The sequence below is a fragment of the Triticum urartu genome, chromosome 6A (genome assembly GCF_056163025.1).
Source record: "Triticum urartu cultivar PI428250 chromosome 6A, HENAU_Tu73, whole genome shotgun sequence".
Lineage (NCBI taxonomy): Eukaryota > Viridiplantae > Streptophyta > Magnoliopsida > Poales > Poaceae > Triticum > Triticum urartu.
In genome coordinates, this window is record NC_141878.1 from 376,208,143 (window position 1) to 376,280,231 (window position 72,089).

The 72,089-nt window shown below is 49.8% G+C and overlaps 1 protein-coding gene across 1 annotated transcript; it reads right to left on the reverse strand.

Annotated features, from left to right (window-relative positions):
* Positions 1 to 7,659: 7,659 nt before the first annotated feature.
* Positions 7,660 to 54,039, reverse strand: LOC147965313 (uncharacterized). The gene is made up of 5 exons (XM_087530405.1): positions 53,835 to 54,039; positions 8,491 to 8,574; positions 8,109 to 8,425; positions 7,906 to 8,011; positions 7,660 to 7,832 (listed from the first exon to the last, which is right to left on the reverse strand). Exons 1-5 carry the CDS (start codon positions 54,037 to 54,039, stop codon positions 7,660 to 7,662), a joined length of 885 nt encoding a protein of 294 aa, XP_087386531.1.
* Positions 54,040 to 72,089: the final 18,050 nt, after the last annotated feature.

Below are 72,089 nucleotides of genomic sequence, written 5' to 3' on the forward strand. Positions count from 1 at the left end.
ATCTTGGACAAATCTGAGGATGAAGTGAGGGAGGAGGATGAGGCGGATCTTCGCCAGGAGGACGAAGAGGATTGGGACAACCTGGGCCACGATCCGGCCCTAGAAGATGTTTTTGAAGGCTTGAAACTTCATGGAGAGGAGGAGGAAGACTTGGATCTGTCAGGGGAAGTGGAAGAACTGATCAAGGAGGTTCAATGACTATGCCTGTTTAGGGTTCATACGATGATGCCGTTTATCCATGTGGCGCTGCTAAACTCATTGAGGAACGCGTGATCGTGCGCCCAAGGAGTTACTTTCAATATCAAAAGACCTAATCTCTTCCTAGCTCAGTGCCATTGCTTGGGGGATTGGAAGCGGGTGATGGAAGGAGGGCCTTGGCAATTCAGGAGAGATCCGGTCGTCATTGTGGAGTATGATGTTTTTACAAACGTTGCGGAATATGCCCTGGATATGTATCCCTTATGGGCTAGAATTAAAGGTTTGCCGGATGGCCTAACGAGGAAGAAGGAGTTGGCTGAGAAGGTGGCTAAGAAGGTGGGCATGCCGCCCTTTACTGTTGTTGTCAATGAGGGGAGTAGAGAACCGGCATCTCATGTGGGAGAAGCTGCAGTGGTTGAAGAACATAAGTGATGCTCCTTGGCTAGTGGTGGGTGAGGGAGTCCTGGACTAAGGGGTCCTCGGGCGTCCGGCCTGCTATCTATGGGCCGGACTGATGGGCTGTGAAGACATGAAGGCCGAAGACTGTACCTGTGTCCGGATTGGACTCTCCTTGGCGTGGAAGGCAAGCTTGGCAACCGACTATGAATATTCCTTCTTATGTAACCGACTCTGTGTAACCCTAGATTCCCCCCCCCCCCCCGGTGTCTATATAAACCGGAGGGGTTAGTCCGGAAAGGATATACTCATGACCATAGTCATACAGGCTAGGCTTCTAGGGTTTAGCCATTACGATATCGTGCTAGATCAACTCTTGTAACACTCATATTCATCAAGATCAATCAAGCAGGACGTAGGGTATTACCTCCATAGAGAGGGCCCGAACCTGGGTAAACATCGTGTCCCTCGTCTCCTGTTACCATCGATCCTAGACGCACAGTTCGGGACCCCCTACCCGAGATCCACCGGTTTTGAGACCGACATTGGTGCTTTCATTGAGAGTTCCACTGTGCCGTCGATGAAAGGCTCGATGGCTTGCCTTGTCCTTAAAGACAACATCACCTCCGGGGGAGCTCTGGCCCCAGGCCAAACCCTTCGGCTGGGCGGCTTTACTATGATCGTCCGTTCGGCCGTTGAGCCGACGATGACCTCTCGAGCCATCGAAAACCCCCTTCGCATCAACTCCGAGCACTCCAAGCAAATGGATCCGACGGAGTTTTCGTCTTTGAACGGACTCCTAGATCGCATCGCCGCTTTGGGAATAGCCACAGACTACGATCGGATCAGGCCTAAAACCGATCAAGGAGAAATCTAGACCCTACCGGTCACCCACCAGATTGCGGTAGTCGTGGAGCAGGATGGCGAGTCTTCTTCTATACCGAAGACAGACTATGTTCGGATCACCGATCAGGAAGAGCCGGATACTCACCCGCGAAAGGATGCGACCAGCCCTCCGAACATAGCATCGGACGATGGTCCTAACAATCAGAAGATATCCCGGAACCCGGACTGTTAAGCCGGAAGGTCGTCAGACTCCGGATAATCGGTCAGGTCGGGGTTCGGATTTAATTCCACCCACCCACCCAGACATAGATGCTCTCATGGGCATAAAACAACAGCCTCAGGAAACTGTCCACCACTTCTGGGCCAGATTCCTCCTTGTCAAAGACAAGGTAAAATATTGCCGTGACGAGGACGCAATATCAGCATTCTGCAACAATTGCACGGACGAAGAAATCCTCAATGCCATCAATCGCCGCCGCATACTGAAATTCGCTGACTTAGCAACCATCATACAAAAGTACAGCGCGATGGAGAGCGCCTGGAAAACTTAGGCAGCTCACTAGGAACCGTCAGTCCCAACTCAACTCTCCCCACAGGCGAAAAGGGTGCACCCTCGTGGCACGCCAGTCCAACAGCCAAGAAACACAAAACCGCTATGCGGCACGTCACCGTTCTGATGGGGTGGCTCGATGGCCCATGCAAAATACATACAATACTAGATACCGTGGCAACCCACAGCCTTAGAGCATGTTGGATACTACGACAGGTAGCCAAGAGCGGCGAGGACATCCTTGTCAAGGACGACCCATAACGACATCCCCCAGAGGACGATAACTCAGGAGTATTGACGGTCTTTGAGACATTCGCTTCAAACAACAAGCGCAAAAGGGCGCTTCGCGAGCTCATCGAAGTCTGCCAAATTGCTGAAATAAACCCCTGGAATGACACGATTATAACATTCAACGCCGGTGACGAACCAAAGTATAGAACAGTACGAGCGACAGCCGCGTTAGTCCTCAGTCCCATCGTGGACGGGTTTCGACTTACCAAGGTCCTCATGGACGGCGGCAGCGGACTAAACCTCACTTATGAGGACACACTCCATAAAATGGGAATAGACAAGAGCCGCATCAAGCAAAGTAACACAACCTTTCGAGGAATTATTCCCAGCCGGGAGGCACGGTGCGCGGGCGAAATCACACTTGACATAGTATTCGGCACGCCAGAGAACTATCGGTCCGAAGAAATAACTTTCCAAGTGGCCCCTTTCAATAGCGGATATCACGCCCTGTTGGGGCGGGATGCTTTTACACGCTTTCAGGCCATACCTCATTACGGGTATATGAAGCTCAAAATGCCCGGACCAAACGATATAATCACTCTCGTCAGTGAGCCAGAGATAGCACTCCGCGCTGAAAACAAAACCGCATCCCTGGCCCTGGAGGCGCTATCCGAAGCCCTTGCGGCCGAAGAATTAACCGCACTACGCTCCACGGTGGATAGGGACGACGTGATCCTTGAAAAACACCCTAAATCCACATCCTTTTCAAACCAGCAGAAGAAATAGTCAAATTCCAGGTCCACCCAACGGACCCCAAGAAGACAACATCTATCGGAGCTCAACTGAACCCAAGAGTTGACACGGCACTATGAGAATTCCTGCGTGAAAACTGGGACATATTCGCCTGGCACCCTTCAGATATGCCAGGGATCCCAGGCGAGCTGGCAGAACATAGCCTCAGTATATTAAAGGGATTTAAACCAGTTAAGAAAACACTACGACACTTTTTCGAACCCAAGCGACAAGCCATGGGGGAGGAGCTGGCCAAACCCATCGAGGTTGGATTCATTAGACAAATCAAACATCCAGACTGGCTAGAAAACCCGGTGATGGTACCAAAGAAGGACAAATCCTGGCGCCTCTGTGTCGATTTCAAAGACCTCAACAAGGCTTGCCCTAAGGATCCCTTCCCCCTCCCCCACATTGATCAAATCATCGACGCCACCGCAGGACACGACTCATTGTGTTTCCTTGATGCATATTCTGGATACCATCAAATCAAAATGAAGGAGTCCGATCAAGCCACAACATCATTTATCACCCCATATGGGCAATTCTGCTTCAACACCATGCCTTTTGGGCTCAAGAACACCGGCGCCACATACCAACGCATCATTCAAACATGCCTGGAGAAACAGATCAGCAAAACGGTAGAAGCTTACGTCGATGGCGTCGTCATCAAAACTAGGCACGTCGAAACACTAATAGACGACTTACGTCTTACATTCGACAACCTCCGGGCGTATGACATTAAGCTCAACCCGGAAAAGTGTGTCTTCAGCGTCCCCACTGGAAAACTGCTGGGCTTCATCATCTCCAATAGAGGAATCGAAGCAAATCCAGCTAAAATCCGAGCTCTATCACAGTTGGCTACACCAACATACCTCAAACAGATCCAAAAGCTAGCTGGATGCGTAGCAGCGCTAAGCCGCTTTATCTCCAAATTAGGAGAAAAGGCACTACCACTCTATCGCCTCTTACGGCGCACTGATAACTTTGAATGGACTGGAGGAAATAAAGGCCCTCCTAGCAAGCAACCCAATCCTGGCCGCACCAAACACTGGTGATCCCATGTTGTTATATATAACGACAACACATCAGGTGGTGAGCGCCGTGCTCGTCATCGAAGAGAATAGGACGGACACAAATTCCCGCTCCAAAAACCAGTATACTACGTATCAACTGTCCTCATACCGTGCAAATCCCGATACCCCCACTACCAAAAGATAGCATACGCAGTCTTCACAGCATCCTGCAAGCTACGACACTACTTCCAGGAGTGTTCCATCACGGTGGCTTCGGAGGTCCCACTCAATGACATAATAAACTACCGCGACGCCACGGGACGGATCGCCAAATGGGCCATAGAGCTACTTTCGTTCGACATAACATACAAGCCACGACGAGCCATCAAATCCCAAGTACTGGCCGACTTCATCACCGAATGGGCAGAGGCCGAACTCCCTAAAGAGTACGGCGCATATTTCCAATTGGGTTATGTATTTTGACGGCTCCAAAATGTTGGCAGGGCTGGGAGCGGGAGTCATGTTAACATCCCCCACTGGAGACGTCGTCCAGTATGTACTCCAGATATTATACACAGACTCTAACAACGTAGCCGAATACGAGGCCCTACTGCATGGTCTTCGGATGGCCGTATCCATGGGCATACAATGCCTGGAGGTGCCCGGGGACTCGAACCTTGCCATATCTCAAATAAACGGCGACTTTGACGCTAAAGATCCAAAGATGGCAGCTTATCATAATGCCGTATTAAAAATGTTGGCTAGGTTCGTGGGGCTTGAATTTCATCATGTCGCCCGAGAAAGTAACCAAGTGGCGGACGTCCTTGCTCGCATCGGCGCTAAGCGCGACCCCGTCCCACCCAACATCTTCCTGGAAAGGCTTTTTAAGCCATCTGTGGTGTGGCAAGGGGAGGGCGGCAATAATAGCCCAGATCCGAATACAACTCCAAATCCCAAACACACCGATAGTATCGGGGGCTCAGCCACCGAAGTAACACCGTCGCCCCATCTCATTATGGCAGTAATTGCTCCATGGACCAAACCTTTATTGGCCTACATTAATAGGAAGGAGCTCCCCGAAGACCAGAATGAGGCTCGCCGCATTGTCCGGCGTTCAAAGGCCTACAAGGTTCACGACGGAGAGCTCTACAAGAAAAGTACCACCGGAGTACTTCAAAGATGTATCTCCGAAGAAGAGGGGCGGTAGCTTCTAGTGGAAATTCACGCCGGTCTCGGTGGACACCACGCCGCAGCTCGGGCTCTTGTTAGCAAGGCCTTCCGTACTAGGTTTTATTGGCCGACAGCCCGAGCAGACGCACAGGACCTTGTCCAACGCTGCGTCGGATGCCAACTCTTCGCCAATCAAAGCCACATGCGCCGAACTGCCTTACAGTCTATCCCCATCACTTGGCCTTTCGCGGTCTGGGGACTGGATATGGTTGGACCCCTTAAAGGGGAAGCCATAAGAAAAAATACCTGCTGGTTATGGTGGACAAATTCACTAAGTGGATAGAGGCTAAACCGGTCAAAACGGCTGAGTCCGGCCCGGTGATAGACTTCATATCCGGTGTTGTGCACCGTTATGGTGTCCCACACAGCATCATCACCAACAATGGCTCTAATTTCACAGCCGGCGAGGTAAAAACCTGGTGTACTAATCTGGGTATTAAACTCGATTACGCCTCCGTCTACCACCCACAAACCAACGGTCAAGTCGAACGAGCCAACGGTCTTATTATGAGTGGCATTAAGCCCAGACTAGTGCGGTCTTTGAAAGAATCAGACAAGCACTGGGTTGAGGAGCTCGACTCCGTTCTCTGGGGGCTGTGGACCACGCCCAACCGTACTACCAGGTACACACCTTTCTTCATGGTGTATGGCGCAGAGGCCATATTGCCCTGCAATATTATTCACGACTCACCTCGAGTGCGTATGTACGAAGAGAGAGAAGCCGAGCTTGATCAGCAGGACAGACTAGATGCCCTGGAGGAGGAACACAATGTCGCAAAAGCCCGTTCAACATTTTACCAATAGCAGGCTCAAACATACCAAAGCAGAGAAGTACGGGCCAAGACTTACAACGTTGTCGAACTCGTTCTGCGCCTGCCGGAGAAGAAAAAGGACAAACTCAATCCCAAATGGGAGGGTCCCATCATAATTGACGAAGTTCTCACCGGAGGTGCATACCGTCTTTGCGATGCATCAGACAATCGCCTCGAGCCGAACCCCTGGAACGCGGCCAGACTCCGAAGATTCTATGCCTAGCGCCAAACCCCCTGTTCGTCTCCTCCTCCCCTGTAGTTTCTATGATTTTTTCTCTCTCTTCCGATTACTTTCTTCTTTCTCGCTTTAACGCTTTGGTATGGCTAGACCGCACACCATTGACACATACATCTCTAAATATGCATGTCACTTTTACCTGGGGGCTTCTTGGACAGAGGTTCTTGTCGTTCCTTGAGCATTAAGCTCCTCACATATGAGTCTTTACATATGTACCTTTTCTTTGCCACTATATGCATCAATATGACTTAAGTTTTGGCCAAGCTGGGTTGCCTGGCTCCTGTGCTTATGCCCTACATTCCCGTTAGTTCGGCTAGGGCATAAAGGGAGCACCTCTGCGATTGTTACTGCCGGGTCATCCGGATGTGTACCTCAGACTGGGTGAAGCCGAAAGCTAGTGTTCTTAAGGGAATATTCGGTCGGCGAATTAAAGATGTTTTTTAAACTCACTCCATTGTGCACCCCCAGAAGTTATACAAATTGTGGTGCTCACATCACAATTCGGACATGCACATTAAATGCATGCACACCCAGGGAAAGGAACCCTTAACGGAACTATTCTCTCTGGAAGATGTTTCTTAGGATATTAATGTAATATAACATAGCTAGCCGGATAAAACTTGTCTGTTCAAGCAACTATGACCCCCACGCCTAGTTTTCCAGGCATACCCCGGCCTATTCGGCCGTGACGGTATTCGGAAACACTCCGCACCTTCGGGTCCGGAGGTTGAAGCGAAAAGGTCTGCCATGAAAAATGATATACAATTCAGCTAGAGTTCTACATAATGAGGAAAGTACACAGTCACTTGGACTCGAACACTTCCTCCTCTACACCTTCCAACATGCAGTCTAACTTACAATCCTGTTGGGAATATTTGGTGGCCACCTCTACTTGGCCATATACTAAACTAACGGGAATTTCTTCCCCATTTGACCCTAATGGTCCAAACCGAGGCATGTGATTTGGGTCCAGCTTGGTATATCGTGTTTTCACCATGGCCCAGGCCTCTCGCGCGCCCTCTCGGCAAGCCGATATCTTCCATAGCCAGATATGCCGCCGTGCACCCTTGAACAGCTCTACAAGCTCCTCCATACTTCCTGGAGGGGAGGTGGAGGGCCATAAGGCCTTGGCAACGCTCTGCATAGCCAGTCGGGCATGTTTGTGCACTTGCGACAGTCTTTGCAGTAGATGGCTCAATGATCCGGACACCTCCTCTTCAGGACGGCCTCTCAATATACCTGCAAATATGACTATATTAGTCCCATTTATCTCTGAACTACTTTAAAAATAGTCCGGACACATACTGATATGCCGCCCCGCAGCTTCTTGCTCTCCTTCACAGAATCGGCTAGCTAGGCTCGAACATCTTTCAATTCTTCACCCAATGTAGTGTTGGAATCTTGTAGCTTATTTTTCTCGTCTCTGACGCGGGTCAGCACACGCTCGCCTACGGCGTGTTGCCTTTTCACCTCTTTTTCTCCCTCTTGGGCGATCCTCAACTTCTCTTCAAGTTGATCAGACGACCCTATTATGCGGTCAGCAGCAGAATTAGCACAGTTGGTATATAATTATTGTTCCTCGATGGAGGGAACCAGTACCAAAAGACGACTTCTTGATGTTTTCCAGTTTGGCGGTAGCAGCATTTAGCTGCGCCCGGCACTGCTCCAGCTCCTGGGCTAGCATGCAATTCTTATCTGTAAGGACCTGGTCGTACAACGATCCTTAAATGAGTTGTGCCAACTGCTTTCAGTCTCGGGGGCTACGGGCATATGGTTATCCTTTTTTGACAAAGAAAACTTACCTGCACATCTGTCAGATATTGCTTCGTGGTTCTTCTAAGCCCATCTCGAGCAACTCGGATGTACCCGTCGCCCGAGCTAAAGGCATTAAAAGCCTCCTTCGAGAACTTGGGGTCTCGCAAGATAGCCCTGCAGCGCCGGTGGTTCATGGTACTCTCTGCCTCCGAGTTGGTGGCGGACATATTTTCCGAACCCTCGGCCGAAGGGCAGTCCGGCGCTGTTCCTGCACCAGCCCCAGTCTCCCCGATTGGATCTAAATCTCGTTTGTTGGGAACACCACCGACTGGGTCCCTGGACATAGTTTGGCGAACCTTCTTCCAGTAACCAAACAAACACACGAGTCACAGTCGGATGCGACTGCTGAAAAGCATGTTTATCCGTACCTCCTCGATGAAGGCCTGGCTGTGTCTTTACCCGCCTTCCTCTTCGAAGGCTTGCCCGGCGCGGGAGCCGATCTCTTCGAAATCACTGAACGTCTCCCATGTGAAGCATGATATAGTGCGGTGGGTGAGGCATAATAAGAGCACTCTTTTGGAGAGGGTGTTTCTTAATTGTTTACACGTGAAGCAGGAAGAAGGCCAGGGTAGTCGGCGGTGATGGCCACTTCTGTGCCGTCATAACTTGTCTGGTAAAACACTCCCTCCGCAAGCACCACGAATATATCTGAATCCTCTCCAAACCCAGGATCTAGCTCCCGGTTGTGGATCTCCGGCTGTGGGGCAGGACTATGAAGTCCTTCCACTACAAAAAAAGACACATCCGTGACATTTTGGGCCGAACGAAATTTTTTCTGTCATACGTATGACACTTCTATGACGATAATTGTGAAAAAACCCGGTATCATCATAGATGTGGTGGGCTGCTACTTCTATGACAAAAAATCATGACAGAAAATGGGCTTTTCGTCCTGGGCGGGCCGGAGACGCAGCTGCATGACATTCTTTGGGCCGTCCATGACGGAAAAAACCATGGTAGAAGCGAGGGCGAGGAAAATTTCGGGGAGTTCCTGGTTACGGTGGGAGGTCGGGGGCCAAGCGATGCGTGTTTCTCTCGTACACGTACGCGCGTGTGTGCGAGGCGTTGGCTCTAACTGAACCCGAGCGAGGCGTTGGGCTCTAACGGAACCCGAGCGATTGCACTGCAGGCTACGCGTTACTAAACCCGAGCGATCGATCGATGGCTATTAACTGAACCCGATCGAGCGATTCCTTCGCTACTGCTGCTAACTGAAGCCGATTGATTGGATGAACAGTGAGCGTTTCCGGGGGGGGTTGGATGAACAGTGAGCGGTGGCGTTGCCTCTGGATGAACAGGACCCCGTGGTGTGGAGGGCTGGATGAACAGTAGACGGTGGAGGGGTGCCCGTGGAGGGGTGGTTGAACAGGACCCCATGGTGTGGAGGGCTGGATGAACAGTAGACGGTGGAGGGGTGCCCGTGGAGGGGTGGTTGAATAGTAGCCGGTGGAGTAGCGCGCGGTGGAGGCTGGATGAACAGGAGCCCGTGGAGGCTGGAGGAGGTCGACGGTAGCCCGTGGAGGCTCGAGGAGGTCGACGGTGGAGATGAACAGTATCCCGTGGAGTCCCGTTTTGCGGTACGCCACACCCCTCCCGATGAACAAGACCCCCGTTTCGACCGTAGGAGGTCCGTTTCGTCTGTTTTGCGGTATGCCACACCCCTCCCGATCAACAGGACCCCCGTTTCGATCGTAGGAGGTCTGTTTCCTCCGTTTTGCGGTACGCCACACCCATCTCAATCAACAGGACCCCCATTTCGACCGTAGGAGGTCCGTTTCCTCCGTTCTGCGGTACGCCAGGCCTCGTTTCCATCACCTGTTCCGTCCAAGGCCTCCCGATGAACATGACCACGCATTCCGTTCCGACCCAGCCGGTTGGCTCCCACGCGTTCCGTTGCCTCCCGATGAACACGACGCATTCCGTTGCCTCCCCATGAACACGACGCATTCCGTTGCCTCCCCATGAACACGACGCATTACATTGCCTCCCCATGAACACCACGCATTCCATTGCCTCCCCATGAACACGACGACGACGCTGTTTCTCAGTTCTGACCCAGCCATGTACACGAGCCCTGGCCGTACGTATGCGCGAGTAGGCGTTCGAGACCCCGCCCGTATGTACACACACGTGGCCGTATTTTCTTTTTTGCACCCTGGCCGCTGTACGTACGTGTACATGCTATGTGCGCGCCACTACTACGACATGTGAGCGCCTCTACTACGACACGTGCACGCCTCTACATCGACCAGTATGTACGTACACGTTCACGACCAGAATGACAACGCTGCATACGCTGCGACCAGGTGGGTCCCGACTGTCAGGCACTTCCTTGCGTGCGAAGATGTAGCTGGTGGGTCCCAGCAGTCACGGGGGAAACGTTTTTTCGCGAAATACGGTGGCCCGTCTGGTGGGTCCCCGCTGTCAGGTGGAGGAATAATTATTTTGCACGTAATAAGGAGGCACTTCCTTGCTGCGGCCGTGGACCCAGCTGTCAGCCTCTCCATGTACAGTCCACGTCCGGTGGAAGCCGTTCCTTGACCACGTTGACCACGCCGCGCCGAGAGCACCAGGGCAGTGGATGACGGCGAGGCCTAGGAAGGGGACGACGCAGAGCCGGGGAAGACGCGGCAGTGGATGCCCACACGTAGAGGAGTACGAGGGTTCACTGGTTCGCTGTGCTGTGTGGCTGTCGTCGCCACAGAATAATAGGGGGTGTGCGTGAGTAGAGGGATGCCCTGGCCAGTGGTGGGAGTAGTAGGGGGCGGTGAGGCCTCCGCCGCATCGCAGCCGGCCACGGGAGGCAGGAGCACGAGGCACGATCGGCGCTAGTTTGGGCGGTTGGAGCAAGAAGACCAGAGGCTGAAGAAGCACTACGGACGTTGGATGGACATCGTACGGTCATTGGAGCTAGAATTGTGCATATTGACTAAGTTGACAAAGCCCTCCGTCCCCGTCAACTTAGTAGGCCCACAAGTCAGCTTGCCACTATACTGGGTCCCAGCTAACAGGGGGAGTATTCATTTTTTTGTGCGTAATAAGGAGGCACTTCCTTGTGTGTGAAGATATAGCTGGTGGGTCCGAGCTGTCAGCGGCGGTAACGTTTTTTTCGTGAAATACAGAGGCCCTTTCGGTGGGTCCCTGGTGTCAGGTGGAGGAATCATTATTTTGCGCGTAATAAGGAGGCATTTCCTTGCGTGCGGCCGTGGACCCAGCTATCGACCTTTCCACGTACAATCCACTTCAGATGCATGTCGGTCGTTGACCACGTTGACCAGGCCGTGCCGAGAGCACCAGGGCGGTGGACGATGGCGAGGCCTAGGAAGGGAACGACACAGAGGCAGGGAATACTCGGCAGTTGTTTCCCATGCGGAGGGGAGTACGACTGTACGAGGGTTTACTGGTTCGTCTGTCGTCGCCGGAGAATAACAGCAGGTGTGGGTGAGTAGAGGGATGGTTAGGCCAGCGATGGGAGTACGGTGGGGCGGTGAGGCCTGCGCGGCAGCAGAGCCGGCCGCGGGTAGGAGGGAGCAGGCAGTTCCGCCGGCGCTTGTTTGAGCAGCTGGAGCAGGAAGAGCAGAGATTGAAGAAGCACGACGGCCGTTGGATGGACATCGTATAGTCACTGGAGCTAGAATCGTTCATATTGACTAAGTTGACAAAGTCCTCCGTCCCCGTCAACTTAGTAGGCCCACAAGTCAGCCTCCCACCATGGTGGGTCCCAGCTAGCAGGGGGAGTATTCATTTTTCTGTGCATAATAAGGAGGCACTTCCGGTGGGTCCGAGCTGACAGTGGGGGGAACATTTTTTCGCGAAATACGGTGGTCCATCTGGTGGGTCCCAACAGTCAGGGGCAAACATTTTTTTCGCGAAATACGGTGGCCCGTCCGGTGGGTCCCAACAGTCAAGGGGAAACGTTTTTTCCACGAAATACTGGTGGCTCGTCCGGTGGGTCCCTACTGTCAGATGGAGGAATAATTATTTTGCGCGTAATAAGGAGGCACTTCCTTGCGGCTGTCGTGGACCCAGCTGTCAGCCTCTCCACGTACAGTACTCTTCCGATGGAAGTCGATCGTTGACCACATTGACCACGCCGTGCCGAGAGCACCACGGCGGTGGAGGACGGCGAGGCCTAGGAAGGGGATGACGCGGAGCCGGAGAAGATGCGGAAGTGGATGCCCACGCGGAGAGCAGTACGAGGGTTCACTGGTTCGGCTGCGGTGTGAGGTTGCCGTCGCCGCAGAATAATAGGGGGAGTGGGTGAGTGGAGGGATGGCCTGGCCAGCGGTGGGAGTAGTATGGGGACGGTGAGGCCTCCGCGGCAGCACAGCCAGCCACGGGAGGCAGGAGCATGCAGCACGACCAGCGCTGCTTTGGGCGGCTGGGGCAAGAAGGCCAGAGGTTGAAAAAGCACTACGGCCGTTGGATGGACATCGTTGACCACGCCGCGCCGAGAGCACCAGGGCGGTGGACGACGGCGAGGCCTACGAAGGGAACGACACGGAGCCGGGGAAGACACGGCAGTGGCTGCCCACGCGGTGGAGAGTACGAGGGTTGACTGGTTCAGCTGCCGTCGCCGGAAAATAACAGGAGCTGTGGGTGAGTAGAGGGATAGACAGGCCAGGGATGCGAGTATGATGGGGCCGTGAGGCCTGCCCGGCAGCACTGCCGGCCACGGGAGGCGGGAGCAGGCGGTTCCGACGGCGCTGGTTTGGGCGGCTGGGGCAGGAAGATCAGAGACTGAAGAAGCACGATTGTCGTTAGATTGACATCTAACGGTTTGACGCTGGTAGAGTCGATTGTTGACTAAGTTTCTTTTTTGAGAAACCTTGTGTACGCATGAACTTAGTAGGCCCACAAGTCAGCCTCCAAATCTATGGTAGACAACATAAAGCCCATTTGCTACTTTTTACAATTTGCAGTCCATTTGCTAATTCTTAAGTAATTTATTACAGCCCATTTTCTGCCCAGGACCACGGTCAAAAAGTTCAACCTTATTTTGCATATTTTGGTGGAGTCTGAACTGTTGTAATCCCGAAATGATAAACATTTTTTAAGAACTTATTGATTTGCCAAAAAATCGTTTTGTTTTTGTAAGCAAATAAGACGTGGGACAATTGAGTTGGTTTAAGGGAAAACCAGTGGTAAAAAAATCAGCGTTGGGTGGGAAAAACAACAAAAATAAGGATGTAAATATGAAAAGGGAATTTTATGTGTTTTCAATATAATGATACGTGTATATGAACTAGTAAAACTATAGGTAGAGATTAGAAAATGGATGTAGGACATGGGTTTCAAGAGGAAAATAGAACTGGGCTGTGTGTTTGATTCAGTAAAAAAACTGCATGCGGATGTTGTAAGACAAAATATAACTAACGCTGGCGGGGCAGAGGCCAGTAGATACCTGCTGGATCTTTGTGCCCCGTTGTCATCATGGGCTGGGCCTGTTAAAAACAAAACCAACCCTGGGCAGTCTACAGCCTAGTTGAAACTTGCTCGACCTGAAAAAACAATATACGTGCTCAATAAACGAGAGAATTCTGCAAGTACAGACTGATAACTGGGATGCAGCACGGATATTGTTTTTTATCATGATAATAAGTGCATGCACTTGTTTCTAAAAAATTGGAGAACTGGGAATTCGAACGGCGGGTGCTTATGCTACCCATCAAATAAAAATCAGGTGCCTGAAAATTCGTTTCGAAACAAATGATTCAGCTTTATATCCACGTCGACCCTCGGCATGATGGTTGGAAGCAAATGCAAGTTCATACCAAAAGATCGTTAACAACAATACCAACTTGCGGACGACAAGGTAGTACAACTACCAATACCAAACTAACTTATAATCTTTTTACTCCTGGCCCTAGTGTTCGTCTGGTAGAAAATCTTGCAGAGGACCAGCTCCCGCTCCTTCTCTTGCTCCAGGTCCCCGAGGTGGTACTGGTGCATCACCTAGTTGGTCCTCTGCTGGTCGAAGTTCTTGTTGATGTGCAGCACCAGAACCTTTTTTGCTGCCCGTCTGCGGGCCGTTGACCATCACCGGCAAGGTATTGCCGGTCTTGTGCCACATCGCGTGCATGCCGCACTCTGACTGTATCTTGCAACGCGTCCACGTGCCCCTTTTGAACGCCCTAGAATTGCGCTGGAAGAAATGCTTCCTTAGGCCACTCAGTGTGATACCTGCAGTATTGTGGAATACATATTTTAGTGTACCTAGTTGGCATTTTCATAACATCTTTGGCATGTTGCAGTCACTTGTTTCACTTTTTATTAACTATCAAATTGTAATTGCTTCACCAGGTCTACGTCTACAAACAAAAATAGAGCTATAAACAAAGGAATATGTTTGTGCAAGTAGACGGACGATCGGTGTCTTACCTGGAAGTTTCTCAGGTTGGATGTAGCATATGCCATGCTCGTTGTCGATGGTTGGTATGAACAAATCGATGAGAGACTGAAATCTCACGCTGCCAGCACTCACTTTGGCCTCAAGGTGCTCGATCAGCTCCTGGTCCATGGGATCGAACTTGACGCCAGCCGGCAGCACCGGCCAATCCTTCTTCGACTTGCAACGGTAATTCCAGTTATATGGTACTCAATGTATGATCAATCAACTGTTTTAAGTGAATGATGAAAGATTTCGACAGATAAGTGGTACTCCAAATCTGAAGTCCAGAATACCTGAACACGCCGCCGGGATTCTTGTGTCACCTCACGCGCAGCGTGTTGTCACATCAATTCAATGTGTGGACATGATGAATTATTTGACCGACGTATACTAATACTGCTACAGTACTACTTACTAGTCGTATTTAGTGTCACAATTTATACATAGGTTTAACTAACAAGTACGCACTTGAAACCTAACTGATATATATATATATATGGCTTCTGCACAACATCTCCATCATCATTATCAGTACATCCTACGCAGGTGAGTTAGGATGCACTTGATCCCAGGAAGGTATCTATCCTTCAAACCAGAGGAGTGCTTCAAACTAACAACAATACATAATATCCAACAAAAGAGGGTCGTGCTACAACAGCAGAATACATGGCTCAGTCTAGATATCAGCACGAATCAAGTTGTGCATATTTGCTGTTGGCATGAACCACATCGTCGCATGTCGGGTTTGCAAAAGCCATCCATCGCATGGAAGCTTGATGCCTTTCACACACTGAAGATTATCTGGCAACAAGCTGTGTCGACGAATCTCTGGATATGGTGATTCATGAAACCCATGGCATGATGTGTAAACACAGCCCCACCTCGCGAATGGAAGTTGCATAGCACAGTAATCATCGCCGGTGATATGATCGATGATTGGTTAGATGATCGGATAATTGAGCCGGAGGAACAAGGAGTGGTTGCCGAGGCTGTAAACCCGCCTCCAGTTGAATACGCCTGGCCCAACGGAGCTGGAATCTTTCTTGAACACGAAGCAACCATAGCCATCAATGTCACGAATGCCCCACGCATTGTACTGCATGTGGTTTGATGTAATGGTTTGGTCAACTTGGTACGTGCGAATGAGCATCAAATGACCGCCGTCAGCTGAACGAGCGATAAACCACCACCCATCGGCTGGTATGATTCCAGGTCCTGGAATCATGAAGGCCAGCGCATTTGCGTCTGCTGCAATAATTCAAATTGGAGACCAAAAGGACACAAATAAACAATCATGTTCAGAGTATGTATGGAATTAAGATTATTATAACAGTGACACATATCATAGACAGAGAATTGCAATGTCGTGGTCATAATCATACCCCAAGTTAAAAAAAATAAGCCAATGGCTTTCATATTCTAGCAATATGTCATGGTTCAAACATCATGTAACAATGAGAGGAAAACAGCTATGACATCGCCTACTCATATTCTACCATAGCACTTACTACTACTGTTCTCATATCAACTCTAAGCAATAACATGCGTTGTTATAAAAATCTTGTAAACGAGAGTAACATATACTTCCTCCGTCCGGGTTTATTAGGCCTAAAGACAACTCCTCTTAGACCAAGACACATAGTAATTTGCTCACATTAATTCTTCCATTCCACTCTCAATGCACTCTCTCACATGCATGCAACCAATGAAAAAGCATGCATGAAGTGTATTAATTTTCCAGCCATGGCACCAACAACAATAGCTTTCAGTGCAACCAATGAAATGATTGCATGCATGCACCTTTCCAACGCGAGGCCTTATAAAAGGGGACATGCTTGTGATGCTGAGAGGCCTAATAAACCCGGACGGAGGGAGTAGCAATCATGATGTTTTGCTCATAATATGTATTCTAACAATCATTAGATGCCAATTGTTCTCATATCAACTCTAACAATAACATGTGTGGTCATAAAAATCTAGGAAATGAGAGGAACATATAGCAATGATGTGGTTATAGACATGCTATGCATTCTAAATTTGTAACAAATGAACATGCAGTCGTATTCATGAGGTAAAGATGACATGAGATAGAACAATTACACGACGGTAGATTCCACCAGTATAGGCAGCCAATCTGTGCGTCGACCGCGTAAACGATGCCATTGTGCACTATAGCATCAGACAGAAATGTTGCCTCAACAGGATTGATGATGAGCCATAACCATGTATGGCGACCGGATTCCAGATAGACTAATACCATGTTGAACAAGGCAATGAGCTTGTAATACATGTAGTCTTCTGATGGTGTGGGCACTTCGCAGATTACAACTTTCTACAAACAGAGGTCGAGCCAAAAGCTTGACGCGTCTCATGCGTAGTAGGCAGGAGTGTCCGGCGGGCCGCGAGGCTCGATGGCGGCAGTATCCAACGATGGAAGGGTGATCTCTCACTGGGTGTAGATATCCACGAGACGCCACGGACTACCGGTGTGGTGGATGAGGACGATCCAGTTGGCCTTCGTGCCCGCCTAGTAGTGGCCGCGCATGAAGGACAGGTGGACGGGTAGTGGTAACTTCTCGAGGGGCACCACGGCAACCTCCGTAGGATTGTCAAGTCGGTGTCTGGGCCACTTGCGAGGATCGGGCATCAGCAAGCAGGGTGTCTTGAAAAGAGTCGGCCGGTTGCAGACGAGTAGACGGTACAAAGACACCGAGCATGCAGCCAGACGGACGGTGTTGAGTAGGTCCATACGACTACAGATCTGCTCCAAGAGAACATCAGGGAGGAAATTCCAATCGTGGCTCTGCGTGTCAGTCGGTTATGCCATTGGGGTTTTCAGTGCCTGCGAGCCAGCGGGGAAGTGGATTCGGGCGGGCGAGCGAAGAAGCTTCTCCTCGTGTGGCCCAGCAGTGATCAGGGGGATATGGTACGCGTGAGCTACCAAGAAAGATGGCGCGGGCGGGCGAGCAGTGAGCGGGGGTAAATGGTGTGCGGCTGATGATGGGGAAGAGAGGAGGAAGAAGAAGAGAGGAGGAAGAAGAAGAGATGGCAGTACTAAGTAAGGCTGATTTAGTAACACCAACATGCTGGTTCAGCTTATTAATTACGTGTCCCATCTGCTGCAGCGTGTATTGTCACTTCATTACGAAGACTATTTGAATAGTTCTCTTTGACCGAGATGGGGAATAATGGATCACGAGGACTTCCTTTCTACAGTATCCCTATGCCTCTACGCTCACTTCACTCATTTTGCTCCGTGCCTAGTCACTTGTTGAAATCTGTAGAAAGAAAAATACTCCGTATTTGGGAACAGAGGGAGGCTTTTACTCCGTACTATTTGGGAACAGAGGGAGTATCACCAGATGGAGGGAACAGAGGAAGCTTGAAATATGAACATGTCAATGGGAGGGAGTAAGCCCCATGCATGCATGCATGCAACATGCAACACTCACACGTACACATGAACGCACGCAACACTCACGCACCCATGCGGCACACAGCACACGACGCAACACACACGCTCACGCTCAAGTGCTCAACCTACTCCCTACGTCCGTGAAAGACTGTACATTTAGAGATTTACACATTGACCAGGGCATAATTAACGCCCAAAAGTAGCAGACTTATGTGTGCATCCAACCATTGAGATAAGAAGATTAAATAAAGGCCGTTGCATGCTGTAATTAAGGATAGACATGTAGCCTATACCTACAGCACAAGTTGGTGCATTAGTCAATCAATATCGATTTAGACTAAAGGCTAAATGCATTGGAAGTGTAGATGTACATCATGTACTACACTCTTTGTTTTATAGCCGATGTACACTCTTTGTTGGAAGACCGAGGGAGGACACGTGCATGCACTCACATACACAACCAGGGCGGTTCGCGCGCAAGGGTTGGACTTGTGTCGCGCCTGCGTAAAGTTTTGTTTAACTGATTTCTTTGCTCTGCCAACTGACAGGTGGGACCCAAAAACCAGGTGACAATTTAACCATTCAACAAAGTGCCACGTCGACTATGTGGCCGGTCAGTAGGGTGCAATAGGGTGCTCTACGATGAGCTAGTGATCGTATAATCGCTGCAAAACTATATATAGTGACCGTAAAGAGCGTATTGTTACATACGTTGACCGCCAGTGTATTTTTCTCGTTTCAAATTAAGCCATATTAAACGGAAAGGACGCAGTATGGACTACTACTACTACTAGTACTGCTTTGATGTGTCCCGTCAACTCGCCGAACGAGGAGAAGCTTGCTTACTACGCCTCTCCCTCACCCACGCGCGTGGTGGTTCGCAGGACGAGGAGAGGGTTTTGACTACAGCGCCCTCTCCCTCTCCCTCTCCCTCTCCCTCTCCCTCGCCCTCACCCTCGCCCTCGCAGTGGACGTGCAGCAGTTCAATCGGTGTCAGATTGCCAGAAGCATATTGTACTGTTGTATCATCATTGTTGGACCTTTCGAAGAAGCGAAGAGCCAAGTGCAAGGTTCACACGAGTACGAACTGTTGAACCTCCCAAAGAGGCAAAGAGCCAAGCGCAAGGTTTTATAGGAGTTTTCATCCTAGTAGGAGTGTACTACAACTATAGCGAACGATGCTACTGTATGATGCCGCCACGTCACGTATATCCAAAGCTGTGCCACCTTTTTTTCTCAAAGAGCATGTTGGAGCCCGTGCAACAACCACACAAGTTGCACGTACACATAACACATTTACTAGTAATAAATTCTAAAGGACAAATGCCAGTATGCCACACAAGTTCATCTCCAATTCATGTGATAAATTTGTGCACGACTAGTCTACATATATTCACAGCGCTACCATTCACAATTATCGTACTCCACTTACACGTTATAGATGGGCTACATGTCCTCCTCCAGGTTCCAATCCCAGGTGTTCTTCATGGATGAAACGATCCATAGCGGCGGGCAACGGGAATCATTGTCGCAGCTTTCTAGTCCGGTTCCACACGATGGAGACTCATCCAAGCTGAAGCGGCATAAATCAGGGATAGTGTGTCCCAGCATGTCGTTCATCCGGCGGTGCGCACTGAAGACACAACCATGCTTCATGAACGGCGGGCCTTCCGTGTCGTGCACGGAAGGTGGCATCCGCTTCACAATGGGGTAGCTGTCCCCGATGAAAAGAGAGTACTCTCCAAGAGTGTTCCTCGGCACCCACGTAGCATCACGGGGGTCGAACTCGGCGTCGTTCATCTGGTACACGCAGCATCCCAGATCTGGACACATGGTGACGTACATAGTCAAGGTCCATGCATAATAATGTTGTGCTCAAATATGGCAGTCAGTAATACTATGCAGAAAATAGTACTACTCCGGTATAGAGGAAGTAAAATAACCGGCTTATTATATATAGCCACTCTTGGCTAAATGGATGAGATAGTAAGACATGGAAAAACAAAAATGGTGGTAGCTAGTGGGTTCAAGTCTTCAAGGGCCTAGCTAGCTATACGCGTCCTCCAAGGTAAAAAGTACTCCTACTAGTACTACAAAGTATACTACTAGTACAACAGTGAAAGAGAAGGCAAGAGGGTTAAAAAAATGGAATACATGGGTAGATGGTGACGGTCCAATCGTGGTAGATTGTGTGACCATGTTGCACATCAGTGGTACCATGGGTAACGACTGCTAAGATAGTTGATCCCAATATACCAAAGTCAGCTACAAGGTTCTAGGTTAGACCGAATCGCGGATGCAAATGCACATCCAGGATCGGCGATCTTATTTTGATCGAGGGATGACTGGTCCCTGCAAAATAATGGAGTACCGTTAGGGATGCAAATGATGGTTTGTGCACTCCGTTTGTAATCTCCCGTACCGTAGGATGGCAACCAGATGAAACAAGTCCCCTGGCTTGTCACCGCGAAGATGCGGCCTAGATGGCGCACGGTGTCTTCGAACGTGTAGGGGTACAAATCTGCCGCCGCCAACATGCGCCAGCCTCTGCCGTTACTGCCTCTTGCATTGATGGAAATCCTTATGTCGAACACTGTGATGAGATAGTAATCGTCGTAGCTGTGTCGCTTTGTCGGCGGGTCCGCAATTGCTATCTTCTTCAATCTCATGTAGGCATCATCATACATATTCAAGCCCAGCCAGTCCGGAAGGCCGATCCCAATGGTGGAGAAGGGGTCTACCGGAACGGCTGCACTAGTAAGAAATTTTTGGCACTAGGTAGTAGTTTTTGGCGTGGATTAAGAAATTTTGGGTATGTTTTGGCCATTTTTTGTACACGCCAACTAGTGTCAAAAACGTCTTACATTATGTGACGGAGGAGTACGTACTCGTACTGTAGCAGTACTAGTACTAATTTTCTCAACTAGTAGTGCGATGTACTGTACTTCTAGTCTAGACTAGTATAGTGCACCAGTTTTGAACTCTTGAATCTCAGGGCCAAGGAGCTACAGTTGGAAGTGGAGGGTACTGCTGTTCTCTAGAACCATCGTTGTACTATCAATGCAGGGGAAGTACACCTGCGTAGTGGCCTAGTGGGTACTCTCGGTGCTCTATTAAGCCGCTCCTCTCACGTAGCTGGCCTACTCAGCCGCTCCTCTCACGCACACACTAGCAGCCTGTTTATCAGCGACTGTTACTGCGGGGGCAGAACATTTGAGTTATTTGATACAGCGAGACTAGGCTTTTCGCTTCCATTTGTGGAGGTGTAATGGATCTCGTCAAACTTTGTTAGTAGTTCCTTCTTTATGAATGAGATGAAGCAAAGCTTTTGCCTCCGTTTAAAAAAACACGTCAAGAGGAATTTCTTTTATAGTAGAGACGATAATGGAGTGAAGTTCATGTGTGCAACGCCACAAGCTACAGAGTAGTAGTAGAGCACTTTACGTACAGAGCCATATTGCACAGTTCCCAATGCCCCGCCAGGCTTTTCCGGCTCCTCGGGCTTAATTGGGAGGCGCTAGTTTAAATATGCTACTAGCTGATGAGGAAGCTGCAAGCAAGGTGCGGCTAGGGCGAGCACGCGAGCCACGGGATGCTAGGAAAGAAAACCCATTCACGTGGCTAGGCTGTCCAGTGCACCCAGATTGTGGGGCCGCACGTCCGTTTGACTTCAAGACTCAAACTGCCCGTGTAAAATATTGGCTCGCAACGAAGTGTAGTAGTACTATTTTTTTTAAAAAGGCCACCGTGCGTTCGGCCGGGATCGAACCCACAAAACGAGGTATACACTCCCGCGACCACTAGTAGTACTCGTTGGAGTACAACGCAACCTAGAATCGCCTTTTGTCGCTAGTAGTACGTACATTGTTCCTTACAAGAAACCCCTAAGAGCATGGTTAATAGTATAGCCAGCTGTTGCTATAAGCCAGTGCCATGTCATCTACAGCCCATCTTGTAGCCAACATGTACAATAATAGATCAAAAGAGTGTACTACTTTTTTATTATGTGGCCCACTTCTCATTCTCACAAAGTGCCTAGGAGCACGTGCTAGAGCCGGCTCTTCACGAAGAGCCTGCTTACCTTCTCTCTCCTCTTCTCTTTCCTCCAACTAAGCAGAAATATACTAGTTTATTTCTTATAGCCCGCTGACTTAGCTCTATTGTACTTGCTCTAATAATGCAAGAAACCACTAAAATGCCAAGAAACTACTACCACTTGCATATGTGGCAGACTTAAGATAAGACTACCTTATCAACCATTGTACATTCTCTTACCAACAAAAATCCTCGAGTGACCTCCTACCTCCGACCCGTCCACCTAGTCATCCTCGGCCATTGGACGCAGGTATCGCCACCGGCAGAAGGCGAGGTCAAAACCGTCGGCGGTGCGGAGCCCATGTTGCGGCAGCCCGGATGCCAGCTCCGTCTGGCGCTCATGGCCGCTAGCTAGCCAAGATAGCTCCGTCCAGCTGCTTGCCCGCAAGGTTTGCTAGATAGATTGGCACGGCAGCGTGGCGGCTTGCTCGCGCGCGCCGCGCTAAGGCCAGCCATCTGGCTCGAGCGAAGGCCGGCGCGGCGGCTTGCTCTCTCATGGGTCACGCTCAGGCCAGCCTGCCAACCCGTGCGGAGGCCAGCGCGACGTCTGGCCCGTCCGGCGGAGCGGCGGCCAACTCGCTCATCACCGGCGCCACCGACGAACACGCATCAGTACTGTTTGAAGTAATGTTCAGGAAAAATAATGATTTGAGGGGGAATAATAGGATAGAAGGTCTGATGTGGGTCCCTCGTGTCAACGGTCAAACAAAATGTGTTGGTTTAAGCTGCCTCGTCAGGACGAACGTGTGGGCCAACCCTATCATAAATGGGTTTAAACGAACCTAACCGGTAGGAGTACTAGGTAGTTTTTGGCATGGATTAAGAAATTTTGGGTATGTTTTTGCTATTTTTTGTATAATAGATTCTTCCTAGGGATGGTTGAAAGTGGTAGTTTTTTGTTAAATACTCTACATATTGTAAGTAGGAGTGAAAGTTAAGCTTTGGAAGCCAATAAGCAAGGCTAGTTACATAGTGCATATGTGTACATGATTGAAAGTAAATATCAACCATGAGTGACTAATATCTTGATGGAAAACTCGAAACTATGGAATACTAGGAAAAAATGCATGGTTGGAAATACTAGCAATGTTCATGTCCGTTGCAATGAATCATAATTAGGATAATACTTATTCACAAACTTGGTACAAAACACTCTAATTTTGATATATATATATATATATATGTCACTAGAGATATATTATGTTTCAATTAGAATATATTCCTTGGGCTGTTTTGGTGAGGTCGGGGAGGGATGTGGTTGGTTTTAAGATACTAATTATGGGTTTTTCTCCAAATTGGTAGACAAGTGGGATGTTGGTGAGAAAAGGCAACAACTTACCTCACAATCGTTAGATGTAGATCTAATGGTCAGAAACGACGGATGGCAGACACACCAGCATCACCAACTTAGTCTTGTGTAGGAGTACTAGCAGGATCCGTGCATTGCACGGAACATCAAGATGCATTTTTTATAAAACACTTGTTGTGATTGACCCTTGCGGGAGTAATCCCATGTGTAAAAACTAATGATATCTCAAGAAATATGAGATAAGGTGAAGAGGAGTGGGGTGTGGTGGTGGTTGGTGGTCGGACTGAGCGGAGGCATGGGGATTGACGACGCCGGCAGCGGCCACCAGGCCAGTTTGTTCTAGAGGCTTCCTTTATTAATTGCTCAACAATGAGGTTTGTTGGAGATAAGGATGAACGAGGGAAGGCCTTGTCTGCAAATGTGGAGAGGGGTGTGGGTATCTTTTAGTTTAATTTCCATCCATCAGATATAGATCAGACGGTCTATATTGCAAGATGGCACACGTACCATCATCACCAACTCGGTTTTTTATAAGAGAAGAAATATAAGTATGGAGATACAAACGTATTACCGATACTTGCTTCCGTAAACTAGCATCTACATTCTATTCAACGCCTCGGCATGTGGGGCCTTAGCACAATGATTTCTCGACTGTGTAAAACAAAGATTTTCCTGTCGCCGACAAGGAGGGGGTGACAGCGGCGCGCTTTTCGGCTTGCTCTAGTCCTAGTAGTCATACTAGGTGGTCTAAGCACGTGTAGATTTATTCTTTTTCACATCTCGTGTTCGCCGTACTGCCACGACTGTTGATGAATAGACGGTAAGTTATTCACGGGGAAACCCTTGTTGAGCGTGTTTGCAAGAGAGAGAGAGAGAGAGAGTGTGTGCATGTGTGATATGTTAGAGACTGAGGCAATGATAACAGATTCTTTGTGTCTATGTGTGTGGAGGATAGAGAGAGACATGTACATGGGGCTTTGTGTTGTGTAACGTGGAGACACATATACATAATTAGAGAGTGAGTGTGTGAGATACACATGCGGACATGAGGAGAGATGAGGATCCAGATAAATGGGTGTTTGTGCATGTCTGTGTGTGTTTGTGCACGCGTTTGTGTGTGAGAGGGAGAGAGTGTATGTGGAGTAGAGAGACCACTGATGATGTAAACCTAGTATAAGGGAAGGGGGAATGGTGTGACATGTGTAGTAGCGAGATAGCACGGGTGCGGGCGGGGGGAGCAGACTATTTGGAAGAGACATCGAGTGTGTGTGTGGGAGAGGGGTGTGAGAGCGAGAGAAAGAGAGAGCTAGCGACAGAGAGAGAGAGAGAGAAAGAGAGGGTCGTTTGTGTCCATAAATGGCATATAGATAGGGAGACAATGTTGATGTTGTCCGAAATTGGCCTATGAACGGAGACGCAAGGGAAGCGAGTCATCGTGTGTGTGATAGGGATTTCATGAGGGATCTAGAATAGATGGTGTAGAGAACAATGTGCGAAATCGAGAACGATTATACATTAGGGAGGTATGCAAAGAGTCACGACATATATGTATACAGGGAAGGAGCTGGGGCGGGTCCGCATGTGGGAGAGATAGAAAGAGGAGAGTGGTGCACAAGGAGACAAAGTGTGCTTGTTTGCAGTAGGGGTGGTGTGTGAGGTGAGTGCGCGAGAACCACATAACTAGGGAGATAGACGTTTGGGGGTGACGTTTTATGTGTATGGGAAATATACACTCTACATAGTGCGTGTGCTTGGGTAAGAGAGATAGCGGGAGACCTAGAGAGTGAGGGAAGAGATGTGTGCATGCCCGAGAGACAAAGTGATAGAGACCTATGTTGGGGTCCGGACTTTACAAGAGAGAGGGTTGTTAATGTGCTAGTGTGTTGGTGTTTGGGGGAGAGAACGACTTTTCTATGTGTGTGTGTGTGTGGTGGGGGGGGGGGTTGACTTCAGATTAAGAGTGAGGTGTCTATATTTGAGGGACTTTAGCGTAATTGAGATATTGTGCACTCATGGTTGATCAATTTGTTTCACAGTTTGTACTAGGAGATAACGATACTTTTGAACATGCGTGATATACCTTGATGTACCTGAATTACAAACCTAAGATTGGAATTTTGGAATTCGACTCCATCATTAGCTTTTGTAATTCATTTAAACAGAGGTACATTTTTTAAGCCGGGATTTCGTGATTTCAAATTCATATATCAAACCTAGAGATATACACATACGGGCATGTTCAAACTTTATAATCATCCACTTTATTCATACACATACACATTTTTTCTTTTGTCATCATATTTAGGATAAACACATTTGGAATTTCATTTGAATTGGACCGTATGATGGTATTTGCTTGTAGTAGCTCAATGATCCATATTTAAATTGAACGGACAATCTAAGTTTCCAGTTGGGGACATTGATTTTCAAAACTTGCACATCTTTTTGCGTGCAAAACAAACAAATTGTCGTCCATGATATCATAGTCGGCCGTACGAGAGCAGAACACTTATAATTTTAGGCGCCAAAAGCTTTCAAACTTCCCGCTCACATCAAAATATCACGCGCCCGAAAGTTTAGCCCTGCGATATTCCTGTTTTACCCCTGCCACATGAACGGAAAAGGGCTGCTTTGGTAACTCCATTGTTTTCCCCTCTTTGCCCCCAACATTCTTCCCAAGAGCCCCTCCCCTTCCCGACCCCCCCAACCACGGCAAGCCACCGAATCTAGTCCTCCGCCGCAGCGGTGGACCTCACACCCCGCCGGATCTACCTTTCGCAGCTTGGAACCCCCAACTGCCAACTCACCACTTCACCGGAGCCGCTTCAGCGATTGTCTTGTCCACCGCTCCAGATCTCCTTGACCGCCATCATGGTCCACCGCACCGGATCTGCTTAACCGGCGCCCTCGTCCACCACAGCGTAGGCCCTTCATTGACTCCCTCGTCCGCCCCTTCGCTGGCCCTTCATACAAGCCCTCGTCCGCCGCAACAGATCTGCCTCATCGAAAGCACTGTACAACGCGCCGGCCGAAGCCTTCGTCCACTACACCGGACCCGCTCCACGGACGCCATATTCAACTCCACCAGCCCTGCTTTACCGACGCCATAGCCTCATCAGGTTATTTCGATTTTTACTCCTTCAGTTTTTCTCTTTATCGTGCAACTGTTCACTTACCACAGATGAGCTTTCTTGTATGTCGACAGGCGCCGCAACCGTAGCACCAGAGCCTCTTCAGCGATGGCGATAGCCGGCCCAAACTCAACTGCAACACGAGCACCATCGGCGATCCTTAGCTATCAAGTATAACAACGATACCCATACGCCACCGAGAATCAGGTACTATTATCCAACGGCCGGCGCCTACGTTCACTTTCCTATCATAAGCGCCGCAGCTTTGAATTTCTTCAGGGCATCATTCAGTTTTACATGAGATGAGTTATTCTGCTTGCACCTGTAGAGCCATACTTCTGGTAGTGAACATGTTACATGTGCTAAATTACATACCAGTGCACATATAGTTAATATGCTTTAGTTTTGTTCTGATGCCACCTGTTGGTTCCATCAGATTGCTTAATGTTCTCTATGCTTAATTACACATCAGCAAACTAGCATGTGGTTCCGCTGCTTTTTGTTCGTTTTACCCAACATTTTCTGATGCTAGCTATTACATCACTGCTCCGAGCCTCTGTTCATTACTTGTTTGTGTGTTCTTGATCTTCCCAAGTTGCATGACTAATTTTATGCTTCTATTAATTATGGAGCTGCCAACCCCATCAAGCAAAATATTTGTTCTTTTGGGGCTGGCACCTCGAACAAGCATAAAAATAGAGGGAAGCAGATATATTGTCGTGTATGCACACACCCTTCTTTCATTAGTTTAGATGAACCATTGATGATCAATTCGGACCAGTGCATGCGATTAAAATTAATTTTACCTAAATAGATGGTGCAGAATAAACTACAACAACTAGATTTGCAACCACGTGATGCTGACGATATCTTCAAAGAACATTGCAATAGCAGCTAGGCTTCACAACAACATATGGTAAGCCAGTGTGTTTTAGTACATGTGAAATGTAATGTGAGTGGGCTGCTTTCTTGGCTTGTGCCCTCAATGTGTAATCCTACCGAATTACAAATAGTTCAGTTGTCTGCTTTGCTGTATTGCTTGATTCGAATGCTTATTTGTTATTACACTATACCTGAGTTGGCCAATATGTCAGCAGTGCCTGTTGTACTATCATAAAGAAATGCATGCCTATTTCATTTGAGTCCTTAACTTTTCCTCTCAACTTCATCACAAGACTGTCTTCGTAGTTTATATGAGGCCACACTGTTAAGTGCTTTCTCAGATTATTTCAACTGCTTAGATGCCTTGGCAACTTAAATATAGCGGTTGTACACTCCCTTTCAACTAGGGATGTCAACTGGGTCCCGTTTAATCCCGATTAAAGTCCACTAGTGGTATGATAGTTCAAAAGAGTTTTTGTTTTTTGAGGAAAATGAACTAGGGAGGTAGCAAAAACTAACTATATGGGACTGGCGGATGTCGTTTATTTGCCACTTACATCCCTAGTTTCATCTTACCATTTTAATTTCTTTTCGACTGATGCTGCTTCGAACCATTTAAATATAGTTTGCCATGCTCGGCAATAATTCGTCCGTCGTTTACCATGTAAGCTTACTGCCTGGATCATACGATAACTATCTCTTACTGATGTTCAGCAGAAACCTTTCAGGATGCCGTTCACACTAGGACACAATGTAGAACCCCAGAATCTATTTGTGGAAGCAGTGCGCCATCCATGTTACCAGATGGTAGCAGTTCAGAGGAAACATCGCCGGAGAGCAATCTGAGCACAGATATTATAGTGCTTGAGGCTCTACTAGAGGCAGAAAGAGATGGTGTGGCTGCCATGAATGAGGTAATCTTTATCTTGAGGCTAGAAATTACGGAATTAGCGGCACGCATTATGCAAGCAACCCAAGAATTGGAGGAAGTAAGAATGTTGCATTTGAAGACGGAGGAGGTCCTGCTGTTTCTGCTATCTGAAGCCCAAGGTAATCCCGGTTCTTCTTTAGATACTAGTTGAAATTGTCATTAGATTATTCTACTTGCATGTTGTGTCATGTCTCTGAATGGATTATGTTGCAAGACCCCCTATGTTGTCCATGTGTTGTAATGATCCGAATTTTTTAGGCGAGGTAATCCTCAGTACTTGTATGATTGACATAAGGTGAACTGTTTTTCGTGTGAGCATATTGTATTGGATGAAATAACTATTTGACTCAGAGTGTATCCAACCTACTGAATTCGAAGATCACGACATTTCTAAATCATAATCATATATAAAGGTGGAATAAATCTTTGTTGTGGTTTTGAAGAAATAAATAACAAAACGTATAATTATCTATGGATATTCGTAATCGAATACAAATTGGATTTGAATTTAGTTTGCCAGGTCCGAGGGCAAACGTGAATGCTAATTATCCCAAGTTTTGAATGAAGCGGCTAAACACCCACTATTATTTGTGGGCTTCCCGAAGCAATTGTTTGCGAGATGGAAATTACTGTCTACCCCTGACACTTGACATCCTTATCGACCGGATTTACACTGTTGTCGATAGGGGTAGACTAGTAACTTCAATCAGACGTGACACGCCGGCCTCTGAGCCCATTCAGACACGGTGGGCGCCAAACGTGGGCGGCAAAACACATTTGATTCAAGCTCGTCTGAAAGACATGTGTCTCTTCCTCCATTTCCCCATTCATACATGGTGGGCGGCAAAACAAACTCTCCTTGTCCGAAATCGATGTAGGCTAATATTTTAAATAGGGGCAGATGTGTAACTTCCATCAGACGTGACACAACCACCCTACCTGTCAGCCCCGTTCATACACCGTGGGCGCTAACCGTGGGCGGCAAAACACCCTCTCCTCGCCCGAAATAGTTACCGACAAATATTTGGGAGATGCGAGATTACCGTCTTATCCCCAACCGACGCAATGTCCGAAATTTTAAACGGGGGATAAGTTCGTAACTTTCCCCCATTTCAGAGAAGCGCGTCCCAAATTTTGAGATCCCCCCTCCCCTCCATTTCCCCATTCATACACCGTTGGCGGCACGACAACCTCTGCACTGTGGCCAACCTCCTCCGTCTGCCACCCCATCCTCCACCTTGCCGGAGCCGCTACCCCTACCCCGTCGCCCACTGCAAGAGATGGACGTCTCTCATCCACGGCGCTGGACCAGGATCCTTTCATCGCCTCCTCTTGCTTCATCGGCGCCGTCGTCCACCTTGCCGTTGCCGCTCCTACGACCGCCTCGTCCACGGCAACATGATATATCCCCCGACCCGGTCGTCTGTGGGTCTAAAGTCTTCTTCCCCGCCGCCGACAGCCATCGCACCCGCAGCACCCTCAACGTATCAGCATAGGCCTACACGGTGTCGCAAGAGAGGTGGTACTCTTCCATATGTGCTTAAGTTATTGATCTCACCCGGAAAATAGATCGTAATTTGTTTATTGTACTTTTCTTGTCCGTACCAAATTGTAGTGGCTAGTTGAAAGCAAACATTGGTTGCGAAGTAGCTTTGTCCGGTTTGCACCTTCAGATCCGCCATGGCACGGGCACTATACTCGTAAAGGTTATGGTTTCCCCCCTTTATATTCACTACCATCATCGTAGGTGCTTCGTGTCGTGCTAGCACTGCTCCTCAAGACCTCAACCCAAAGCTTACGTGTTGAAATACAAATATGATATGATGCTCATATCACTAAAATAGAGAACGTTTAATTGGTCACCTAATGTTCCTATATTCATTTCGAAAAGCATGTGCGCCACCCACTGGTCCAGGTAGTTCCACTTTCCTGATTTTTCTCTTGATGCTTAGGGTTTCCCCCTTTTATCTACTCTACTATGATCTGCGTAGGTGCTTTCTGTCGTACTAGCATTACTCCACCCTTCAAGCTAAACAACACAACACTCAGAATTCGAAAGCTTAGTTGTTCAAATATGATTGTGATATGATACTGATATTAGTTAACCGACACATTTAATTAGTTAGCTAAAGGTCCCACTTGAGTTTCCCAATGCATGTCGCTGCATATAGAGAGACAGCATAATTGCATTTCTTTGTCACTTGTTGACCGTACTTTCTTGTCCATACCAAATCTTAGTTGTTATTTCAAAGCAAACATCGGTTGCTAACTACCCTTTGCGCAGTTTGCAGCTTCAGATCTGCCATCCCACTGCCACGGTCAACACTGTACTCATCATGCTTATGTTTTCCCCATTGTATGATGACCACGATCAGCCTACGTGGTTTGTGTCGTAATAACACTGCTCCACCCATCGAGCTAAACAAGCTTAGTTGTACAAATTCATATATGATATTATTGTTGATATTAGTAAAAGTTAGAGATGTTTAATTGGTTAGCTAAATGTTCCTACTTTAGTTTCAAAATGCATGTGAGCCACATATGGAGAGACCGGAAAGAATAGTATATCTCTGTGCGCTCTAGTTCATCATGGGTGGCCAACCGACATTGTATTGAAAGACTTGTAATATCTTCAATCTTCTTGCTCTTCTGCTCTTCTTTAAGATGATACTCTTCTCTTGCCGTTGACTGGTCAGGTCGAGTTGTTCTCCCTTAGTATATTTTGAATCTGTCAGGTCAGGTTGACTTGTTCTTCTTTACTATATGTTGAAGCTATCATCTGCGAAGTGTCATAACTTCTAGAACTCTCATATTTTGAGTAGTAGGCCACATTATATTAATGCACACAACAAATTACAGCATGCATGACATCTTTTAAAAGAATTGCAGAGATAGCACAAAGGGGTTTACAGGGAGGCAGTATTGGATTAGAATCACTTCTGCATTACAAAGAAAATCTCACTTGTTTTTATGTTTTCATGCATGTCAGATATTGAACATTATCAAAATGAATATGAGAATGGGCGCACGAGAGGAATATTGCGGAACGATCCACTGGCTAACAAACTTGGCATGGTGGAGGATGGCCTATCTTATTCACCCATCAAGGTGCTTGCTCTAACTTTGCAAAGTTGTATTGGTCGCACATATTTTGCATCTGACCTCTTGCATTACTTCTACTTTGTTACACCATCTGCTTAGTTTAAGCATCATATATGAGTATATGCCATACCTATCCATTTTCTGTACCTATTCCATGTGTCGTCACACTATGTTTTTCCAGTCAAATGTTGTTCTTTCGTAATAGATGTCCAAAAGGAAGTGGGTGAGTGCAGATCCTCAAGGAGTACAAACTAGGTATTTGGAAAAGGTAGTGATACCTGTTAAAACAGATAGATCAGCAGCCACAAAAAACACAGGCCCAACTATACCACACTTTACCCCTACTCCAGTGGCCAAACCCCTATTAGAACTGCTGGGAGCCCAGCGTCAGGTACTGTCTATGATATCAATTCAAAATTTGAACTCCTAAATTTCTGCTTGTACCTTACCCTCTCTCTTGTATGAGAACTAATTTTAGATGAATCTCCTTGCTCAAAGGATCATACGATCTCAAAACAATAATGGGATCTGCATTGCTCTTGTTAGTACCTCTCTCCCTTTTGCCTTGTAATGTTGTACTTAATTAATTGCTATTTGATTATGTATCATCAGTCTGCACCTGAGCTTCATTATCCTCTGTTTCTTCCAATATTATTTGATCTATATTTACTCTTTGCAAAATGTAGAATAATGGCAATGCTTATAAAGAATTTTCTTTGGGGAATTTATTGAATTATCCTTCCATCAACATGGAGAAGGGCTTTTTCCAGCCCGTGTTAACATGTAATGTAAGTTCATCCTTCTCAAGCCTTCAAACATTGTTCTAGTATAGATTTGGATAGGCATCATTTCCTCCACTGCTATTTGCTTTGCTATTTACATCTGATTGGATGTTTGCAACAACTACCAGTTTCAAATTGTAGTTGTAAAAACATGTTCCTTATGCAGAACAGATCCATTTATTTGCTTATATAATTGTGAAACATGTTACGTGTCTCCTTGTTTCTCTTTCAGACTCGTATCTCTTACGCCAGGCAGAACTTTAGGGAAGATAGTGAGCCAAACCATCTTGAGGACAGCGAGATGACCCCAAGGTCTTGTCTTAATGAAGACAGTGAGTTGAAGCTACTCACCAGCAGGTGTGAGACAACCTCTGTGCAGTCACTGCCTCAATAAGTTCGACTTCTTCATTCTCAACTTAAAGCGGAAAGGCTTGCTTCAGCTCAGCTCCGACTTGAAGTCAAAGATGCAATGAAGATGTCAGAGGACTGCCGTGCGCACCACCATGCCTTAAATCTAGTGTTGATGCATCTATCATTGACACAACTGAGGTCTACTTAGCTTCTTCAGCTGTTTGGGGGGCCCAACCTGGCCAGGCCTAGTGCCTTCTGAAGTGCTCTCAGTTTTGTATATTATTTTGTCGACGCGTTTATTTGCACCGGTGGCGAACTTTGATGCCCAGTGGATGTAATATGTGTGATAGCCGTGATAGCCTAGCGTAAGTTGCTTGCTTATTTATTTCCTTGTTGTCTTGTTTATTTGTTTGCTTGTAGTCATTGCAGTTCTTTTTCCGCGGTTTGCTAGTGGCTGCAATAACCTATTTTTTAAAAACTAGGCCACAATAACCATGGGCTAATATTTACTGTAGTGACATTGGGCCTCCTACGGGCCGTAGAAATAGTGGGCCTTCTACGGGCCGTAGAAACAGTGGGCCTTCTACGGGTCGTAGAAACAATGGGCCTTCTACGGGCCGTAGAAACAATGGGCCTTCTACGGGCCGTATCATCAATGGGCCTTATATGGGCAGTATGATCGATTGGCCAAACATGGGCTAATAACAGGCCGCATTATGGCCGTAAACGGGCTAGAGTTGGAATCGTCCGTTCATGGGCCGACCATAACGGGCCATCGTTAATAGGCCATATTTGATGACGCTATGAAAACGGCCCAACGTATTAACGGACCACAAACGGGCCGACTGTAACTACGGGCTGAATTTGGCCCACAAGTAGAAAATGATAGTAACGGGCCGTAAGTAAATGAATGCTGGAAATGAGCCCAAGAATAAATGGGCTCTGAGAAGGCCGAAAGATAACATGGGCTGGAAAAGGCCCAACGGAATAACGGGCCGTTAATGGGTATAAAGTGATACACTGTTCATTATGGGCCAGTTTCACCATGGGGCGTTAATGGGTGTAAAGTGATACACTGTTCATTACGGGCCAGTTTCACCACGGGCCATTAATAGTCCAAGAGTTACATAGGGCCTCATATGGGCCGAAAGACGTCATGGGCAATACATGGGCCAAAAGTGAAAATGGGCTGGAATCATAGTGGGTGGCCCAGATGACGCTACTGGGCCTAATTCAGGTAGGGCGTAATGGGCCTTGGGTTAGCGGGCTGTAAATGGGCTATATGCGAACAGGGCGTTAACACGCTTTACATGGGCCGGCCCGCCACCTTTTGACCAAGTCAAACGGGCCGGCCTTTTCACAGGAATGGGCCTCTGTTGGGTCGTGCCACGTGTCGACGTATCATAAGCGCCTTCTGTCCAATGAGTGGATGACATCTGTCCCAACGATGAGCCGACACATGTTTCCTCCAGCCAATGATGATTTTACACGTGGAAAATCCCCATTGGTCGGGGCTGTTAACGGGTTATCGGATCCAAAACCCGACCCGAGAGCTTAGCGTTCCGTTACGGTGGATGCCACGTGTCGGTCACCCTTGACGAAAGCACTTCTGTGATGCGGGATTTATCGTCATGGAAGTGGAGACTTCCGTGATGATAATTTTGGTAATGTCATGGAACACTTCTACGACAACACAGGTATGACTATATTGATTCTGTCATAAAATCGTCATGGATGTACATGCATGACAGAAAATGCGACCTACTGTGACAAACACGTATCATCATGGAAGTGTATTTTTTTGTAGTGTTTGGTGACCTTCCGCCAGTGCTGTCATAACAAACAGACTTGAAATTTATCAAAAGTAATCGGAAGTGGAATGAGTGGAATAAAGGGGTTGAGGCTTACCCAACTGGGAGGATCATACATAGAATACCCATCTATGCGCTTAATGCGGAGAAACTCCTTTTCCTCCGCTTTAAACAGCTCGGCCAATATTTTAGCCAGAGCGACGGGGGTATCCGGACCCTTCCGGCCATAGCGGGAGGTGTCATCCTCTCCATTGTAGTGCCACATGGGCAGCCCTCTATATTGTAGCGGCTGGACCCCTCGCACTATGGAGATCGCCATTATCTTGATTATTGTGAGTCCGGACTGAGCAAGCATCTTTATCTTGCTCATAAGCTAGCGAACTTCCGTGCTATCATCCTCTTCAAGACTTTGGGGACGTCAACTGTGGCGTTTCTTCAGTGGAATGCTCGCAAATTCAGGAAGACCCTTTCGAACTGGGTCAGGAAGCGCGACGTCCTCGATATAGAACAATTTGGAAGGTCATTCTTCGGGTGCCTTCCTTGGTGTGCCTGATAGATATCCGGTATCAGCGATACGCCATACTTCAGCTCCGCCCACTTCAAATATTGACCCCTCGTGATTACGCGGGACAAGACAGAACAACTTCCTCCACAGCTCGAAATGAGCCTCGATACCCAGGAATAATTTGCATAAGGCGACGTAACCCCCAATGTGCAGAATGGAGGCAGGGGTGAAGTTGAGTAGCTGGAGGCCATAGTATTCCAGAAGCCCTCGGAGGAACGAATGAATGGCAAATCCAACGCCCCTTAGCAGGTAGGGGACAAAACATACTCGCTCTCCCCCAGACGGATTGGGAAAGTCCTCTGCCTGAATCTCACCGTTGAAGGATGTAACGCCCTCGATGCGGCTATATCTCCCACGTGTCGAAGCACGACTTAGAGGCATAACCGCATTGAAAGCAATGTCGCAAGTGAGGTAATCTTTACACAACCCATGTAATACATAAGGGAAAGAGATACATAGTTGGCTTACAATCGCCACTTCACACAATACATGAATAAAGCATTACATCATCCAAATACAATCAGGGTCCGACTACGGAACCAAAATAACAGAAGAACCCCAAATGCGACAAGGTCCCCGATCGACCCCAACTGGGCTCCACTACTGATCGACTAGAATGAAACAACACAAAGGACAAGATCTTCATCAAGCTCCTCCTGAGCTAGGTTGCGTCATCTGCACGGACTCATCGGCGCCTGCAAGCTGGTTTTGGAAGTATCTGTGAGCCACGGGGACTCAGCAATCTCGCACCCTCGTGATCAAGACTATTTAAGCTTATGGGTAAGGTAAAAGGTATGAGGTGGAGCTGCAGCAAGCGACTAGTATATATGGTGGCTAACATACGCAAATGAGAGCGAGAAGAGAAGGCAAAGCACGGTCGATAAAAGTATGATCAAGAAGTGATCCTATAGCAACCTACGTCAAGCATAACTCCAACAACCGTGTTCACTTCCCGGACTCCGCCGGAAAGAGACCATCATGGTTACACACGCGGTTGATGCATTTTAATTAAGGTCAACTTCAGGTTTTCTACAACCGGACATTAACAAATTCCCATCTGCCCATAACCGCGGGCACGGCTTTCGAAAGTTCAAATCCCTGCAGGGGTGTCCCAACATAGCCCATGACAAGCTCTCACGGTCAACGAAGGAATAGACCTCCTCCCGAGACATTCCGATCAGACTCGGTATCCCGGTTCTACAAGACATCCTCGACAATGGTAAAACAAGTCCAGCAAGACCGCCCGATGCGCCGACATCTTGATAGGAGCTGCACATATCTCGTTCTCAGGGCAACACCGGATGAGCGCTCTATACAACTAAAACCAGCCCTCAAGTTTCCTCGAGGTGGCGCTGCAAAGGACTCTAGTTCGGACCAACACTCAGACAAGCACTGGCCCGGGGGGGTTAAAATAAAGATGACCCTCGGGATGCGCGACTCCCAAGGGAAAAAGGCTAGGTGGCAAATGGTAAAACCAAGGTTGGGCCTTGCTGGAGGAGTTTTATTCAAAGCGAACTGTCAAGGGGTTCCCATTATAACCCAACCGCGTAAGGAACGCAAAATCAAGGAACATAACACCGATATGACGGAAACTAGGGCGGCAAGAGTGGAACAAATCACCAGGCATAAGGACGAGCCTTCCACCCTTTACCAAGTATAGATGCATTAATTAAATAAGATATATAGTGATATCCCAACAAGTAAACATGTTCCAACGAGGAACAACATCTCCATGTTCCAACAAGGAACAAACTTCAATCTTCACCTGCAACTAACAACGCTATAAGAGGGGCTGAGCAAAGCGGTAACATAGCCAAACAACGGTTTGCTAGGACAAGGTGGGTTAGAGGCTTGGTTCAACAACATGGGAGGCATGATAAGCAAGTGGTAGGTATCGCAGCATAGGCATAGCAAAAGAGCGAGCAACTAAGCAAGCCAAGATAGAGGTGATTTCGAGGGTATGATCATCTTGCCTGAAATCCCGCAAGGAAGAAGAACGAGTCCATGAAGAAGACAAACAGGCGTAGAAGAACGGGTCCTCACAAACTCGACGATACCGGAACCAACCCGAAGAAGCAAACACCGGAAAGAAGCACACAACATAGTAAACAACCAACACACGAACATGGTATGATATGCAGGATGCGGGATGCGATGCATATGCATGATTGGACAAGGAATGCATGAATCTGGACTTAACTTGGAAATCCAAGTGTGCCACTGGAAAGATGAGATGAAATCGCTTGAAAACGATATAAAGATCACCGGAAACGGAGTTACGGTTTGGAAATGGCAAGCAATTCAAATATGACAACGGTCTGCGATTTACAGCAAGTAGCCATCTAAATGCAACAGGATGAACATGCTACAACACTCAAATATGGCATCAAAATACTTGGCAGGAATCCATTCATGAAGCTTAACAAAAGTCTAGCACTGAGCTACGGCCAATTCATCCATTAACAGGTTCAAACAAGCATGGCAAAAATGCATTTGACAAACCGATTTCAGACTTAGTGAAATTAACACTTGTCTGGAATTTCAGCTCAGATAGCACACTTCGGAGCGACAAAACTACATGCTACAGGACCTGAACATGGCAAAGTAAAGCATGGCATGGAGCTACTCAAAGATCTTAACAAAAGTCCCTTAGTGACCTTGAGCCAAAAGGGATCAGAAAATACAATTGCAAGCATGTGAACATGGCAAAAACATAATCAGATCACAGACTTAGTGAAAAACTGGAGCATGCAAATCAGATATCAAGTAGGCATGTTTACGAGCTTGATTCACTCACTACAGAGCAGTTCATGACAAGCTAAGCATACACCCATCAAGAATACACAAAATACAAGCTAGACATGGCAAGAATAATAACATGGCATGCACAGATCAACTACAACATCCTCGGCAAAATCGCTAACAAGTAGACAATCTGCCCAGATTCACGAAATAGCAAAAGTAGAGCTCGATTGACTCAAGCTAGGGTGCCCCATAATTGAAAACAAAGACATGGATGGATAGAGAACTACAAGATTAACAAAACATCCTTACTGATCATCCTCAAAAGAGGCACGGATCACTAGGAAACAACATGAACATATGGCATATTGAGATAAACAGATCAAGGACTTAGTGGAAATGCTAAGTCCCTGAAATCGGCATTAACAAGTGCACCACTTTGCAAGCTTGTGCTAGTCACCACACACATCACAAAAATACATGGGTTGCACCTCTGGAAAGATGGCAAACCCCTTAACAAAACATATGTAGAGCTCAGGGGCATATCATGCACATATTAATCATGGCAAAAATGACAAATATCTAATTGGAGCAGCAGATCTGGCAATTATCTCAAATGGCATTCTTCCAACAGCATTTCAGGCATCAAGATGAACTCAAATGAAGATGATGCAATGAGATGAAATGATGTACTCTCTGAGACGAACATTTTGATATGCTATATGCATGAATCAGAGCTACGGATGCAAAATTACGAGGCGATGAACAAGTGCATATGAAACATGGAAATCTCGGGGACTTGGTGGAATTTTTGGACCTCTCCGGGAAAAATCAACCCGGGACGAAGGCATCCGGGACGGGGTGGATCCGGATTGGGTGCGGCGCGTTTGGATGGCCGAACTGGTGGATCTGGTCCACCCGACCAGATCCGGCCGGAATCTCGCCGGAGAATCGACGGCTACGGCGGCAGAGGCCGGTGACGTGGGCGACGGGGTCGCCGGAGATGGTGGTGGTGCCGGGCGGCGAAGGAAAGTGCGGGGCGGCGCCATGGGAGGAGCTCCGGCGGCGGTGAAGGGCGGCGCAAAGGGCGGCAGTCGCCGGCGGAGAGAATCGGTGGCGGCGGGGCGAACTCCGGTGATGCATGGCGGCGTCGGAGGGTGACGCGACGGAGCGGCGAGCTCCTGCGGTGGAGAGGCAGAGGCGGGAGGCGGCCGTTGCCGGAGATGGGGGCGCGGCTCCGGCGACCTCTGGCGCGGGCAGCGGAGGGAGGAAAAGCGGCGGCAGCGAGCTCCGATCGCCGGGGTTGGTCGCCGGCGACGGTCGTGAGGGCGGCGCGAAGATCCGGCGAGGTTTGCAAGCGCGGGCTCCCGTGGGGCGACGGCGGCGGCGAGATGGGCCCGCGCGGGCCGCGGCGGCGGTGGGAAGTGGCGGCGACAGGTGGCGCGATGTGAGTGGGCGAGGGCGGCGGCGGCGATGACGTGGCGACTCCGGATTGGTCCGGGTGAGGTGGCAGTGCAGCGGTGGACATGTCCGGCGGCGCGGTGGAGAAGAGGCTAGGGTTTCGTCCGCGAAAAAGAACGGGGTGCACATATTTATAGGTAGAGGGAGCTAGGAGAGTCCACATGAGGTGCGGTTTTCGGCCACGCGATCGTGATCGAACGACCGAGGTGATGGAACAGGTTTAGGTGGGTTTTGGGCCACTTTGGAAGGGTGTTGGGCTGCAACACACACGAGGCCTTTTCAGTCCCTCGGTTAACCGTTGGAGCATCAAACAAAGTCCAAATGGTACGAAACTTGACAGGCGGTCTACCGGTAGTAAACCAAGGCCGCTTGGCAAGTCTCGGTCCAATCCGGAAATGTTTAATCCCCACACATGACAGAAAGGTAGAAATGACCACCGGAGGAGAACGGAGCGCCGGAATGCAAAACGGACAACGGGGAAAATGCTCGGATGCATGAGACGAACACGTATGCAAATGAAATGCACATGATGACATGATATGCAATGCATGACATGCAAGCAATGACATGGCAACAATGGCGAATAAATGGACGACACCTGGCACATCGGTCTCGGGGCGTTACAAAGGAATCTAGCCCCGCTCGAACAGGAACTAGATCTGCGGGGGGAAGAAATCCCTGCATCTGCAACTTCGTCAATTGACTGTGGGACACTGAACACCTCTCCCACTCGCCTTTCTCTGGGCCGGAACGGTGGAGGAGCTGGGGACACTAGCCATACTGGAATGGTTTCTCCTAAGCAGTTTCCGGGGATTTCCTTTGCGTGGTGCCGAATGGATCTAGGATCCAAGTCTCTTTAATAGGCGCTCTTCCTTCCATGGACGGGGTGTTATCTTCAAACATGCCCTGACCTTCCACCTTCGCTCGACACGTGGAGGGCGAAGTTATTCAACACGCAGAAGCCGAGCGGAGCGACATTGAACCGATGGCTGAATACATCACTTGGAGATCATAAAAGGAGGAAACCGCCTTGCAATGTCAAAGACAATTTGTGTGCCGAACACCTCGCTATTGAAGACTAGTTCGGGGGCTACTGAGGGAGTCCTGGACTAAGGGGTCCTCGGGCGTCCGGCCTGTTATCTATGGGCCGGACTGATGGGCTATGAAGACATGAAGGCCGAAGATTGTACCTGTGTCTGGATTGGACTCTCCTTGGCATGGAAGGCAAGCTTGGCGACCAACTATGAAGATTCCTTCTTATGTAACCGACTCTATGTAACCCTAGATCCCCCCCCCCCCGGTGTCTACATAAACCCGAGGGGTTAGTCCGGAAAGGATATACTCATGACCATAGTCATACAGGCTAGGCTTCTAGGGTTTAGCCATTACGATCTCATGGTAGATCAACTCTTGTAACACTCATATTCATCAAGATCAATCAAGCAGGACGTAGGGTATTACCTCCATAGAGAGGGCCTGAACCTGGGTAAACATCGTGTCCCCTGTCTCATGTTACCATCGATCCTAGACGCACAGTTCGGGACCCCCTACCCGAGATCCGCCGGTTCTGACACCGATAGTGGGTGACTTCAATGAGGCAATGTGGAACTATGTACACTTCTCATCTACACCCCGGGCGGAACCACAGATGATTGCCATTCGGGATACCTTGGAGATTTGTCGTCTTGTAGACCTTGGTTTTGTGGGCATACCTTTCACATATGATAACAAAAGGGGAGGGTCAGGTAATGTCCAAGTCCGTTTGGACAGAGTGGTGGCTACTAATGACTGGAGGAATTTGTTTGCCTTTACTACAGTACTCCATGTTCCCTCACCTTGCTCTAATCACGTGGCGTTAGTAGTAAAAGCAGCAGCAGACCCATGGCTGTCTGGAGGCAAGCAGATATGATATGAGATGCTCTGCGAGAGGGATGCTATGCTCCCAGATGTGATTAAAGAGGCTTGGGAGGCGGTAGGAAACGTTCAGAACCTGGCACAACTCCGGGATGCTTTATCAAAAACAATGTCAACATTGGGTATGTGGAGTAAGAAGTTTGGCCATGTAACACATGAGCTGGCTAAGTCACGGTCCCAATTGGAAGAACTCATGCTTATGAATGCGGATAAACACGATATTAGAAGGGTCATTGATAAGATGAATGAGTTGCTCTATCAGGAAGAGATGCTTTGGCTTCAAAGATCTAGAATCACTTGGCTAAAAGATGGCGACAGAAACACCAAATATTTTTAGATCAAAGCTATTTGGAGGGCGAGGAAAAACAAAATACGAGAGCTTACGGATAGCATCGGTGTTGTGCACTCTTGTTTTGAAACCATCGGGATGTTGGCAAATGAGTACTTTCAAAACATCTTCTCGACGGACACCTCCCTAGGTGATTCGCCGGTACTAGATCGTCTGGAATATAGGGCGTCGACTGAAGTTAACATCAAAATTTGTGCACCTTTTTCTGATAAGGAGATATCGGATGCAATGTTTCAAATAGGGCTGCTCAAGGTGTCAGGCCCGGATGGCCTCCCAGCCAGGTTTTTTTAGCGCAACTGGAGTACGCTCAAGGAGGGTGTTTTGGAGGCAGTGGAAAATTTCTTCCACACAAGAGTTATGACAGAGGGGGTAAATTCTACATTCATTGTCCTTATCCCTAAAGTTTCGAATCCCTCCAAGCCGTCGGAGTATAGGCCTATAAGTCTTTGCAATGTCATATATAAAGTGATCTCGAAATGTTTGGTAAACAAGTTGAGGCCTCTCCTGGATGACCTTATTTCTCCGGAGCAGAGTGCTTTTATTCTGGGAAGAATGATCACGGATAATGCACTTGTGGCCTTCGAGTGCATTCACTACATTAAGCAAGAGAAGGATCCAACTAACAATTTATATGCTTACAAGTTGGATCTCTCCAAGGCTTATGACAGGGTAGATTGGGTCTTCAAGTGATGCAAAAGTTGGGTTTCTCTCAATGATGGGTTGACTGGATAATGGCATGTGTCATGTCGGTGAGATACACGGTGAAATTCAATGGAACTCTCTTGGATTCGTTTGCGCCATCGCGTGGGCTTCGGCAAGGAGACCCTCTATCGTCGTTCTTATTTTTGTTTGTGGCGGATGGACTATCAGCGTTACTGAAAAATAATGTGGCATCAGGAGATAACACTCCGATCAAAGTATGTAGAAGTGCTCCGGGCATCTCACACTTACTGTTCGCTGATGATACACTTTTGTTCTTTGGGGTGTCCAAAACCCAGACAGAGAAGGTGAAAGCAGTGCTGGATTTATATGGTACTGCTATAGGACAGAGTCTCAACTACGACAAGTGCTCATTACTCTTCGGAGAGGCATGCCCAGGTCCAGTCCAGGAGGAGGTTCGGACTGCATTACATGTCACTAATCACCTATTTTAGGAGAAGTATTTGGGATTGCCAACTCCGGAGTGGAGGATATCGAAAGGTCGGTTTCAGAACCTGCAAACAAGCCTTACAAAACGCTTAGTGCAATGGGGCGATGGACATCTGGCTCAACCGGGACGTGAGGTGTTGATCAAGTCTGTAGCTCAGGCGCTCCCTACTTATATAATGAGTGTTTTCAAGGTCCCTTTCTCGGTATGTGATGATCTTACTCGTATGGTAAGAAATTTCTATTGGGGCTCGGCGGAAGGCAAAAGAAAAGTGCATTCGCGTGGATGGGATTATCTGCTTTAGCCCAAGGCTAAGGGAGGAGCGGGATTCTATGACTTTCGGATGTTTAATCAAGCCTTGTTAGCACGCCAAGCATGGAGACTTTTAACTAAACCAGATAGCTTGTGTGCTCAAGTTTTAAAGGCGAGATACTACCCAATGGGCAAGTTGGAGGATACAGTTTTTGCCGGGAATGCGTCGTCGTCATGGCAAGCTATTAGTTATGGCTTGAAATTATTGAAGAAGGGGCTGGTGTGGAGAGTTGGTAAATGGGAGAAGTATCCGTGTTTGGCGTGATAACTGGATCCCTAGAACTTTTTCGTATAAGCCAATCTCTCCCCAGGGAAGGTGTCCGTCGGAGTAAATAGCCATGGGTAGCCTAGCCGGCTTCCCCTGGCCCTTCTGAAAAAATTACGAGCCCGTCCGGCTCTCAAGAATCCAAGACATGGAGCCGCCTTCCCCTTGCTGGCTGCCACCCAGGCCGGCTTTCGGAAGGCGGTCCGACTTTAGCCCTCATGAAGGAAGCCACGGCAGGGCCGACTTCGGGAAGCCGGCCATGAGAAGGCCGACCCCAAGAAGCCGGCTCCCATAAAGCGGTCGAGACCGTACCCTCAAAGTTTGCACCCACCTAACGGCAGTGCGACGGGGCGTGGCTACAGTGAAGCCTGCCACCCCCGTATCCCGGAGCACGCCTGGAACAGTGCGCCGTACGGTGTAGCCATGACCCGTCCGGCGCGGCACTGTTGCCATGTTGACCCTGATGTCACCCACGACGGGCCGCTAGCGCGGCCCACAGACGGTGGGCCCCTTCGGGCAGAGAGACGCCCGAAGGCGGCCACGCCTCCAACCAGTCGGCCCAAGACAGAGCCGGCTCCCCGCAACCGGCTTGCCGCCTCCCTCGAAGGAGACGCCCCATTAAGGAGACAAGACGCGGTGAGGCTAGAGCGATCGCCCGACGGGTGGTGGCACTATAGCCGCGCCTACCACGACGAGGCCCACGTCACCAAGATGGAGCCACAGTAACCAGCCGCCGACCAGGCCCTGGACAGTGGGGCCTGCCTGTCGACCAAGGGGTCGGCAGCCAGCGGGACCCACCAGTCGGCGGGCCCCAGCAGCCGGCGCAGGAGCCGGCGAGCGCAGTCACAGACGGCTGGGCCCCGCGCCCAGTCGGATTACCATTGTACCCCCGGGGGGTAGACCTATATAAACCCCCCGGGGCACCCATGCAAAGGGTTCGACCCCCTGCTAGTCTTAGACACCACACAAGGAGAGGAAGCAGGCTAGTCGTGCCCTTCTTCCTCCTCCCACCAAACAGCTCAAGGAGCATTGTGTAGCTACTTGTTCATCTAGTGATCATGCGGAGACCCTGCAGAGCAGCAGTAGGGGTGTTATCTCCACGGAGAGCCCCGAAGCTTGGTAAGATCCGCCGGCGTGCATGTCTTCGCCTTATCCTGTTTCTAGGCACCGGCGATGTCTTACTGGCTCCCACAATGATAAGCCACCCGTTGGCATATGTCGCACCTACCACCCGACATTTGGCGCCCACCGTGGGGCCAGGTGCACCGTCGTCCGGAGACCTATTCTGGACGGGAACCCTCTTCGTCCCCAGCGAGCGTAGCCAGCCCGGCATGCCCGATGGCGCTTGCCACGACGCGCTGCAAGGCGTCACCAGCATCTGCGCGGCGAGCAGCCTCGCCGATCTCCTCGACGAAACCCTCATCTCCGACGAGCTCGCCTCCGATGCGGGCACTGACCACCTCGCCAACCTTCTCGGTCAGCTCCATGTCTCCAGCGAGCCCGCTGCGGATCTGGAGTCGGTTGGCTCCACCGACCCGATGCTTGTCGACTCCGACACGGCCTCCTATGACACCTTCCCCACCAACGTCACGATCTACAATGACCCGCTTCCTCGAGCCGACGGCTGCGATGCTGTCACCACCAAAGGTGATGGTTGTTGGCCACGGCGGCCCGGCCGACGAGAGCGCCCACGACTTGTCCGTCCCCCTCCCGGCCAATGCCGATGACGAAGCAGTGGAGGCACGCCGCCTCGCCCTCCTCGCAGAGGGCCGGAGGCTAGCCTCCACGAGACGCCTCACTGAGGCCTATCAGCGCGAAGCTGACCGCGCCGCCTTCGGCACGCCGGCCCCGGGCGGGCCAAGCCGGGCCGGCCTTGTCAAGCAACGCGGCGGCGTCATTGCCGACACGCTGGGAGTCGACCGCCCGGTCTATGCCACTCCGCTCGAGAACTTGCGTGCCGCCCAGGCAGCCGTAGACGAGTTGGACGGCTTGGAGGCCGAAGACCTCCCCCACATGACCCGGCGCATCTAGCAACTGATTGACGCAGCCGCGCAGCAACATGAAGCAGACGCCCGCGCGGGAAGCCCTCCCCCGCGCCGAGATCATGGCGCGATGTCCCGGACGCCGGCTACGAGCAACACCCGCGCGCGGCGCGAGAAAGAGCCGGCTGCCAGCCGCAGCCGGACCCAAATCTCCATCGAGCGAGACACGGACGGCCATCCCCGAGCCATGGAATGGCGGGGCAACCCGCCTCCGCCTCGGCCCCGTGGAGAGAGATATCCCACCCCGCTGCCAGTGGCGCACCCGACTCTCAGCGGCCGACTAGGTCGCCGCGAAGGAGTCGGCGAGAACGACGCCCGCCATCGGATCGACCGCCTGGCGTGATCCCTGGCGTTGGAAGAAGAAGACGATGTCGGCCCGCCTTGTTTTGGCCCCCGCATCCGCGACGAGCCTTTCCCCAAAGGGTTCTCGCTCCCAAGAGACACGCCCAAGTACAACGGCTCTGTGAAGCCGGAAGATTGGCTAATCGACTACTCCACGGCGGTCAGCATAGCCAACGGCAACCGGCGCGTTGCCGTGAAGTACGTGCCCCTCATGCTGCAAGGCACGGTGCGAACCTGGCTCAACAGCCTCAACCCTCTCAGCATCAACAGCTGGCTAGATTTCACCGAAGCTTTCATCCGCAACTTCACCAGCACCTACAAGCGGGCTCCCAAGCCCAGACAGCTCTCCTTGTGCGTACAAGGCCCCGCCGAGTCCACTCACGACTACCTCACGCGTTGGGCCGAGCTCCGCAATTCTTGCGAGGGGGTGCACGAGGTGCAAGCCATCGAGTACTTTACAGCCGGATGCCGAGAAGGCACCCTCCTCAAGCACAAGCTCCTCTGCGACGAGCCGGCTACCCTCGACGAGCTTCTGGACATAGCGGACAAGTACGCCACCGCCGACTCCTCGATGAAGACTGAGCTTCGGGTAGACGCGTCCGGAAAGGTACTCAACCCGGAGCCCAAGACGCCGGCTGGGGATTCCGGCTGATGCCCCCACTCGAACGACCACAAGCGCAAGGGCCCCGCGCCGCCTCCCGCCAGTCGGCAGGTGGCCACAGTTAAAGACGTGCCGCCTGAAGGGCGGCCCGCGCCCAAGAAACCCAAGGGCGGCCGGCCGGCTTGGCAGCCGGCTTTCTCCTACGAGCAAACTCTCGACGCCCCGTGCAAGTTCCACAGCGGCGCGAAGCCGTCCAACCACACAACCCGGAAGTGCCATTGGCTCACCCCGAATCTCTAAAGGCGAGGGGCTCGTGCCGCCTCCGCCTGCCGGCCCGCCGCCTCCGGCCGCTCGGCCCGCAGTCGGAGCCGTGCACGACGAATTCCCCGACGAGCAAGCAACCTACATCGTCTTTACCAGCCAGCCCGAAGACCGGCGCAGCAAAAGCCGAGAGAACCAGGAAGTCAGCGTGGTCGCTGCCAACCCCGCTGGACACATGCATTGGTCAGAAAAGCCCATCAGCTGGAGCCGAGCCGACCATCCAGAGGTGATGCCGTCTCCCGGCTCTTATGCTTTGGTCCTGGAAGCCACCCTTGCAACGGACAGACGCGCCGCCCGCTTCTCCCGTGTGTTGATAGACAGCGGGAGCAGCATCAACATCCTGTACCGTGACACCCTGGAGAAGCTAAACGTCAAGACAAAGCAGCTCATGCCTACTCGGACAGTGTTTCATGGCATCGTACCCGGCTTATCATGCGCCCCCATTGGCAAGATCAAGATCGATGTACTTTTTGGGGACAAGGAGCATTTCCGCCGGGAAGCGATCTGGTTTGAAGTGGTGGACCTGGAGAGCCCTTACCATGCATTGCTTGGCCGACCTGCCTTGGCCAAATTCATGGCAGTTCCCCACTATGCATACCTCAAGATGAAGATACCAAGCACCAAAGGCGTCATCACCGTAGCCGGCGATTACAAGAAGTCCTCTGAGTGCACGGCAGCCAGCAGCCGGCTGGCTGAGTCCCTTGTGATTGCCGAGGAAAAGAAGATGTTGGACCGAGTCGTGGCCATAGCCGGCAAGCAGTCGGCCGTGTCCCCCGACCCCAAGGAGCACGATGCTCAAGGATCCTTCCAGCCGGCCAAGGAGACAAAGAAGATACCTCTTGACCCCGAGCATCCAGAGAGGTTTGCCGTCATCGGGGCAAGTCTGAACAGCAAATAGGAAGGCGAGCTCGCCGATTTCCTCCGTGAGAATCGGGACATCTTTGCATGGTCCCCCAAGGACATGCCGGGTGTTCCGAGGAAATTCGCCGAGCACAAACTACACGTTCGAGAAGACGCAAAGCCAGTCAAACAACCCCTTCGTCGACTGTCGGAGGAGAAACGCAGGATCGTAGGGGAGGAGATAGCCCGGCTTCTGGCGGCCGGCTTCATTATGGAAGTTTTCTTTCCAGAGTGGCTCGCTAACCCGGTCCTTGTGCTAAAGAAGAATAACCAGTGGCGCATGTGTATAGACTACACGAGCCTCAACAAGGCTTGCCCCAAAGATCCCTTTGCCCTGCCAAGGATCGACCAAGTGATAGACTCCACAGCCGGATGCGAGCTGTTGAGTTTCTTGGATGCTTACTCCGGGTATCACCAGATAAAGCTGGATCCGGACGACCGCCTGAAGACCGCCTTCATCATGCCATTTGGAGCCTTCTGCTACCTGACTATGACATTCGGCTTGAGAAATGCCGGTGCCACTTTTCAGCGTTGCATGCAGAAGTGCCTCCTCAAGCAACTTGGCCGAAACGCTCGCGTTTACGTGGACGACATCATGGTGAAGACGGAGAAGCGCAACACCTTGCTGGGAGACCTCAAGGAAACGTTTGAGAACTTACGCCGGTTCCAAATCAAGCTCAACCCCGAGAAATGCGTGTTCGGAGTGCCAGCCGGCCAGCTCCTAGGCTTCCTGGTCTCCGAACGCGGCATCGAATGCAAACCGGTGAAGATCAAGGCCATCGAGAGAATGGCGATCCCCACCAAGCTTCGAGACATTCAGAAGTTCACCGGGTGCTTGGCCTCCTTGAACCGCTTCATCAGCCGGCTCGGAGAGAAAGCTCTCCCCCTCTACCGCCTCATGAGGAAGAGCACTCACTTCGAGTGGAACGACCAGGCCGACCAAGCTTTTCACGAGCTGAAGAAGATGCTGGCCACGCCGCCCGTTCTGGCGGCGCCGACTGAGAAAGAGCCCATGCTCCTCTACATCGCCGCAACTAGCCGGGTGGTCAGCACCGTCATCGTAGTCCAACGCCCAGAAGAAGGCCGAGCCCAGCCGGTCCAGAGGCCGGTGTATTATTTGAGCGAGGTGCTGTCCGCCTCAAAGCAGAACTACCCGCACTACCAGAAGATGTGTTACGGTGTGTACTTCACCGCCAAGAAGCTGAAGCCCTACTTTCAAGAGCATCCCGTCACAGTCGTATGCACCGCCCCGCTGGCTGAGATCATAGGCAGCCGGGATGCATCCGGCCGGGTGGCGAAATGGGCCATCGAGCTGGCCCCTTACACAATCTTCTACCAGCCCCGCACCGCCATCAAGTCCCAAGCACTGGCCGACTTCCTCGTCGACTGGGCCGAGACCCAGTACCTGCCGCCGGCTCCCGACTCCACCCATTGGCGCATGCACTTTGACGGGTCCAAGATGCGCACCGGCTTGGGAGCTGGCATCGTCCTTACCTCTCCTAAAGGCGACAAGCTCAGATACACGCTGCAGGTTCACTTTGCCGCCTCCAACAACGTGGCCGAGTACGAGGCGCTCATACACGGGCTCCAGCTTGCCAAAGAACTCGGCATTCGCCAGATCCTATGCTATGGTGACTCGGACTTGGTGGTACAGCAATCATCCGGCGACTGGGATGCCAAGGACGCAAACATGGCGAGCTACCGCTTCCTGGTTCAACAACTCAGCGGATACTTTGAAGGATGCGAGTTCCTCCACGTACCGCGAGCCGACAACGAGCCAGCCGATGCCCTGGCTCGAATAGGCTCCACTCGGCAAGCAATTCCAACCGGCGTCGCTCTACAATGCCTCCTCAAGCCGTCCATCAAGTCGTCTCCAGAGTCCGACTCCATCTTCGTGCCGCCTGACCCCGATGCGGCCGGGTCCAGCTCGAAGAACCTAGCAGGCGACCCCGACACTCCCGCAGCCGGCCCGGGGACTTCGGGAACCGGCTCGGGGACTGCCACACCCGGCTCGGGGACTGCGGTAGCCGGCCCGGGGACTGCACCAGCACAACAGCCGGCGACCGACTCCAGCATCTCACCACCCAGCCCGCCCACCCTGGTGGCAGTAGCCACATTGGCGGTAGAAGAAGTCGCGGCTCCGTCATGGGCTCAGTCTATCCTCAACTTCCTAGTAAACCAAGATCTGCCGGCTGGCGAAACAGAAGCAAGACAAGTCCAATGTCGAGCCGGAGCATACACAATCGTCAACAGAGAACTAGTCAAGCACAGTGTCACTGGAATCCTCCAACGGTGCGTCGAGCAAGAGAAGGGCATTACAATCCTCAGAGACATTCACCAAGGAGAATGCGGCCACCATGCGGCCTCAAGATCACTTGTCGCCAAAGCCTTCCGCCATGGTTTCTTCTGGCCAACTGCTTTGGATGACGCCAAAGAATTAGTTAAACATTGCAAGGGGTGCCAACTCTTCAGCTCCAAGCAATACATGCCGGCTTCGGCACTCAAGACCATTCCCCTCACTTGGCCCTTCGCCGTTTGGGGACTGGACATTGTGGGCCCATTCAAGACGGCGCGCGGCGGCATGACGCATTTGCTCGTCGCCGTGGACAAATTCACCAAGTGGATTGAGGCAAAGCCGATCAAGAAGCTGAATGGGCCAACTGCTGTGACGTTCATTGCAGACATAACAACTCGGTACGGCGTGCCACACAGCATCATCACCGACAACGGCATGAATTTTGCCAAAGGAGCCTTGGCACGTTTCTGCGCAGCCCAAGGTATCCGACTGGACTTAGCATCCGTCGCCCACCCGCAGTCAAACGGCCAGGTCAAGCGAGCCAACGGCCTCATCCTCTCCGGCATCAAGCCCCGACTGGTCGTACCTCTAGAGCGCTCAGCCGGCTGTTGGCTCGATGAGCTGCCGGCTGTCCTCTGGAGTCTGCGCACTACACCAAACAAGTCAACCGGCTTCACCCCTTTCTTCCTTGTGTATGGTGCCGAGGCGGTCATCCCAACTGACATCGAGTTCGACTCGCCTCGAGTAACCATGTACACGGAAGCGGAGGCCAAGGAAGCATGAGAAGACGGCGTCGACCTGCTAGAAGAAAGCCGGCTGTTAGCCCTCAGCCGGTCTGCCATCTACCAGCAGGGTTTGCGCCGCTACCACAGCCGAAAGGTCAGGCCAAGATCTTTCCAAGAGGGCGATCTTGTGCTCCGGCTGATCCAGCGAACAGCCGGCCAACACAAACTCTGGCCCCTTGGGAAGGCTCCTTCGTCATCAGCAGAGCTCTAGGCAACGACTCCTACTACCTGGTCGACGCACAGAAGCCGAAGGCACGCAAGAGAGAGGACTCCGGCAAGGAGTCGGAACGACCATGGAACGCCAACCTCCTCCGAAGATTTTACAGTTGAAATGCAGTATGTATCACGCTAACTTTTGTATTAAGTACGATACAATAGGCCCCCCGAGGAGGGCTCGGGGACTGCCATCCCTTATTTATGAATGAAAATAATCATGCTTATGACCTTGTCATTTCATTTACTTGTTCCGTTCGGCACCGAGTTCGACTAGTCGGCTCGGGGACTGGCCGACTGGAGTTATATTAGAAGGCCTACCCGCAGTCAGACAAGTAGTGTGCCAGCTCCCAAGCCTTCTCTTGCCAAAAGTTGCAGTTCGAAGAACCGGCTGTCCGGCTGGCAAGAGTTAAAGGCAGGAACGGGCGCCCACACGAAAAACGGCTAGGGACTAACGGACTAATATAACAAAAGCCGATTTTTTTCTCCCACCGCCGACTGGCTACCAGAGTAGCCGGCCGGCCGGCCGGTTTCCATTCACTTCACTTCAATCCAAGAAAGCTCAAGTACTTGCCTCCCCAAAGAGGGAAGGCGGCAAAGGAAAAGGCCTAAGGATAAAAAGCATACGCGAATGGAAACCAAACATGCACATAACAATATTTACATAAAAGACCTCCGAGAGGCCAGCATTCAACATAGTTTGGATACACCCCCAGTGGGTGGAACTGCGAAAACTTAATGAAGATTGTTCAAAAGACAACAAGCAGGAAAGATAAAGACGGCAGGTCAAGCTGGCGGAGCGACCGACGAGCCGAACTGGTTGGCGGAGATGGTCGTGCCGGCTGAAGGAGCGGCTGGCTGGCGAACTTCGGCTTGGTCACCGCCTCCCGTAGAGGGCGCGCTTCCACGCGCCTCGTTGCTGGAGGCACGGTCGGCCTGAGGTCAGCCGGTTGTTCCACCAGCCGGCTCGACGTCTTCGCCGTCCTCCTCTTCGTCATCCTCGCCCTCGTCGCTGGAGGCAATCTCCTCCGCCAAGTCCTCGCCCACCGCCGGGTTTAGCCCGAACCACTCCTCCAGCTGAGCAACACCGTCATCATCGATTTCGGGTGCGAAAACGCTTATGTCGGTGCACTCGGCGATCGTCGAAGCCCGCTGGGCGATAGCCGGCCTCACCTCCTCCAGCTCCGCGTCGTCTCCATCCGCCAAGTGCGCAGCTGGTCCAGGCTCAGCCCTGGGTACCAAGCCTGAACGAACTCCAACGCCCGCCCGGCTCCGAGGCGGGCCGCCGACGCCTTCCAAGCCTCAAAGCGACCGACTGCGACCTCTAGCCAGTCGGCAGTTCGGCTTGGGGTGCGGGGATCGTCTCGCCGGGCCAGAGGGCGGCCAACACTTGCGCCCCGACACGTTGGAGCCGGCGAAGCATCCGATGAGCCAGCTGCAACCGCGCCTGGACAGCCAAGAGCTGCTCCTCAAGCGTCCGGTTCGCATCCGGCGCGATGTTGGCCCCCGCCTGACGGCGCGCCTCGCGATGGGCCTCAATGCTTTGGGCGGCGAAGGCGGCATAGCGGGGAAGTAGTCTGCACCAAAAAACAAGCAGCAGCTCAAGTTAAGCCAAAAACCCAGGCGGCAAGGGGCAGGAGAGGGGCGAGGAAGGCGGCTTACCGTCGATCAAATCCTTGATCCGGCCGAAGCCTTCATCCAGGGCTCGCCGAGTCTCAGCCCAGCTCGCCGCCTCGGTCTCATACTCTGCCTTCAGGGCGGCTTCGCTATCCTGCGCCGCCTGCAGGGCCGCCTTGTGGCTCTTCTCCTGGTCGGCTAGCTTCTTGGCCAGGCGATCACGCTCCTGGACCAAGGCAACGTACTCGGCATCCTTGGTATGAAGGGCGGCCTTCGCTTCACCGAGCTCCTTCCTCAAATCGGCGCTGGCCCCTGAAGACAAAGAAAAAGAAAAACCCATAAGGAAAGAGTCGTCAAGAAAGATCCGACCTGACTGCTCAGCAGTTGGCCCAGATCTCGGGGACTACACCCAGTGGGTGCGCTGACGCGCCCCCACAGGAGACAGAAAAGATCGAGTACTTACTTCGGCTGTCGGCCAGGTCGTCGGTCCTCCGGCTCAACTCCCGAGCCTGGGAGTTGAAGGCGGCAGCAGGGAGGTTGTGATATTCCTGGAAGTTCAGACAAGAGGCAAAAATAAGGTAGCCGTCAAGAAAGATCCGACCCGACTGCGCAGCAGTCGGCCCGAATCTCGGGGACTACACCCAGTGGGTGCGCTGACGCGCCCCCACGGAAGAAATTAAGAGAGCAAAGCAGCCAAGAACGAAGGACTCACCCGGATGGTGGCTCGCGTCGACAAGAACTCCTGGGTGAACTATTGCAGCAGGGCGGCCTGAGCTTGCAGCCGGCTCCGGACCCCTTGAGCCGCCACATTCAGCTCACCAGTCCCCCCGCTGGGAGTCCACTCGGACGTGGCAGTGCTGGCCGCCTCCAGATCTTCCGCCGACTGGCCTGCGCCCGCGACTCGGCGCAACTCCGGCGGAGCGGCGCCTCCCCCCGTGCGCCGGCCCGTCGCCGGCTGCACCTCGAGGCCGGCTCTGTTCTCCGGCTCACCCCCGGTCGGCCCCTCTGGCGCCGCTAACGATTGGCCGCCTTGGCCCGCTCAGGTTGGCGCTGCTGGCGGCGCTTTCCTCCTAAAGGCCACGGGGTCCTCCCCCCTTTCCATCAGCGGCGGGTCTTGGACGATCTCCTCCGCCAAGGGCAATGGGGTGTCGGGGGCCACGGCTCAGAGGGGAATGGCGAGCAGCGGAGGCTGGTTGCGCGAACCCTCCACCTCCGGCTCCGCGGTCTCCACCTCCGTCTGGGCCTTGGCTGCCGCGTCGGCCTGCTCCCTCGCCGCCTGGGCGGCCGCTTTCTCCGCCGCCTCACGCTCCTCCCTCGCTTCACGGGCGTTCCGCTCTGTGGCCTCCCTGAGGTCGGCGCGGGGGTCCACGCGGCGGGAGCGTGAAGAACCTCCAGTCGGCCCAACTACAGAGCCGCCCGGACCACGCTCAAGGGAAAGCGGCGCCCTGCCCAGCAAGCAGAAGAAATTAAGAAGAATGCTCGAACAAGAAGAGAATGATGAAGAGCATGCGACAAGGCAATTGACGACTTACACTGAGACCGCCTGAGGCTGCTTCACCGCCTTGCGGAAGCGGGCCGCTTTCACGGCCGCCTCGTCTCGCTTGGTCGCAGCGGTGGAGGCTTTGGACTTCTTCGGCCGACTGCCGAAGAGGCCTGAAGTAGCCCGGCGCTTCTGTGCACCACCACCGGCAGCCGGCACGATGGACGAGCCCGCGCCCTGATGGTCGGCCACCGGCTGGCAACGCGGGGTGACTTCGGCTTCAGCATCGTCCGGCCAGTCCTCGAAGCTCGCGGTGAGCCTTGAGCCCCTGGGCTCGGCGTCGTCCCCCACGACGGCGTCTTCCATGGCGGCCGCCCCCAAGTCCGGATCGTCGACGTCGTCCGCCGTGCGGTCGGGGGCATACTGGCGTTCTATCCCCGCTGACCCGGTCGTCGGCGGGAGAAGGGGATTCTGCTAAGAAGAACCGACTGATTAGAAGCTGGCCATCATAAAGCCGGCTACCAACGAAAAGAAGGAAGAAAAGAAAGCTTACCACGGGCGGAGGGTTGGCGCGAGAATACGGCGCCTTGCCGTATCGCCAGTCCTCGGCGAGCTTGCAGTTGGAGATATAGTTTACATATACGATACCTCCGCGTGAGGCATCTCCCTGGTGCTCAACCGGCTTGGGTTGAAGCGGCCGCTCATCTGGCACATCATGTGGGGCCGGCTTTGGAGAGGAGATATCCGGCGCTCCACGAAGGCGGCCACCAAGTCAGCCCCGTTCAAGTTTTCCGACTGGATCATCACCCGAAGCCGGGAGACGGCGGCGTTCCCGGCCTGAGACAGTGACCGGGACCGGAAACTCCATGAGGGCTGCCTCCCAGCCGGCGGGCCGGCTACGTAAGCCGGCAGGTTGACGTGGTCTCCTTGCTCGGCGACGTTCTTCACGTAGAAATATGATTTCTGCCAGATCTTCACCGACTGGATCAGGGGGATGGGCGGGAATGGGTTGTTCTCGCTCGCCCTCCTCATGGCGATGAAGGCCCCGCAGGAGGCGGGCACACCTGCGACGACGGTGCCGAGCTTGCTCTGGAATAACTCCCCCCAGAGCTCTAGCGTGGGAGCAGCCCCAAGAAACCTTCGCAGAGGGGGACGAAGGCCGACAGCAGCATCACCGCATTGGGCGTGAGGTGATGCGGCTGAAGGTTGTAAAACTCGAGGAAGGAGCGCAGAAATCCGCTCGCCGGAAGGCCGAAGCCGCGCAGGAAGTGCCAGCGGAAGACGACCCGCTCGCCCTACTCCGGCACCGGCGAAATCTCCGTCTTCGGCGCCAGGCGGACCCGCACGAGGTTGGCGTCGGGCAGGCGCCGAGTCTGGCGGAGGAATTCAACGTGGTCCTCATGGACGTTGGAGCCGTCCCACGAGCTTGACAGCGCCATGGGAGCGAGATGATGGGGAGGCGCGGCGGCGCTGAGACGGGAGGCTGCAGCGGCAACGAGAAGAAGAAACGAGGACGAGAGGGGGCGGAGCGAGAGGGAGCGTGCGAACCTCTGTCGCTCCCCCTCCTCCCCCTACTTATAGGCTCGCGTGGCGGAGCCGAGGAGGCGCGGCGTGGGGAAACGTGGGGATCGATCGTGCCCACTCCCCCACGTCCTACGCTTGTTGCACCCTAATGGCGAAATAACATCGCCACGGGAAGGCGAGCGGTCCACCTGGGCCGCAGAAGATCAGCGTTCGGGCCGAGGCCTAGGAGTGGCGGGCCCGGGCCTGCAGCGGCGTCCCGTCGCGCGCATGCGACGGCAGGGTCTCGCTGCCACGTGGCCCGCAGGAGGGCCCGCGGTCAGCACGCGGGTCGACCACTTTCCCGCCTGCAAGACGCAGGGCTCCCCGAAATCGGCATACATCAGCAAAGCCGGCTCTTCAGGATAGGAAGCTGACCAAGCTTCTCGTCCCTTTGTCCGCCTCGAAGCTCGATCAGCTTTGGGGACTACTATCGGAGTAAATAGCCATGGGTAGCCTAGCCGGCTTCCCCTGGCCCTTCTGAAAAAATTACGAACCCGTCCGACTCTCAAGAATCCAAGACATGGAGCCGCCTTCCCCTTGCTGGCTGCCACCCAGGCCGGCTTTCGGAAGGCGGTCCGACTTTAGCCCTCATGAAGGAAGCCACGAGAGGGCCGACTTCGGGAAGCCGGCCATGAGAAGGCCGACTCCAAGAAGCCGGCTCCCATAAAGCGGTCGAGACCGTACCCTCAAAGTTTGCACCCACCTAACGGCAGTGCGACGGGGCGTGGCTACAGTGAAGCCTGCCACCCCCGTATCCCGGAGCACGCCTGGCACAGTGCGCCGTACGGAGTAGCCATGACCCGTCCGGCGCGGCACTGTTGCCATGTTGACCCTGATGTCACCCACGACGGGCCGCTAGCGCGGCCCACAGACGGTGGGCCCCTTCGGGCAGAGAGACGCCCGAAGGCGGCCACGCCTCCAACCAGTCGGCCCAAGACAGAGCCGGCTCCCCGCAGCCGGCTTGCCGCCTCCCTCGAAGGAGACGCCCCATTAAGGAGACAAGACGCGGTGAGGCTACAGCGATCGCCCGACGGGCGGCAGCACTGTAGCCGCGCCTACCACGACGAGGCCCGCGTCACCAAGATGGAGCCACAGTAACCAGCCGCCGACCAGGCCCTGGACAGTGGGGCCTGCCTGTCGACCAAGGGGCCGGCAGCCGGCGGGACCCACCAGTCGGCGGGCCCCGGTAGCCGGCACAGGAGCCGACGAGCGCAGTCACAGACGGCTGGGCCCCGCGCCCAGTTGGATTACCATTGTACCCCCAGGGGGTAGGCCTATATAAACCCCCCGAGGCACCCATGCAAAGGGTTCGACCCCCTGCTAGTCTTAGACACCACACAAGGAGAGGAAGCAGGCTAACCGTGCCCTTCTTCCTCCTCCCACCAAACAGCTCAAGGAGCATTGTGTAGCTACTTGTTCATCTAATGATCATGCGGAGACCCCGCAGAGCAGCAGTAGGGGTGTTATCTCCACGGAGAGCCCCGAAGCTGGGTAAGATCCGCCGGCGTGCATGTCTTCGCCTTATCCCGTTTCCAGGCACCAGCGATGTCTTACTGGCTCCCACAATGATAAGCCACCCGTTGGCATATGTCGCACCTACCACCCGACAGTGTCGCATTCGCTTTGTTTCTGACCTGTTAAATCAGAATGGCTCGTGGAACTATGGGCTAGTAACTGAATACTTTGTTGAGGCGGATGTACAAGAGATAGTGAAGATTAGAGCATCCCCGAGGTTGGATGATGATGTGATTGCTTGGGGCCCTGGTAAGTATGGTGTATTCACTGTTAAATCGGCCTATAGTTTGGCTTTTGAGGAGGCGCATCGTGGCATTGATGTTTCCTCAAGTTCGTCACCTTCGGGGCAAAGAAAATGTGGGGACTTTATTCGGAAGAGTTGGGCGCCACCCTCGGTTCGCAATTTTTCTTGGTGGCTAGCTACTAACTCACTACCTACTTGGCAGAGAAAGCATAGAATTAGCCTTGAAGTCTTGAGCAGGTGCCTGGTGTGTGGGGTGGAGGAAGAAGACAACTATCATCCTTTCGTTAGATGTCAGTTTGGTCGTGACCTCTACCTTGCCATGGCCAAAGTATGGATGATCCTGGAGTTAGAATCTCTGCAGAATAACGGTAAGGAGTGGATTCTTCATGTCCTAGTGTCGTTGAATGATGTGGGATGGATGATGGTCATGATGATTTTTTGGAGGAGTTGGTTTGTCCAAAACGAAGTGTTGCACTGTAAACCTGCACCATAAATGGAGGGTTCTGTTAGATTTCTTCGAAGCTACGTCGATACCCTGATTGGCATCAAACTGAATCCGCAAGCAGACCCGGCAAAAGGCAAATCCACCATACTCTAAGAAAGACCGGCTCCAGCTGCGGGCTTCACCAGTGTGTCAGATGTGAGAGGATGGTGCCCACCGGCATTGGGTTGGAACAAACTGAACACGGATGGCTCTTTTGTTTCCTCCAATATTGCCGGTGTTGGAATGATTTTGCCTAATCACCATGGTGTCATCAACTTTTCAGCGTGTAGGGCTCTGTTTTCATGTCGAGATGCCTTGGAGGCGGAGCTGTGTGCATGTATGGAAGGGCTTTCCCTGGCAATTCAATGCAGTAATCTTCCAATAGTGGTGGAGTTGGATTCTCCTGAGGCAGTTACCATGATTTCATGTGAGGCCATCGATCGCTCAATCTATGCATCCATCGTGATGGAGATAAAACACTTGATGTCTCTTATACAAACTTGTATTACTCATGTTTTTAGGTCTCAAAATAAAGCTAGCGATAGTTTAGCATTGTTTGCTAGATCTCAAAGCACGACCATGACCTGGCTCGAGGCTGGTCTGGACGAGCTGATGGAGATTGTTTCTCTTGATTGTAAGGACATTTTTAATGAGTAATGCAAGTTTTTCCCACGCAAAAAAAAACGAATAAAATGTACATGTATTTTTTCTAAAAAAAGTACAACACAGAGCCCATATACATGTACATAGACTCAATAAATGTCCATACATGTTAAAATTCAACTTCGACCATAAATTAGATAAATAATAGTATTCTTTGGTGACTTCAAAATTATATCATTAAACGCTTCTTTGGGATACGAATACAACAGTATAATCTTTGTCATATATATAACTTACATTTAGTTGGTCTAATTTATGGTTAAAGTTCAATTTGAAGATAAGTGTGTGTCTTATTCATTGAAATGGAGCTAGTATATCTGCTTAACACCCCAGGGTCCAAACCCACGATCGATCAGATCAATCGATTGACCATGTTTTCCCTCTCGTCCCTAGCGGCCGGAGCCCCGGCCACTGCCAAGGGAGGCCGATGTTCCAACACCACTCTCTCGCGGCTCCCCTCCACCGACGACCTCGATCGTCGATGGTGAGGGGGGTTGCCGGATCCACGCGTGTGGATCGCTTTTACTCTCGTAGTCTAGGTTTTTACGTTGTTCATCGTCTTTGCATCGGCGGCGACGATGACAATGCTGAATAAAGATTGTTCAGATCCTTCCCTGATGAGGTCTGATAACCCACAAGTATAGGGGATCGCAACAGCTTTTGAGGGTAGAGTATTCAACCCAAATTTATTGATTCGACACAAGGGGAGCCAAAGAATATTATCAAGTATTAGCAGCTGAGTTGTCAATTCAACCACACCTGGAAACTTAGTATCTGCAGCAAAGTGTTTAGTAGCAAAGTAATATGATAGTGATGGTAACGGTAACAAAAGAGTAATGAAAGCAAAGTAATGTTTTTGGTGTTTTGTAGTGATTGTAGCAATAGCAACGGGAAAGTAAATAAGCGTAAACCAGTATATGGAAAGCTCATAGGCATCGGATCAATGATGGATAATTATGCCGGATGCGGTTCATCATGTAACAGTCATAACATAGGGTGACACAGAAATAGCTCGAATTCGTCAATGTAATGTAGGCATGTATTCCGAATATAGTCATACGTGCTTATGGAAAAGAACTTGCATGACATGTTTTGTCCTACCCTCCCATGGCAGCGGGGTCCTAATGGAAACTAAGGGATATTAAGCCCTCCTTTTAATAGAGAACCGGAACAAAGCATTAGCACATAGTGAATACATGAACTCCTCAAACTACGGTCATCACCGGTAAGTATCCCGATTATTGTCACTTCGGGCTTAACAGATCATAACACATAATAGGTGACTATAGACTTGCAAGATAGGATCTAGAACTCTCTGAAAGTGCAACTATCCCTGGGTGGTTTTGGTAATTCCTAAAAACATATAGCTCATTGAGCTAACATTATTCCAAGATTAATATGTCAGGAAAAGCTCAATGAATGGCATGGCATGGATGAGGAAAGTGGATCCCTCAAAATTCTAAGGACAAAAAGTTTGGCTCAAGCGTGAAGCTCAAGACTCTTCATTTTATATTTTAGTGATCCAAGATCACATTGAGTCTATAGGAAAAGCCAATACTATCAAGGAGGGATGAGGTGTTGCTTAATGGCTTGCTTGCTCAAAGTGCTTAGTGATATGCTCCAAAATCCTCAACTACTCTCCCACATCCACATATGACCTAAACCAAAAGTCAAACTCGGCCCCACCGATTCTTTCTATCCGACACCACCGAGTTTCAAATGTCATAGCCACTGCCACAAACCCTAGGCAAATCAGTCTCACCGATAGGGATCTCGGTCTCACTGAGATGGGATTGTAATCTCTCTGTTTCCCTTCATAACGTTTCGGTCTTACCGAGATGAGCGATCGCTCCCACCGAGATTGCAATGTAAACTCTCTGTTTCCCTTTTGTAACATTTCGGTCTCACCGAGATGAGCGAGTCGGTCCCACCGAGTTTACCTAACCAACTCTCTGGTTAGCTTATTACCAAAATCGGTCCCACTGAGTTTGTGTAATTGGTCACACCGAGATTACGTTATGCCCTAACCCTAACCATATTGGTCCTACTGAGTTGCATCTCAGTCCCACCGAAAATCCTAACGGTCACTAGGTTTGCTGAATTGGTCCGACCGAGTTTAATCATTCGGTCCCACCGAGTTTGGCAAATTGTGTGTAACAGTTAGATTCTGTGTGGAGGCTATATATACCCCTCCACCCACTCTTCATTCGAGGTGCGAGCCATCAGAACATACCTACACTTCCAATACACTTTTTCTGAGAGAGAACCACCTACACTTGTGTTTAGGTCAAGATATTCCATTCCAACCATATGAATCTTGATCTCTAGCCTTCCCCAAGTTGCTTTGCACTCAAATCTTCTTTCCACCAAATCCAAATCCTGTGAGAGAGAGTTGAGTGTTGGGGAGACTATCATTTGAAGCACAAGAGCAAGGAGTTCATCATCAACACACCATTTGTTACTTCTTGGAGAGTGGTGTCTCCTAGATTTGCTAGGTGTCACTTGGGAGCCTCCGACAAGATAGTGGAGTTGAACCAAGGAGTTTGTAAGGGCAAGGAGATCGCCTACTTCGTGAAGATCTACCGCTAGTGAGGCAAGTCCTTCGTGGGCGACGGCCGTGATGGAATAGACAAGGTTGCTTCTTCGTGGACCCTTCGTGGGTGGAGCCCTCCGTGGACTCGCGCAACCGTTACCCTCCGTGGGTTGAAGTCTCCATCAACGTGGATGTACGATAGCACCACCTATCGGAACCACGACAAAAACATCCGTGTCTCCAATTGCGTTTGAATACTCCAAACCCTTCCCTTTACATTCTTGCAAGTTGCATGCTTTACTTTCCGTTGCTCATATACTCTTTTGCATGCTTGCTTGAATTGTGTGGAGATTGCTTGACTTGTGCTAAGATAGCTAAAATCTGCCAAGAACTAAAATTGGGAAAAGGCTAGATTTTTATTTGATCAAGTAGTCTAATCACCCCCCTCTAGACATACTTTCGATCCTACAAGTGGTATCAAAGCTTTGGTCTCCATTTGCTTTGATTTCCATAGCTTTTGGCGGTCATAGCCTTGGTTTCACAACCTAGGAGAGTATGGCGTCTAGCGAGGGAAATTATCACCATAGAGGTCCTTACTTTGATGGTACTAATTTTGCTAGTTGGAAGCATAAGATGAAAATGCATATTCTTGGACATAACCCCGCCGTTTGGGCTATTGTGTGTATTGGCTTGCAAGGTGAATTCTTTGACGGGAAAGAACCGAACCGTGAAGCCACCGCGGAATAGTTGAAGATGCTGCAATACAACGCTCAAGCTTGTGATATCCTCTTCAATGGATTGTGCCCCGAAGAATTCAACAAAATCAGCCGTCTTGAGAATGCAAAGGAAATTTGGGATACTTTGATTGATATGCACGAAGGTACCGACTCCGTCAAGGAATCCAAATTGGATGTGCTTCAAAGTCAACTTGACAAGTTCAAAATGAAGGATGGTGAAGGTGTTGCTGAAATGTACTCTAGGCTTGCTCTTATCACAAATGAGATTGTCGGCTTAGGGAGTGAAGAGATGACCGATAGATTCATCATCAAGAAGATCCTAAGAGCCTTGGATGGAAAATATGATACCGTGTGCACATTGATTCAAATGATGCCCAATTACAAAGATCTCAAGCCAACGGAAGTCATCGGAAGAATTGTTGCTCATGAGATGTCACTCAAGGATAAATAGGAACTTCACAACAAATAAAGTGGTGCTTACAAAGCCTCATGTGAAGCCCCCACATCATCGAGTGAGAAACAAACCTTCAATGAAGAATTGAGCTTAATGGTGAAGAACTTCAACAAGTTCTACAAGAGTAGAAGCAAAGAGAGAAGCTCCGAGTCAAGGTCCTACAATGACAAAAGATATTCTAGTCGAGAGCGAAATTGCTACAATTGTGGAAGGCCCGGACACTATTCCAATGAGTGTACGGCCCCCTACAAAAGAAGAGAAGACTCTCCCAAGAGAAGAAGTAGAAGAGAAGAATCACCATCTAGAGAAAGAAGGAGTAGATATGATCGTTATGAACGAAGACCCTCACGGAGAAGCAAGGATTCGGAAAGAAAGGACAAGTCATCAAGGAGCTACACAAAACGAAGACATCGAGCTCATGTTGGTGAATGAGTATCCGGCTCTGACTCCGACAACCACTCCGAGAGAAGCTATCACTCCGACTCTTAATATACTCAAGATGAAGGTGTTGTCGGTCTAGCACTTGTGATAACCAACTCCTACGACATATTTGACTCACCAAATGAAGGAGTTGGAACATGCTTCATGGCTAAAGGCCCAAAGGTATCACACCCCGAGTATGTTGATTTCAATAGTGATGAAGATGACTTGTTAGGTGATGATGATTTACTTGTTGACAACTCTAGTGATGAATACTATGATGAAATGTCAATTAATCATGATAATCAAGATAAAACGAATGACAATGATAATGAGAAGATTGAGTCTCTAACTAAAGAACTAAACGCTCTTAAGTTAGCTCATGAAACTATCTTAGGAGATCATCGAGAACTTTTAAGGACTCATGAGAAATTACGCTTTGAAAAGCTCAACCTTGAGCAAGAGCATGAGTTCTTCAAAGCAATCAATGATGATCTTCGTAAGAAAAGTTCTTATTACATTGCCAAGTGTTTACTCTTATCCACTTACATGCCTCAAGTCAAGTCTAGTAACAAGAACAAGAAAGATTCTTCCTCTTGTAGTAACAATAATCATGCTAAATCCAATATTGTTGCTTCTAGTAGTTCTCTTGATTCCACTAATGATTCTCTTAGCCAAGTTACACTTGAGCAAGAAAATAGCTTATTGAAGGGAATTATAGAGAAAGGTGTTTACAAGAGCCTTGCCGGAAGTAAGCAATTCGAGGAAATTGTACACAATAAAGGAAGGCACCGGAAGAATCAAGGTGTTGGTTTTGAACGAAAGTTCAATGCCAATGGAGTTGAGTGGGAAGAAGATCAATACCCCAAGACGAAGTTTGTTCCTCAACAAGAGAAGTATGATCCTACTTCTCTCAAAGGGACACAAGCTCAAGATGATCTTCCACCACAAGACCACAAGCAAAAAGGCAAGGACAAGCTTCAAGAGGAAATTGATGCATTTGAAGAAGCTCCTAAGGCCTTGGTCAAGTGGGTCCCCAAGACTACTTCAAGTTCCACTTCATCAAGTACAACTACAACACCGAGGATTCCCATCAAGATGGTGTGGATCCCGAAGAAGAAGAACTAGAGAGTTCTTGAGGGTGACTCCGCCAACATACTTCACTCTTATCATCTTGGCAAGAACAAGTGCAATCAACTTCCACATCTTGCACTAGTTCAAGGAGTCACAACCTCTTGTTGGTAAGACAAGGGACAAGGTAACCTAAAAGCTTTCATAGACATCATCTTGTGTGTGCATCACTCTATGTCTATGGATATCCTTGTTTGTTCCTTGTGGGACTAACCCGTGTAGGTATTGAAAGTGCAACTCACTCCAATGGACAGCTCCAAATGATCTACATCAACATTGAGCATCCACATCTTCAACATCTACATGAAGTCATCATCGACAAAACCCAAGGTTAGTTCATCCCTCTTAGGGGGGATCTCACATCTAGGGGGAGCTTTACTCTAAGAATTGAGCTAAAGCAACTCTAATGGTGTGAACACAACAAATGCTTTATGTAAAAGTGGTAACCCCACTTGTGCCTAAACGATGAGTATGACCTATGATCAAATGTTCTCATTTGACTCCTAAGTCAATATACTCATATATATAGATGACCTAGTCATCGCCAATTGTTTGATAGATGCTAGAATTGGTTGTGCATGCTTTGCCACATATTTCAATTGCCATTTTATTGTGTGAGCATGTTGATTGCATATTTTACTCATTCGAGGACATCCACTTGTTGTTTTGATTGATTGGTTTTCTTTTCTTTTGCCAAGTGGATGGACAAGAATGCCTAAGAACCCTCTCTAGCTATCTATGCTTTTCTCGTCTCAAACTCTATTCATGCTGCATCACAAAATTTGATCAAGTCAGATTCGAACCACTCTGTGTGAGGAGCACTCGGAGTCCCCGATTCGTCATAGACTTAAACTTCCAAAACTTCTTTGTGCTTTTTGGTCTGACCGATTCATCCATTTTGGTCATACCGAGATCACTATGTCGATCTAGGTTTTCAATCTCGGTGCAACCGATTTGAACCTTTCGGTCACACCGAGTTTCAGTAACTGCTTGCAGTTATGAATCTCGGTGCGACCGACTTATTCCACTCGATCACACCGACAGGGTCGGGCTATATATACTCACGGGCAAAATTTTGGAAATTTCTCCGAAACCCCTTCGCCCGCGCATAGCTCGCTCTGCCTCCTGGGTCTCCGGATCATCCTCCTCATCGCCAGCCGCCTCCTGTCGCTGGTCTCCGCCGCCGTCAACGGAATTCTTCCCCGCCGTTGCCGCCGTAGCGAGTTCATCGCCGAACTAGGGTATGGACTCGATCACAGTGCTATCCCCGTCCGATTCCTAGCACATTGTGTTCATTATGATTCTTACCACGATTGAAACGCTTCTATTCAGTCAAAACACTCCGTAGATTAAAGTTGAATTGAAAATTTAGGGTTAGGTTTCCACCGAAACCATCTCGGACCATCCGAGTTGTGGAACTCGGTACCACCGATTCGGCTCGGGCCATTGCACATGTAATTTTCGGTCTGACCGAGAATTGCAAATAAGTATGACCGAGTTCAGGACTTTGTGAAACCCTAGCAGTCTCGGTAACACCGAACTGTGACTCGGTCTGACCGAGTTCACTAGTTTAGGTTCCAACAGTTGCTTCGGTATCACCAAGTTTACAAATCGGTTGATCCGAAATGCTTTCTGTGGAAAACTAAAACTAAGTTTTTGACTCATTCTTTTGCAAAAACCTCTGCATTTTGTGATGCTCATCCACTCTATCTCATCTATATCTATTCACAGGGTTTGCTGTCAGAGTCTAAGGATGAAGACTATGTGGCCACTGAGGATGATGCCACATCAAAGAAGAAAGTGCTTAAGAAGGAATATGGCACAGCTGCTTCAACCAAGCTAGGTCTGAAGACCAAGAGGTCAGCAGGGAGACAGCCAATGTCTAAAGCCAGAGCCTCCTCTCAAGCATCTTTGGAATCTCAACCCAAAGAGGCTGCTGCAGAAGGGCAGAAGAGGAAGGAGAGGATCAAAAAGACCACTGCTAGAGTGCTTGGGAGATCCTCAATCATGAGATATTCTGAAGAGGAAGAGGAAGAAGAGGTTGTTGCACCAGCACCCAAGGCACAAAAGCTTATGGGTAATGCTATCAGGACAGGGGCTGCTTCATCAAAGCCCAAAGAAGCACCCAAAGCAGCCTCCAAGCCCAAGAGTGCACCTAAGAGGAATACCAGGAGTATACCAGCTGCTGAGAAGAACAAGGCCCCAGTGCCTGAAGTTGCTGCTGATGAAGATGATGAAGGACAAGTCCTGAGAAAGCTCAAACCGAAGATTCCAGACCACAATGATGCTCATCTTGTGGCTGAGAACATGAAGATCAGGAGAGACTCGGGACTGAGGAAATGGAGAGAGACAGATCCATATGCTACCAGGAGAAGGACTGCTGTTGATTACAGGTTCCACACAAAGGAACAGCAGGACTTCTATGAGACAATGTTGTTGGACAAGAAGCCTATAGTGTGTGAAATGAGATGGGTCGACTGGAAGTATATCAAGGAAAATGAGGAACACTATCCTGGTGTGTTTGACAGCTTCAGTGCTTGTGGAGTTGCAGACTTTGTTGGGCAGAACCTCACAAAGTGGAATGAGGAGCTCATAATGCAATTCTACTCCACAGCACACTTCTATCCAGATGGCAGGATAGTATGGATGTCTGAAGGTACAAGGTACCACTCAACTATTGAGGAATGGGCAAATCTGATCAATGCTCCTAAGGAAGAAGAAGATGACTTGGATGTCTATGCCAAGAAGAAGATGGATCACAACTCTATGGCAAACATGTACAAGGAGATTCCTGAAGATGATCTTGAGACTCACCAGTTTGGGTCAGTAAAACACTTGCTGTCAGGGCTGCCCACAATCAATTGGATCCTTAGGCACACTCTCTTACCCAAGTCTGGTGATCACAGAATGATCAGAGGCCATGCAATTAACTTGCTACATATATTTGATGTGCCACAGAAGTTCAAGGTCATGAGCCTTATAGTTGAGACTATCAAGAGGACTGCAGCTGACCAGAAAAGAAGTTGTGGATATGCCCCACAGATCCAGGAGTTGATAAACTCAAAAATGGGCACAGGCACATACTTGTTGGATAAGGAACACTTGCCTATCTATCCTGACTTTGAGGACAATCAAGTTGTGATGAATGAGAATGAACCATCATCAGTACAAGCTCAAGAGAAGAAGGAGAAAGCAAAGAAAGAGAAGGCTGCCAAGATGCCAACTCAAGAGGAGGCATCTGAGTACTTTTTGAAAAGCAAGCAGGACCAGCTTGGTTATTTGATAGCATCAACTCTGAGGATTGAGAAGGGGTTGGCCACCCTAACTCAAAACCAGGAGAGCCTGGAAAGAATCATGGAACAAAAATTCTATGATTTAGATGTCAAAGTAACTGAGATTCAGTCTGTTGTGGAGCAGCTACAGGATGACATGCAGGAGAGGAAGGGCAAGACAACCACTGATGCATTTGCCAGAGTGCCTCGAGCTCAGAGATCTGCTACAGTGCCTGTTCCAGACACTAGAGTTACTTCATCTGCACCAGCTACAGCTCCGGCGCAACCAGCTCCAGCACCAACTCCATCAGCTCCATCTACTTCGACTGAAGCCTTCGTCCTTGGCGTTCTCCGGACACCACCACCTGAAGACCAAGCTTGAGAGACGTTTTAGTGCTATGCATTTTCTATAAACTTTTTGGTAACTTGTTGCCAAAGGGGGAGAAAAATGTATAGATGATAGGCTTCGAGAGAGAGCATTGCTTTTTATTCTCTCTTGCTTTGGTGGTTGAACTTTGTTTGTCTTTTGATTGCTTGAGATACTATGCTATTATCTGTGAGACATTGATGATCATGTGGTTGATCGTAAGCTACACTTATGCTTGTTAGATGATATTATCTTACTTATCCTTATATGATCATTCACTTTGCTTGGTGATGAGTGCATGTATTTAATTCTTATCATTTTGAGCGCTCCACCAAGATGTATGAGACATGGAAGAGTAACCCATGATCCTAACTCATTGTGCATTTGCAGTCCAAAGCAAATCTTAAGATATGCACAAATTTAGGGGGAGCTCTTGCTTTTCACATACTTCTCAAAGCGACAATATCTTTCACTCTTATTATCATTTGTCGAAGCTTTGATCTATATGTTGTCATCAATTACCAAAAAGGGGAGATTAAAAGTGCAACTATCCCTGGGTGGTTTTGGTAATTCCTAACAACATATAGCTCATTGAGCTAACATTATTCCAAGATTAATATGTCAGGAAAAGCTCAATGAATGGCATGGCATGGATGAGGAAAGTGGATCCCTCAAAATTCTAAGGACAAAAAGTTTGGCTCAAGCGTGAAGCTCAAGACTCTACATTTTATATTTTAGTGATCCAAGATCACATTGAGTCTATAGGAAAAGCCAATACTATCAAGGAGGGATGAGGTGTTGCTTAATGGCTTGCTTGCTCAAAGTGCTTAGTGATATGCTCCAAAATGCTCAACTACTCTCCCACATCCACATATGACCTAAACCAAAAGTCAAACTCGGCCCCACCGATTCTTTCTATCCGGCGCCACCGAGTTTCAAATATCATAGCCACTGCCACAAACCCTAGGCAAATCGGTCTCACCGATAGGGATCTCAGTCTCACCGAGATGGTATTGTAATCTCTCTATTTCCCTTCGTAACGTTTCGGTCTTACCGAGATGATCGATCGCTCCCACTGAGATTGCAATGTAAACTCTCTGTTTCCCTTTTGTAACATTTTGGTCTCACCGAGATGAGTGAATCGGTCCCACCGAGTTTACCTGACCAACTCTCTGGTTAGCTTATTACCAAAATCGGTCCCACCGAGTTTGTGTAATCGGTCACACTGAGATTACGTTATGCCCTAACCCTAACCATATCGGTCCTACCGAAAATCCTAACGGTCACTAGGTTTGCTGAATCGGTCCGACCGAGTTTAACCATTCGGTCCCACCGAGTTTGGCAAATTGTGTGTAACGGTTAGATTCTGTGTGGAGGCTATATATACCCCTCCACCCACTCTTCATTCAAGGTGAGAGCCATCAGAACATACCTACACTTCCAATACACTTTTTCTGAGAGAGAACCACCTACACTTGTGTTGAGGTCAAGATATTCCATTCCAACCATATGAATCTTGATCTCTAGCCTTCCCCAAGTTGCTTTCCACTCAAATCTTCTTTCCACCAAATCCAAATCCTGTGAGAGAGAGTTGAGTGTTGGGGAGACTATCATTTGAAGCACAAGAGCAAGGAGTTCATCATCAACACACCATTTGTTACTTCTTGGAGAGTGGTGTCTCCTAGATTGGCTAGGTGTCACTTGGGAGCCTCCGACAAGATTGTGGAGTTGAACCAAGGAGTTTGTAAGGGCAAGGAGATCGCCTACTTCGTGAAGATCTACCGCTAGTGAGGCAAGTCCTTCGTGGGCGACGGTCGTGATGGAATAGACAAGGTTGCTTCTTCGTGGACCCTTCATGGGTGGAGCCCTCCGTGGACTCGCGCAACTGTTACCCTCCGTGGGTTGAAGTCTCCATCAACATGGATGTACGATAGCACCACCTATCGGAACCACGACAAAAACATCTGTGTCTCCAATTGCGTTTGAATCCTCCAAACCCTTCCCTTTACATTCTTGCAAGTTGCATTCTTTACTTTCCGCTGCTCATATACTCTTTTGCATGCTTGCTTGAATTGTGTGGAGATTGCTTGACTTGTGCTAAGATCAGCCCTCCCGAGAGGTTTTAGGGCTTGGCGGCGGCTCCGTATCGTAAAACGCGATGATTTCTTCTCTCCTATTTTTTCTCCCCGAAAGCAGTTATATAGAGTTGGAGTTGGAGTCGGGGGGGTCTCCAGGGGGGCCACGAGGTAGGGGCGTGCCCTAGGGAGGGGCCCCCACCCTCGTGAGAGGGTGTGGGCCCCCTGGTCTTCATCTTTGGCAAGGATTTTTTATTATTTATTGTAAGATATTCCATGGAGTTTCAGGTCATTCCGAGAACTTTTGTTTTCTGCACATAAAACAACACCATGGCATTTCTGCTAAAAACAGCGTCAGTCCGGGTTAGTTCCATCCAAATCATACAAGTTAGAGTCCAAAACAAGGGCAAAAGTGTTTGGAAAAGTAAATACAACGAAGATGTATCAAGGCCATCGGTCCTATGGTTGGGGATGGATTTGGAAACCAGTCTGTTCAAGCAAGGATGGCGTGTCGGCGGCGGCATCCTCGTGGTGGACCTGTGTCCTCGGGCTCCGCCGTTGCGACGACATTTGCTCCAGCGTTGGCGCGGAGCTTGGGAGGTAGTCAAGGAGCGGATGCAGATTGTGGTCTACATCGACGATATCTGGAAGACGGAGCATGTGTTGGGCTCGTGGTCCGTGGATGGCAGATATGGTTTCCTCCTTTGGCGTTTTAGTCGTGGTGGGGTGCCAGATCTGGAGTTTGATGGCGTGTCCGGGGTGTTGCCCCGGTCTGATTCATTCAACGGTAAGGGCTTCACTTGAAGGAAATATGCCCTAGAGGCAATAATAAAGTTGTTATTTATATTTCCTTATATCATGATAAATGTTTATTATTCATGCTAGAATTGTATTAACTGGAAACTTAGTACATGCGTGAATACATAGACAACCAGAGTGTCACTAGTATGCCTCTACTTGACTAGCTCGTTAATCAAAGATGGTCAAGTTTCCTAACCATAGACATGAGTTGTCATTAGATAAACGGGATCACATCATTAGAGAATGATATGATTGACATGACCCATCCGTTAGCTTAGCACTATGATCATTTAGTTTATTGCTATTGCTTTCTACATAACTTATACATGTTCCTATGACTATGAGATTATGCAACTCCCGAATACCGAATGAACACTTAGTGTGCTATCAAACGTCACAACATAACTGGGTGATTATAAAGATGCTCTACAGGTGACTTCGATGGTGTTTGCTGAGTTGGCATAGATCGAGATTAGGATTTGTCACTCCGATTGTCGAAGAGGTATCTCTGGGCCCTCTCGATAATGCACATCACTATAAGCCTTGCAAGCAATGTGACTAATGAGTTAGTTACGGGATGTTGCATTACGGAACAAGTAAAGAGACTTGCTGGTAATGATATTGAACTAGGTATGATGATACCGACGATCGAATCTCTGGCAAGTAACATATATACCGATGATAAAGGGAACAATGTATGTTGTTATGCGGTTTGACTGATAAAGATCTTCATAGAATATGTAGGGACCAATATGAGCATCCAGGTTCCGCTATTGGTTATTGACCGGAGATGAGTCTCGGTCATGTCTACATAGTTCTTGAACCAATAGGGCATGAATCATATAGTAGATATGATCAACTTAGTGATGTTCATCATTGGAAACTACTCCATCTCACGTGATGATCGGATATGGTTTAGTTGATATGGATCACGTGATCACTTAGATGATTAGAGGGATATCTATCTAAGTGGGAGTTCTTAAGTAATATGATTAATTGAACTTTAATTTATCATGAACTTAGTACCTGATAGTATTTTGCATGTCTATGTTGTTGTAGATAAATGGCCCGTGCTGTTGTTCCATTGAATTTTAATGCGTTCCTAGAGAAAGCTAAGTTGAAAGATGATGGTAGCAACTACACGGACTGGGTCCGTAACTTGAGGATTATCCTCATTGTTTCACATAAGAATTACGTCCTGGAAGCACCACTAGGTGCCAAACCCGCTGCAGGACCAACTCCAGATGTTATGAACACCTGCCAAAGCAAAGCTGATGACTACTCGATAGTTTAGTGTGCCATGCTTTACGGCTCAGAACCGGGACTTCAACGATGTTTTGAACGCCATGCAGCATATGAGATGTTCTAGGAGTTGAAGTTAATATTTCAAGCAAATGCCCGGATTAAGAGATATGAAGTCTCCAATAAGTTCTACGGCTGTAAAATGGAGGAAAATAGTTCTGTCAGTGAGCACATACTCAGAATGTCTTGGTACCTGATATGTCTCCAACGTATCTATAATTTATGATTGCTCCATGCTATATTATCTACTGTTTTGGACATTATTGGGTTTATTATCCACTTTTATATTATTTTTGGGACTAACCTATTAACCGGAGGCCCAGCCTAGAATTGCTGTTTTTTGCTTGTTTTAGGGTTTCGAAGAAAAGGAATATCAAACGGAGTCCAAACGGAATGAAACCTTCGGGAACATGATTTTCTCAACGAACAAGACCCAGGAGACTTGCACCCTACATCAAGACACAAAAGAGGAGGCCACGAGGTAGGCGGCGCGCCTACCCCCCCCCCCCCTCGGGCACGCCCTCCACCCTTGTGGCCCCCCTGTTGCTCCACCGACGTACTCCTTCCTCCTATATATACCTACGTACCCCCAAACGATCAGATACGGAGCCAAAACCCTAATTCCACCGTCGTAACTTTCTGTATCCACGAGATCCCATCTTGGGGCCTGTTCCGAAGCTCCGCCGAAGGGGGCATCGATCACGGAGGGCTTCTACATCAACACCATAGCCCCTCTGATGAAGTGTGAGTAGTTCACCTCAGACCTACGGGTCCATAGTTAGTAGCTAGATGGCTTCTTCTCTCTTTTTGGATCTCAATACAATGTTCTCCCCCTCTCTCGTGGAGAACTATTTG

Coding starts and splice junctions, on each gene's coding strand:
- LOC147965313 (XM_087530405.1), bottom strand. CDS start 54,039: ATGGAAGACGCCGTCGTGGGGGACGACGCCGAGCCCAGGGGCTCAAGG. Junction 8,426..8,490: donor AGCCAGGCCTTCATCGAGGA/GGTACGGATAAA, acceptor TGTTTGGTTACT/GGAAGAAGGTTCGCCAAACT. Junction 8,012..8,108: donor AATATCTGACAGATGTGCAG/GTAAGTTTTCTT, acceptor TTGTACGACCAG/GTCCTTACAGATAAGAATTG.